The following is a 71,062-nucleotide window of genomic DNA, read 5'->3' as shown; positions in this document are numbered from 1 at the left end:
ATAAATACTTTTAAGAATGAATTCAAATCATAGAATAGTTGTGAATTTTTTTCTAAGATAGATGCAATTAATAGGGAGCATTTTTCAATAGAAGTGTGCTTATGAATCTAACTTGAGTAAATCCATTAGAATTTTGGAAAGAATGCAACCTTAAATAGAGCTCAACTTGTTGCAAAAATCCTTGAAATTTTAATCTTGTTCCATCAAACTTCTTGAGCATACTAATCTTTGTTTCTCTTATGCTTGTAGAAGCAAAACTTTCTGAATTTGGTTGTGAGGTTGATCTACTTACTTCCTTCAACTACACAACTTCTTGCATAGATTTTGGATTTTTTTCATATGTGTAGGAACAAAACCTCTATAATCCTTGTTAGAAATATATGAGATTTCTAATCTTAAAGTGTTCACAAGCTTATGAAGATTTGCAATAGTTGCAAATTTATTTTCACTTTTACTGAGTGTAGTATCTATAATGTTTTTTTCTATAGACAACTCAAAAAAATTCAAAAAGTTAAATTAAAAGAAGATAATTTGTAACTTCTAATATCAAATGAAAAATTCAATAAAAAAGGGTAATTTAATTTTTTTTAAAGAAAAAATCATTGTTAAAAAATTAAATTGTTTGTTTTAAGGTAGATAGTCTATAATCTTAAAAAATAAAATAATAGAAGTATTACAATCAATTTACTTCTAAAACAAGTCAAGAAAAATAAGTTAGTAATCTTGTTAAATTTTTAAAGACATAAATCTTGAAGAAAGAAATCCTCAATACATTCTTGTGTCATTCAAAAGATTAAAAAATCACTCAAAGATGGTAATATATTGAATTAAAATGACTATTTCCAAAGACAAGAATATTAAGAAAGTTTTAAAAAAAGACTATGGATTAAAAAGGCACTGACAAGAGTAAAGAAGGCTTTACTCTTGCTTCTATATATACTATCTAACTAGGAGTTATATAGCAATGTCTTATAGGACCTCCAAGACATGTTAACTTTGCAAGATATATGTCTTGACTTACAAAACAAGTTTTTTATGTGTATGCCACATAGTTAGCTTGTCCTATAAGCTACCAACATGTGTGACATGTGATTAACTTGTTGACTGAGTTTCTAACCTATCAATCAATTACTAATACTTACAAAGTCAAAATTGCATCAATGAAGCTTTTCTAAAAAATATTGTGAAATCAATCTACATTTATCTACTTCTATCTAATCATGTAGGTAGTTATTGGAGTAATTACATATGTCTATGACATAGTCAGATATGTATAAAAGTAAAATTGCATCTATAAAACTTTTAATAAGTATTTCTTCAAGATATTATTAAGTTTATCTATTTTTACTTACTTTTATTTATTTAGGTAATATAGGTATTTCTAATATTAATCACCACTTGTTTATCAAAACATATAATTTCATCATATAATTTCATCATCTTTAGATACAATCCAACTCAAAGATAAAACCATATAAAAAATATATTCTATATATTATCTTATTTCTTTTACTTACAAAAGATTTTTATTTATTTATTTTACAAAAAAATTATTTTTCTAATAAACAAGAGCATCTTTTTAAGCATATATATGTATATATATATATATATATATATATGCATTCACTTATATGTATAAAATCTTCTTTCACATTAAAAATATGATTATTATGTTGACCTCTCATTATACTTCTATTTATGATTTCTAACTACAAAACACCTTTTCTCTACCTACACAAAATCTATGTAAATTCTTACAATCTCAAACTTAGGTCTATGAGAATCTAATTGGATATCCATGTAGCACCTTGGCCCATATCCTTCTAAGAATTATCCTTTCCTTGAGTTATTATATATATATATATATATATATATACACACACACATGTAACACATTCATTTAAAACCTAATTGTCCATACAAATCGATGAACCTAGATAGCTTGGTGTCCAAGAAACTGTAGCAGCAAGCAAATTTTATTGTATAGTTTTCAATGCAGCTTGTGTTTTGAGCTGTTTATGAAATCGGTCGCAAGGTGGCGATGGCGATGGCGGCGGAGTCCTCGCAGCGTCTGGAGGAGGCGATGGAAGAAGCACGGCTTAGACAACAGTCCAGGTCGACAACGGGAGGAGGCCCTGAAGCACAAGCATGATCGACGAGCGTCGCTCAAGAGCAGTGAGCTCCACGAAGAATCGTAGCTGCGTCGCGCACACTTGGATTGTCGCACTAAGCCAGTGCCGCGAGTGGAACAGGAATAGGCACTCCGACTATTATTAGAAATTCCAACTTGTGTCTTTCCAGAAAGTAGGGCTGGAACTCGGATTCAGTGAAGCTGCATGGTCCGATCCGCTGCATCCTAGAGCGTTAGGGCACTCCAGCGTGGTTATTTGTAAAATCTGATGTTTGATCGTCGCAACTTTCCTGAATCAGATCTTGAGGGTTCGATGCGTTGTGATACGTCTGGGGTCACTAGGTAGCTAGTCATTGGAGATGTCCCATTCTTGCAACATATTGAGGTCTCATTCTCACTACCTCACAAGTAGTTATTTCTGTGATTTTTTACCTCGTGGTCGTGTTCTCTCATTCGCTAGATTCCCTCTAAGTAAACACCATTGATTGGACCATCTGGCAATATATGTAATCACCTCCCTGTCTGCATCCTCTATGGGAATTTTTCGTTCGAGGCGGAAGATTACCATGAAAAACCTGGCAGTGGACTTCGCAGTTTGTCTGTGCAAGTTTACAGAAACCTGAGGGTGAAATATTGCTGATCAGGGTTAGCGGATTTCCGCAGAAATTTGTCGCACAGCGAAGACTAGGCCTGGACCAATTTTACATAAAGGATTCGGCAATGAGTGTAGACCCCACTAGTGTCCAGTTTGAGAACAAATTAAGGCTTCGTCCTTCCAGGTACAGTTCATGTGACGGCAAATTCCGTACGGTACTGGACGTCGATGCGAAATATGCTAGAAACTTGCCACGATGGAAATGGTGAAAAGCTCCCGAAAGACCCGATTCGGGAGGGTTTGAACACCCAGGTCGCACACATCAGCTGCCGATCACGAGATTCCACGATCAGTCTGCGAGTGCGAAAGGAAGCCCTAATGTGCCGAAGCGGTAAGAGCTCAACAATTCTTTTCGTCCGCTGCGGCATACCGACCGCGGAGGACGAGGTACTGGTGGTGGTGGTTGCAGCGCAGCAGGTCCTTGCTTCAAAGGTTCCGGAAGTAGGTAGAGCTGTGCGTGGCCACAAGGATGCCTGGACTTCGACCCAACCTGCAACAAGTGTGCCAGGATTTAGGTTTGCGTTGGTATGACAGACAACTGGGGACGGGGTCATGTGATCCTTGGTTTCATCCACTCAGCAAGGAGATAACCTTATCATGCAAACCTGCGTCCCTTCATGTACTTCTTTCGCAGAATTTATTAAAATAAAAATATGTTTTTATACACAAGCATCCAATAAAGTGGATATTATTTAGAAAGGGAGTGAAAATTTCATGGAATTGCAAGTTGACTCAGGATATTAACAGTATTAATTCATTAAATTTCTCTCCTCTCCGTCCATTTTCCTTGCAATTATTAGCACCAGTAGAATTTGATTTTTTGGAAAAGTATATCTCATAACATGCAGCATATCGAGGGACTTAGTATGTGACCCATATTTGTGCATCAACTTGTAAACTATTACTAGTCTTATGAGAAGCATTTTATTTGCAGTGGTACTAGTAAGTTAAAGGTGAAGGTACTCAGCATCTTTGGGGCACTTTGAAGTTGAAGGAACAAAACCCAAAACTAAGCCAAACGCAAAAATAGCACTGAGAATCATTCCTGTGTAGCTCAGGTCCATGGGGTCTGTTCCCTGCAATTCATCTCGGAAAACAGCATCTGTCTGCTAAAAATTTACGGGGTACTTCATGAAGCTGCTCGGAGGTGGATGATGAAGCAAAATAATCCTAGGTTAGGTCACTGATGGGTTCCAACTGAGCGGCCGTTTCACAGATGCAGCCACTGCAATATGATATACTTGAGACGAAAGAAATATTAGGCTTGGACAGATCACCCGCTCACTGATGGAGCTGAATGCAAACAACCGAAATAAACTCTCAGGAAATGCCCCCGAATAAAGGACGAATCTGAGATGAACAATTATTGATAAAGTGGGTAAGTAAAGTAAACGAACTATTCTCTTCAAGCGGCCCAGAAAAGGAATTCCTGAGAAACGGGGAGGAGATGGCGGGGGGCAGGTAGGATTGTTCCGCGGCGAGGCGAATTCAGACGAATCCACGGCTCTAGTTCACCAATCTGATGTCAGTGGACTCTTCTTGCCGTCGCTCAGATATTGCTTCTTATACTCAACCCCACTCCTGCTTTTCCCATCCAGTGACACCCAATGGATCCCATCGCCAGCCCGGTTTCCTGTACTTAGTCCTCATTCTCGGCGCAAGTTTTGTCAAATGTGTCCGACTCGGACCACAGTGCATTGAATCCCCCAGCCGCTGTCCAAATTCGCTGTGCTGTTCCTGCTCTAGCCCCACACGTTCAACGAAATCAGCCTCTTCGTTAAGGTAGCGTTCATTTCCTGGTTTGCCGAAGTTGGGATCGAACTGAGAACTTTGGGCAACGAGTGAGCTGCATTGCTTGGTTGTTCATGACGATGTGGTAGCTTTTTGTAGATTATTCACCAGGTGGTTGAAGCGTCGGAGATTTTTGTGGAGTTAGTGGTAGTAGTGCAAGATGGCGGACCAGTCGTCGTCTGCAGTGGGAGACAGGAATGCTAAGGGTGATCCCGGATCATCCATGCATGGCGTCACGGGAAAGGAGGCCTTGTATGCATTCTCCTTGCATGAAGGGGACAAGATGAATCATGACCCGGACGCAAAGAAGTTTGCGCTGCCGGTGGATTCTGAGCACAAAGCCACGACGATGAGGATTTACAGCTTTGCTCGTCCCCACATGTTGACCTTTCACTTGTCATGGTTTTCTTTCTTCACGTGTTTCTTGTCGACTTTCGCTGCGCCCCCGCTCATTCCCGTAATTCGTGATAACTTGAACCTGACTAAAGAGGACATCGGACATGCTGCCATCGCCTCCGTGTCTGGTAAGAATTTTCCCAATCGTTAACAATTTGGAGATGTCCTACTGAGTCTTCCTCCAAGATGACTCAGCTCAATTTCAGTTTAAATATTGTGGATGGCAGAAAAGTTAAGCTCCAGCAGAATTTCTGTGACATGCTTTTTCTTGCTCCGAGTTCTGATGTCCATGATAATGCATTTGGTCAATGGCAGGTTCGATTCTGTCCCGTTTATTAATGGGAAGCATTTGCGATTTAATTGGTCCGCGATATGGGTGCGCATTCCTCGTGATGATCATTTCTCCGGCGGTGTACGCAATGGCGTCGGTAGAGACTGCAGCAGGATTTACAGCGGTCAGGTTCTTCATCGGGTTCTCCCTAGCCACATTCGTGTCCTGCCAGTACTGGATGAGTTCCATGTTCAACGGCAAAATTGTGGGAACCGCCAACGGAATTGCAGCCGGCTGGGGTAACCTGGGAGGTGGTGCGACCCAATTGATCATGCCTCTGGTGTATGCACTGATCAAAGACAGGTAAAGCACCTATCAAGCAATTGGAATCCACGGGAAATTTATATGATCATCTAATTTGCAGTCGTCTTAACTCTTGCAGCAGTAGAGATTAGATTGTTTGTTTCAATCTACATACTTACTTGGAGGTCATGGCAGTTGAACCCAACGGACGCACTAACTCTTCTTTGGTTAATTGCGTGAGCAGTTTCAAATCTCCGAGCTACACCGCGTGGCGACTGTCGTTTTTCTTGCCTGGTGTGATGCACACTGTCATCGGTTTGATGGTGTTGTTTTTGGGTCAAGATCTTCCCGACGGCAACTTCAAGGAGCTTCAGGAGCAAGGAACCAAAGTCAAGGACAGCTTCAGGAAGGTCGGTTCCTTTTGACTCCTGATCCAATTCTTCGACAGCCTTGGACTGTGACCTACCGTATGCTGCTGTTTTCAGTAGACAGTGGTAGTAAGTACCCATTGAAGTATAGTGTTCACCACTTGGAATTCGACATTGACCGATTTGTTATCAAACTTCAAATTGCAGGTATTCTTTAATGCGGTCACGAACTACAGGACATGGATTTTCTTGATCACCTACGGCTACTGCTTTGGAGTCGAACTCACCGTCGACAACATCATTGCTGAGTATTTCTACGATCGCTTCGGATTGAGCTTGTCCAGCGCTGGAATCATTGCTTCCAGCTTCGGGTTCATGAACATTGTCTCTCGGCCACTGGGAGGAATATTGTCTGACGTCGTCGCAAGGAGGTATGGAATGCAAGGACGGCTGTGGAACTTGTGGATCATCCAGACCTTGGGAGGCGTATTCTGCATCGTTCTGGGCAAGACAGCAGCGCTGGGACCCGCTATCGGGGTCATGATTGTGTTCTCCTTCTTCGTCCAGGCCGCGTGCGGTGCGACGTTCGGCGTGATTCCATTCGTGTCTCGACGGTCGCTGGGTGTGATCTCTGGGTTTACCGGAGCAGGAGGCAACGTCGGTGCGGTGCTAACGCAGACGATTTTCTTCACCCAAGCCACGTACCACACGGAGGTGGGTATTGAGAACATGGGAATCATGATCATCTGCTGCACGGCGCTGGTGCTGTTCGTGTGGTTCCCGCAGTGGGGAAGCATGTTTTTCAAATCGTCGAGGATGACGGAGGAGGACTATTACGCTTCGGAGTACAGCGAGGGAGAGCAGGATCAAGGGCTGCATCAGGCGAGCTTGAAGTTCGCAGAGAATGCCAAGTCGGAGCGAGGAAGGAGTAAGGGCAGCAAGAGCCCTCCTGAGGATGGGAAGCCAGATGGGTTGAAGGGCATCAAGGAGGGCGCGGAGGTTTAAGTCAAAACCAGCAGCTAATGCATTCACCACGCACGTCCCACCCTTGTGATATCAACACACATTTACACACACACATATTTCATATCATTGATCGAATAAGAAAATTGGGGGCAGTGAATTACATGAAAGCCTTTCGGAATGTCTGAATTCGTGGAGGCTAGCGTGACCAAGCAAGCTCGTAGAATTCTCCATTGTCTGAAGTTCATGGAACGGTTCACAGGATTGTTAGCAGCGCATCGGATGTGTTAAGGCCAAATGCACTGACTCATAAAGTAGGAATTGAGTTCTATGTTGTATTTCTCACCATTGAATGAATATAACATGAGTTTTCCTACAAGTGACTGCACATGAACGATGGATTTGTGTGTGTACTACTGCACAACAAATGTTTTATTAACATGTTTGCATGCAGACGTTTAAACTTTCTGAGTTGATATACTTTATTCCTATACTTAATAACGTACTTTTTTGTCCATGTACTTGTTTCATAAAATTTGGACATTGATGTTCTTAAATTCAACATAGCACCTTCACTTCAATCTAGTCAATTTTTGATTTATCCTTGAAACCTAAGTTTGAAGAATGTTTTGTAATACTTTATTATGTGCTCCTTCTATTGAGAAATATAATAAATAAATCAACGATTATTCCAATATTATAGGCAAGTTGAAGGTGAAAGGAGAATAGTAGAAAAGTCGTGGCGACTATCAAAACTAAGAAAAATCTCCACGTGAGTTATAACTAAAGAATCTTTTGTGCAAAAGAGGAAGGATGGAAAAAAATCTGTGGCATATTTTGAAATTTTATTTGATTTTGGTCACCCCTGAAGCTGCTTTGTTGAGCCCCTTCAAGTTTTCATCTGCTTTAACAAAAGTTCAAAGTTTCCAGTTGTCATAAAGACCGAAATGATTCCGAGTGGATTTCCTCTCCTGCAAATTCTCCACTCCACTCCACATCTAATGAAGCCCACTATTATACCACTGCAACTTCCTTAATGAACTGCCTTTGCTATGATCCTCACTTCTCGACTTTTTGTCACCTTTTTAACAAGTTGCTGAGGATGGTTCAAGTGGTAACATTAGAGCACTTAACATCCGTAGCAACTGTCGCCGTTTCAATGAGCAGTGCTCTCCAAAACACCGCTGCTCAGACACAGCTGATTCTGTTACTGGTATTCTTTCAGACGCATTTAGACCCAAACGATTCACTGCTCCAGATTACGAAGAAATTTCATGGATAGTTTGAGTTTGACAACAAGATCTCATTGACCACGCTTTGTCAACAGAACAAGTTGCCACTCTCATGGGAGGTGTGGGTGAAAGGAACTACTTTGCATTAGCGGTCGATTGTCGATTTTTAGTATGTTCGTCATTATTCTAGAAATCGGATTACGTTATTTGAGATATCCGATGCTGTTGAAAAGACAGCATTGAGCAACTCGGGATGTGGTATCGTGGGTGATTTCATCTAATGATCACGTCACTTTCATAATCTGATGAACCCCACTTCTGAAGGACTGATTTTCGACGACTTGTCTCAAACCCTTACACAAACTTCCGAAATGGGAATGGTTCCAAAACCTAGCCGAATCAGAAACTAAGGTCTCTGTTCAGTCCAAGACTGAGAACTAGGGGCCCTCTGATGAGACGATAACCATGAAGTGAGTGAAGGGTGGGCAAACGCTGGGACGCAGAGAGTGGAGCGAACAAAACTTCTCTCCATCCTCCATCTAACCTTGACTTCTTCTCATCTCTCGCTCTCCACCGCTGCCACCATCGGTCCAGTGGGATCATTTTTACTTCACCGGTAGCTGCCAAGGTCTCGGATCTTTCATCCTGCTTCTCCGCTTTCAGCACTTATGGGCCATGGTGTCGAGCAGTGCATGACTGGCCAGGAATATGAAACATCTTTCTTCACCTGCAGCTAGTGAGTGAAGCCCAGATTCTCGAATCCAACTTATGGTGCCCAGATTAATACTGTGAAGCTGGAAAGCGAACCGTGAAAGATGCGAAAGGTGGCCAGCCTCCACTTTAGCCCATGACGCCATTGGAACCCCTACATTTGCACCAGACAAATCACGTTGTCGTCTTGCTTCACTGCTTCAAAAGTGGCTTGGTTTAGGCGGTGGAGAATCCATCCAAGACATCGTGCGATTGGTTATATTTACATTTTTTCTGATGGGGTGAGTAAAATTAGACAAAGTGCAATCTCATCGAAGTGCACCTATGCCGAGATTGTGAAGCCCGATCTGCATGGATGCAAATCCTGGCTCTACACCACTGATATGAGCATTATATACATATATATATATATATATACATATATTGAATAAGCCTGTATTCAGAGCATTCAACTTGATGATGGGTCTTATCCCAGGGAATCAATCTGGTGATTAAAGAAAATGACTGATTGTGCATGTAAAAGAATTTTACATTTTTCGAAAATGAGATGGATAAAAAAATTTATTGAAGAAATGCAGGATACATGAGTAGCTTTGAAAATTTATAAAATTCATTGGGTATCACAAGATCAGCATCATTTCAGAGATGTCTCAAAAAGATTAAAATTGGTTCAAATTTTGCTCCTGTAACATATGTTACCATAAAAGATTTAATAAAAATACCTCTACGGACTGAGAGTTTTATTGAAGGGATTGTAGAACAAAAATAAATAAATAAATAAATCTTCTGTAACTACATATTTTTACTTGTGTGTACATAGTATCATTTTTTAAAAGGTAAGTATACAAATAAAATTTTAAGCTAAAAGAAAACAACAAAAGATTTTTATATTCCAATAATGTATGAGACTGTTGTACTAATTTGACCAAAGATATGAAGCATAAATGTAAGACTTAGAGTAGAAAATGACCTTCTAATAATCCTACAATAACTTCAAATTTTGATTATTTACCAAAAGTTACAATTTTTCAATAGAAAAAAAAATATATTTACAAGTGTATATATTTCAAAATAGTGTTATTTTATAACTATGTTACAAAGCATAGAAACTTTATTATAAAATTTTTGGTTTTAATTTTTTTGAATTTTTTTGAATCATACAATATTTTTAAATTAATTTTTTTACAAATAATCAATTTGAGGTTTCTTATTAATAGATTCTATAAACAAATTCCTATTTTCAACCAATAAATAGATATTACTTAAAAAAAATTTATTTACATGATTTAGTCTAAGATAGATGATGTCTTTTATGCTACTATTTGGTGGTTTTGCCTAAGCTTTGCAAGAAGGGACAAATATTTTAAATATATATATTTTTATTTTTAAATTTACAAGTATAAGTTGGAAGAGCTATTTGCAAAGCTAGTAGGATGTTTTATAACTTAAAGAATGTTATATAACAAGTAGGTTGTGTATTTGAATTTTAATTATAGCAATGGTTGTTATAATTCTTTCTACAATGTATTGTAGATGGTTTTAATTTTGACTTATGTCACTGTTATTTGCACTATCTTTTTTTAATCAAATTTCATTACTTAAGGATTTTGAGCCATTAGGATATCTTTTTTTGAAAAAATGTAATCACTCCTGTATTTTAGATTACTAATTTTAATGAGTATTTTTTTAAAAAATAAATTTATTTAAACTTCTCATTTAAAGGAATATTAACTTTATATATTTAGTTTTTTCAACCTTCAATCTTTAATCTATAACTTATTTTTTTATGATATTTAGCAATAAAAGAAGAAAACTATTGAGGATATAAATCACAAAGAACTAAAGGGACAATTTACTCTTATGTCACTAGAAAAGAGTAGATAATGACTCAAAGATGGTATAATATTAAGACTACAATGACTATTGCCAAAGATTAGAGATTATGGAAATAATACTAAGAACGAAAAAGGTATTGATGAGAGTAAGAGAGACCTCACTCTTGCTTCTATGTATTCTATGTGACTAGGAGCTACATGATAATATTATGTAGGACTTTCTATATGGATCCAACTTGCAAGACAAATGTCAAGCTTGCAAGACAAGTTTTTTTTATATGTGTGCCACATGGCCAGTTTGTTTCACAAATTACCAACATATATGACACACAGCTAATTTATTGGCCAAGTTTTTAACCTACAAATCACCTACAAACATGTATAAAGTCAAATCCACATTTATGAAACTTCTAAGAAGCATTTCTATAAGATATTATTAATTTTACTTACTTCTATTTACTTCTATCTAATTCCTTTAATCTAAGTAAAAATGTATGTTTGTGACAATAACTCGAAAAAGAAGAAGAAAAAGAAAAAAGTAAACATAAAAATTTATGTAAAATGCACATGTTTAAATTTATTTTTTATTTTTATTTTTTATGTTTTTTTAAAATCGAAATTTACATATTTAAATTTTTATGTTTTTTTATCTACTACCTCTTCATAAAATACTTATAAAGTAATATGAAATTTTATTAATTATACTTAAAATTATTGCTTTTTAATTAATCCATATCAATTTATTAAAAAAAAACATTATCTAATGTACTTAACTACCTCACCACCCTTTCAATATAGTTTGCAAATCTATGCTTTTGAAAATAACCAAATTAGGTTTGAATGAGGAAAATTACTACTGTAAAAAAATTACAATCAATAGTGTATGGAATTCTAAGTGAACTGCCCAGTTCTATTAAAAACATGACACATTGATTGGTTGATTTCTACTCTCTTCTCAAGCCCTAAATGTAACAGAACCCATGTATTCAAAACAATGTTATGTAGCTGCCTATTTCTACCAACATGGTCGATGGTTTTCGTACAGGACTTGATATCGGTGAGATATCGATAGTTTTTACAACTTTTCACTACTTTTTTCTTTAATGTTTTTTTAAAAAGTTTAGTGCGATGTGTCTCTCAATGCGGTTTTCGACTCTGCCTCAAAACCAGTCGGAAACCCAAGTCGGTGAAGTCTGCACTGTGATGCATTATCAGTTTTTGGTGAGTTTAATCGTTGGTTCCAATTTGTGTTCATTGATAGCTTTGGCATAACGAGTAATATCTTCACAGTTTCAGGAAGCTTGTAGAAGTCGATTATTTTTTAATTTTCTTACAGGGGAATTCGGTGATAGTGGTGTTAGCACCGACTGATAGTTCCTGTTCGACCGATCGTTCTCATCTTTGTCGACAACTGTGAACATCTTGCCATGACCTGATTTAGGGTGAATTTGCAGTGGACAGCTTAAGATGGCATCGATAATCATTTTAGATTTCTCGTTTGTTTCCCTGGTATAAGATAATCATGCCTCAGCGGTGGTATCTAGAGCTTACTGTTGGTTTTAGAGCAAAGGCACGCGAATTGCACACTAGAAAATGATGCGAAGTAAAACCTTGGGTTATAAACTCCACTGTCGTCATTAAGTGACCTGGCCATTGCGCATATCTGCAGGAATGTTTTCTCATCACTATTACGGTTCGTTACTGTCGCAGGCACGTAAACTGTCTGGTACAGATCATGGCAGTTACTACGGTTGGAGTTTGTAGCTGAAGGACCAAGAATTTCTAGTTCAATGAATTTATTTGGATCACGAAGGTGCCGAAGCCTGAATACTTCCGATGCCGATGCCGCATTCGACTTCCTAGGACAACTGATCAATCTCGTCGCAATGGGTCGCCGTGAGTGAGACCATTCGTATTTGCACTTACTTTTACTCGCATTTTTTCTGAATCTTTCAGGGAAGATATGACGAGAGTGGGGGTCGTTCAATTGCGGTTTTCTTGACATAGTAGAGAGGTCATTCTTGCAGCTTCGCTTCTGAACCCGAGCGTGGTATTGGAAACAAAAGATGCCATCAGATGAGATCTTTGCACTGGTTCCAGAGATTCATTGCAAATTCTTCAATGTTTGCTTAGCCGATTACCATTGATACTATGTTGGACATGGAAGATTAGTTACACTGGCTGTGTGCGTTGCAGGTCCTGCGAGGTGTTACCGCCAAATTAAGAACAAACCGTACCCTAAATCACGTTTTTGTAGAGGAGTCCCGGATCCAAAGCTTCGCATCTACGACGTGGGCATGAAGAGAAAGGGCGTAGACGAGTTCCCATTCTGTGTGCACCTGGTGAGCTGGGAGAAAATGTGTCAAGTGAGGCGCTCGAAGCAGCCCGCATCGCTTGTAACAAGTACATGACCAAATTTGCTGGAAAGGACTCGTTCCATCTGCGGATCCGCGTGCATCCATACCATGTGCTGCGAATCAACAAGATGTTATCGTGCGCTGGAGCTGACAGGCTGCAGACAGGGATGCGAGGCGCCTTTGGAAAACCTCTGGGTGTTTGCGCACGAGTGAATATTGGACAGGTCTTGTTGTCTGTGAGGTGCAAAGACAACAATAACATCCATGCGCAAGAAGCTCTCCGCCGCGCCAAGTTCAAGTTCCCTGGTCGCCAGAAAATCATAGTGAGCAGGAAGTGGTATGCATAGCAGCAGCATTTCTCAAGACAGTTGTTAAGTCAGAACACACTACAGAATATCTTTCTTGTGCTCTGTACTGGGTATGGTATCATTCTACATGTTATTGCGTTTACAGTGGATCCGCTGATACTATTGCCAAAACAGGGGTTTTACAAAATTTGCACGCCAGGACTACCTCAAGTGGAAAGAAGAAAATCGCATTGTTAACGACGGCGTCAATGCAAAGGTCAGTATTGGTTTATTTTTTGACGATAGAGTTGTGAGGAGCTTGTCATCTGGTTTATCATCTGGTCGATAGCAAACGCGACTGTCAACACGGAAACCAATCAAGCCTGTTGGCAACCAATAATCAGAACTTCGCACAGGAAGCTGAAATTCGTTGCTTCAGGAAGTACAAGCCTTTCGTTCTTCATACCTGTTTAAGTGGATGTTTTATGCAGGTTCTTGGCTGCCATGGGCCTCTGAAGAAGCGAGCAACAGGTAAAGCCTTCAAGGACTCTCCCATTCCTGCTAAATTTTCCCAACGCGCCAGGCTTACACTGGAAACGGAGAAAGGTGGCAGCGACTCGTGAAGTGGCAGACTAAGCAAGCCTCAAAGGGAAGTATTACTCAGCGTAAGTAATCTCACAGCTTCACAAACAATCCGGAATCCTTGAAACTCCTGTTCAAAATCCGTAACGCATGAAATTGAGAATGCACCCAATTAAGACTGCACACCGTCAACTAGTGTCAGTAGTCATGAAACGTGCAGAAGGAAGTTTTTGTTTAATTTTCGGGTCTGGATATGGATGAGCAACATGACGATACGCCCCTTCAGTTTTGTGTGGCTAAGTTGATTCCGAAAAGAAATGCGAAAGTCGGGCTGCATAACAACTACCGACATTTAAACCCCGTGAAATCACACTGCTAAGCTAGCACTTCATGATATCAACCGAATCGCTCCGAGGCACAACAAATTGCATTTTCGAATCGGGTTCCGGCATCATCTCTTTAGGATTCTCCTACTTGCCATCTGACCCTGCACTTTCATCGAGACCCTGGCAGAAGGAACCCTCCTCCTCCTCCTCCACACGACCACATTGACCACAAACTCTGCTCTTCGAAGCCAAATCCTACAGCGTCAACATGAATCACCAACAACAGCCTGCTCCATGCAAGCTTCAATCCCAACACCTAGCGGCAAACTGGACTTCGCATCAACTGAAAGCTCAACAACTTGATAATGCTAGGCCGGAGGGACGCGCCATTCGATGGCAACATTAGGAAGTGGGGCATTTCAGGAAATACACCGATTGTGCAGTTTGTGCAAGGTTTTCAATTTACATCACGTGAGCTCGCAAATCTGCTTGCAAACCTGCACACACAAAATCAAATAGAAGCTTCGAGTCGATGTTAATCTATCAATCCTTGAGATGCACATGAAACTATTTGAAATTACAGATGCGAACATAGTAATGATGAGATTCGTAGGCATCTCAAGTACCGTTCTTATGAATCTCATCGTACGATTCATAAGAACTAAATCAATACTCCCGGCTCCGCATCGGTCGATCCAACTGTGCGCATGATTTCGACGTCACTAGGGCAGCCGGTAGGGTATCGACGTTTTAAGAGTACGAGATTAAATGCCAACAAATAAAGTTGGTATATCGAGCCAAACTCTGCTACCACTTCAACCATTGGAGCTGGTTTCACAGATATTGAACATGAAGTGGAGAGGAATATCATTAAGAACCATCCGAGAGAGGTAAATTCTTTGTTTTGTTTTGTTTTGTTTTGTTCGGTTTGTTTTGTTGCTGTTTTTCTCTTTTATTTTCAAATTGAGATGTTCTTCAACACAAGTGGTCCAACGAGAATTGCGTCGTTTTGTTGGGAACCATGGCCATGGCGCACCAGCAGGTTGGTAGACATCACACTCATGGCTTGCAAGCTTCAAAGGGAGCAGAGCAAAACGAGTGGCCCACAAGCAGGCGAGGCTCGAGACGACCTTCCGTCCCTATAGTGGTCACACGTGAAACCCAATTGCGTGGTTGTGCAGCAGTAGGGACCAGTGGCTATCGCATCACTGGACAAATAGTGTTCACAACTTAGGTCATTGTCAAATTAGACTGCGCTCCAAATCTACCAAAGTCTTTTGAAATTCATCACACCAAATGAGCACAACATACGGAAACCTGTATTACAATTTATTTATTTATTTATTTATTTTTGTTTAAAAGTTTCTGCACCCACAATTGTATCTGGTAGAGGTTACAGGCACACATTCACAGTGTCTGGGTCCTCTCTACAAGAGTCATTGTTGCTTCTTCTGCTTCACTTTTCCTTGCAGAAATTTCTAAGCAAGAGCGACAATTTGCTGCCAACGAGAAATACTTCAATCTGCTTGAGATCATTACTCCAATGTGGTGGTTTTTTTAGTTCCTGATAGCGTCCGGAAATTTTCTGTTCAGAAATGGAAGGATTGGTACTTGCTTGTGGGGGTATCATGCAATTGTCGCGAGTCGAAGGATTGTTAAAAACTCGTCCTTGTTGATTCTGTGATATGAAAAATTCAACCCACACACTTGGAAGAAGAAGGTCGCCGACCACATCATGCACACGGACTTAATTTCCACAAGAGCTACGGTGAGAGAAGTTAGGCAAGCACCACCAATCATCAGCATCCAGTCCAAATCTCAAGTAACTGAAGAGCGTGGGTGTTTTTTGTCCCTTGCTACACTTTCTTAGAAAGCAGAGCTCTCATTAGGGCCCCGGATGGAGCCAGTTAGTGCCCAGCCACATCGCCAGAAGAAGCATGACAGTGCCCGCGAGCTAGTGCCGCTGGAATGTCTAGCTGCAACACAAGCTCACCAAGTCTTTTCAGGACCCACGATCACTCTACGGCAGAAATTGATAATCGTGCAAGCAAATTGGATTGCTACCTATGATAACAACATTCCTCTAACAAATCGCCTCTGCCATGCACTAACAACTGAATTAATGATTGAGGGTAATGAGCAGTGAACAAAGGGGGATGCTGGCCTGCAAGAGTTAACATAACTTGCGCACGCGTCGATGGTGTCAGAAACTAGTACGGCTTGCAGATTTTTTACGTCGTTGCCACTCATTTGTGAAGAATTAGACGTTAGACTCATGTACCCGATGCCCGTTGAGGAAAGAGTGTATTGGGTAATGCACATTTGAATGGAAGATGGATTCCGCGGTGCGCCGCGTTCATGAGGCAACTAGTTGGCGTGTGCACTGTTAAGTGGAGTGCACCAGATGCTCATGACGGAGACGAGGATGTTGAATCCGAGATCCGAAGAGGATTGGGAGTGCAACATCTCTGATGCCAAGCATATTTGACAGTCATTGATTTGCCTGTGCACCACGAAGTTCATCAGTATATATAACTGTATCACGAGCGCAATCGATCACAGACAGACTCCCACCAAGAGAAGATTTTGATTTGAGATTCAATTCTCCTAATCTAAACCCAGAACCCTGAACCCTTACGTCTGGACGTTCACAACCAGGAAATTGTGCTTTGATGTGAAATACATTCAAACAAACAAACATGAGAAAAAGAACAAAAACAAATAAAACTGGTGGGACTTGCACAGATTGACAGCTTAGAAACACATTGGGAACCAAGGCATTAATCTGCGTCGAACGAGGCTGTTGAGGCAAAAGTAGACCGAGGGCCCCGATCTCCAAGAAAAAAATTAACCAAAAAGAACGTTATGAAAAATGAAGGCTAGTGGGCCATGACATTATTTGGCGAAAGCGAGCGGATCACGAAAAAGTCGTCACAAGTTCTTTGCAAAATCCACACGCAAACCAGAGAATGTTGTGATGTGTTTTTCACGGAAACGCTTCAACAGGATTTTGTGGCTCTAGCTCGTCGCTGTGTTCAAGCGCTGAGCTGTCTAGCAACAGAGAATGTGAAAAAAAAAAACCACAACTGGCAGGGTCTTCAATACATATTAGCTACAGACGAAGCTTTCCTGAACTGCCCACTCAGTAAGTTCGGTGAAAGATATCGGGAGAGTTCGGGGAACTTGATGAAGCAAGAGCATTCGATTGATTAGAACTGGTTGGAAACCGACACATCTGCTTCTTCTCTATCATTATGAGCGGCAACGATTGTCAGTTTCTCAAATCAGGAAGTATTACTCCTCGACAGCCAGATTCACAGTCATAGCCTCAAAAAATTTCGAACTTTAGAGCCAAATTACAGGAAAATAAAATAAAATAAAATAAAAGATAAAAAAAAAAAAAAAATTGATCAGAGAAGCAATTTCAACGTAACCTACGAATTGTTCTCGCCAAAGTACACTCTCTATATATTTTAATCAAACACCACCACGTCACCGATAAAAATGTTTTCGTGATTGTTAATATCCATCTGACAGCTAAAATTGAATGGAACCTGGAGTCCTCTACATCATAGCGGCTGATTTAAGAGACGAGCACCCATGGCCATGCTAAGGTATAAAGCACTTGGATGTAGGACTACATAATTCTCTTCACATCTTAAGATAATACAATTGGTTGACAAAGCCAGCTTCGATCTCAAGGGTGCAGGCTGCTTCTGTGGGCGCTTCTCCGCTCCTTGTGGCCTGTCTGCGATTAACTACCAAGAGCGTCACCCTTTAGTGCACTGTTCTCGTCATAATCATACGAGGTGTTGCTGCCTGGCTAAATGCGTTGCACTTACCGAGGAAGCGAGAGAGGTACTGGAATGGCAGTCATGATGTGCCAGGCTTTGTTTGTGTCGACACTATTCTTCGCGGGTTGCGTTTCAATGACCCAGACTCTCGCGGCCATAGATTCCGAGCTCAATGACAAGGGAAGTCCCTTCTCCGGCCTCTCTCACTCTCTAATTTTATGCACTGGCCTTGGAATATGTCGTCGTCAAGAAACCCTGAAAACGTCTTGTCATGCTGATAATTCACAGGATCTGCTTACTTCGATGAGAATCCTGACCTATGAGGGATGATGTTAAGGGGAAATTCAGAACCTAGCATCTAATTCATGGAATGGTTTCTGTTTCAGTTGTTTAGAACAGAGCTGATCCACAGAGAGCATCCCTCGTCGCCGATGAGATCGACGGCACAACAAACCTCTAGCGAAATATTCCTCGCAGCTGTGAAGCGCGGTGCCAAACGACGCGCTCGACTCTCTCAGAAGATCCTTGCAGCGGGAAAAATATTCTCAACCCCTATCGCATCGGGGAATGGAGAATACCTTATTGACTTATCCTTTGGCAGCCCACCACAAAAAGCATCTGCCATAGTGGACACCGGCAGCGACTTGATTTGGGTTCAATGTTTGCCTTGCCAATCCTGCTACACAGCAATCAGAGCCAAATTCGACCCGACCAAGTCGTCAAGCTACGCAGCAGTGAAGTGCACCAGCACCTTTTGCAAAATACCTTCCAACACCTTCGCGGCTGATGCTTCTCTGTTTTCAATCCTCCCTCTTGACTGATCTGTCGCTTGCAAATGCTGATGCTGGCTTGATGCAGGGTCTGCCATATCAGTCATGCAACACAAGCTGCCAGTACAACTACATGTATGGCGATGACTCCTCAACCAGCGGCGCACTGTCATTTGACTCAATAACTATTCGCACAAGCACGATCACCAATGTTGCTTTTGGCTGCGGCCATCGCAACTTGGGCACCTTCGCTGGTGCGGGAGGACTCATGGGACTCGGCCAGGGCCCATTGTCGCTAATCTCCCAAGCAGGCGCCATCACGAGCAAAATATTTTCCTACTGCTTGGTGCCATTAGGAATCAACAAAACTAGTCCCATGTACATCGGAGACTCAGCTGCAGCAGGATCAGACATCGCATACACGCCCTTGCTCAACAACATCGTCAATCCTTCGTTTTATTATGTTGGACTCACGGGTATCTCTGTTGCAGGCAAAGCCGTGAACTACCCAGCAGGAACGTTCAGCATCGATACATCCGGACAGGGAGGCTTCATTCTGGACTCAGGAACGACGCTCACGTACCTCAACACTGCCGCTTTCACTGCTGTAGTAGCGGTAAAATCCCATACAAAATCCCTCTTTTGCTACGCAATACATGTACACAACCACTTGGCGAATGCTTGACCCAATATAGACAAACCCAACCTGCCAGAACCTCATATGCCTGAAGCCCATGTCAGATAAATGTATGTGATGGTTGTGTAATCAGGCATGTAAGGAGGCGATTCCATACCCAGAAGTGAACGGATCCTCATATGGACTAAACTACTGCTTCTCCACAGCGGGAGGCACCACGCCGACCTACCCTTCCATGGTGTTTCATTTCACTGGTGTGGATTTCACCCTCCCTCCCCCTCCCTCCCGAGAACATCTTCGTTGCAGTCGATACGCTGGGCAGCGATTGCTTGGCTATGGCTGCGAGCACAGGCTTCAGTATCCTGGGCAACATACAGCAGCAAAACCACTGGATTGTGCACGGTATTGTCAACAAGCAAGTTGGTTTCAAGACAGAAAACATTGAAACAATCTAGAATACATACATACATAAAAAAACAGTTGCTCCTCAGTGCTTGCCAACGGGTGTCGGTGGATTTCTTCCTCTCTTGACAAGATCAATATCTCCTCCATTCCTGCCGAATATGGGTTTATCATGAAAGGAGTCCCTTGGACAATCAATCTATGGAGACAGTGTACAGCAAGAGTGATTGCTTTCTTCAATTCTTTGTGTAGATTGCAGCTTCATTCAACTGTAAACTCACTCACTCACGCACTGTAATCGTCAACTCCAGGAAAACTGATCCTTGTTACATGGAAACATTGAAAAACTCTTACTTCATGCATTGATTATTACTACCCAAGGCATTGCACATTTGCATTGGCTATGTATCCTTTGAATGCATGGATAAAATGAGTGTGATTTGTACCCATGTTCAACAATTATAGCCGTTTTTGAATGATGCCGATAAGGCGCTTTTGGCACGAGCAAATGTTTCTGATTTTGGCGAAATGGGTTTTGAGTTCATATGCTACTGGATATTAGTTTACTAGAAATGTTTACCTAGATAAATAATAATTATCTAGGTATAACAACAGTTATATAATAGAAGACTTTCAAAAGATGTTTGTACAATTACAAGTTGGTGTATTAAATCTAATAGTTACTTTAATACTTGCTTAAGATGTTTTGATAGTTTAAACTAAGAATAATAATAACACTAATAAAAAGTTAACATATAATTGTTGATCAAATAGGTATTTATATCTATTAACTACATATCAAAGAATAATATACATTGCAGAGATGTTTTGGCATGTTTTTTTAGAAAATTAAAGAGATGTAATATTAAGACTCTTTATTAAATAATTTGTCAAAAGAAGACATGAAGTAACAGACAAAGTACAACTTTAAGAACCCTTTATGTTTTTTTTAGATACTTTTCATAATTTGTTGAAAAACTTTTAGTGACTTTTAGAAGTCTTTTAAGACTCTAAGAATATTATATAATACATCATATATTTTTAGGAACCTTGTGTAGGCTTCCAAGATCTTAAATAGTCTTTTACTTACTTTTGCAAACTTCTATAATATTTTTTAAAAAATTTATAAATATATATATATATTAAAAAATTTAGGAGCTAAGGTATAAATAAAGATCAATACAAGAAATACCTATAGTTTTCCAACATAAGAAAAAAAATTAAATGTCTCATTATTTATAACCTTATATTCGATTTTTTTGCAAATTCAATCTTTTGTATTTTAGAATTTTAAATATTTTTAACTTTAGACTTTGAATTATTCATAACAAAATAAACTTCAGACATTGTTGTATTTCCCTGAACATTAAAATAGAGTGGGTTCGCCACAAATCCCAACACTTACACTTCATCCATCGGATGAATGAACGACCCCACAACCGACCTTATTTATTCATCCCAATCAAACCGTCACCAACCGCCCCACACCTTGGAACGTTCGTCAGTTTCAGGGAAGCGACGAACGATATCGTCGTCCAAGCGACGAGGACTGGACGAACGAGACATGCATGATGTGGACGAACGTCGACGACAAAGCCGAGGCTTCTCGTTAGGTTCCCGCAGTCGAAGCCTCTTCCGCTCTGCGGTACTTCCGCTGAAGCACCAGCGGATCGGAGCCTATGCCAGCAATCAAGCAATGAATGAGTCACAGGTTCGCAGCCTTCACGCTTCCGGATTTGTCCGTCCTTAAGTCCTCCTTGCGTGATTTGCAGTTTCGTTTCGCTCGATGCCTTTCATTTTAACCCCACATTGTGGCGCTTGTAACGCTCTGTCTGTCTTCCTCGAGTGCGGATGTTCTTGCTGGTCGTGGGTGGCGTCAGAGTGATTCTCACTGTGTTTTACCGTGATCATCGTCAGTGGAAGCACAAATGTGGTGTATCGAGTGATTATGTGTTGCTGGGTCCTCTCACTGGATCCTGAATCCTATTTTACTCTGCTGGTTATATTGGGTTTAGGTGAAAAAATTACTCGGAATTTATACCGAGTTGTGCGATTTATACAGTGATGGCAAGAGAAGTGTCGAGGTTTTGCAACAAGCAAGAGAGGGTTATTGTTATTATTTTTCTTATGAGTGCGACATTGCGTTACTTTGGTGAAGTGCTACCAGCTTCTTTATCTCTTTCACATTTTTCAATGAAGGGATAAAGTGCCACATTTATTTGTTTTTAATTTTTTGGTTGAGCTTCAATTGCTGGAACAATGTCGCGAGATTTATAGAGACTGGGTGTGATTCGTACTTTTTTTTTTTTTTTTTTTTTTTTTTTTTAAATTGTTGGTGGTTCCTGTGGTCCTGTGGAACCATGGAAGCCATCCGCGTGCCCGGTAATTTTCCCAAAAGTTCTTGTGACCTAGCGCAGGGGTGGGCTTCTCCTCAACATACTTCCAGCTGTTTGCGCAAGCACTCGGACGTTGGAACCTCTTCACTTACTCATCCTCTGAAGAATCTTAACTCGCAGAGTGGAAGATTCAAAGCTGTTTTCGAGGGTGGGCGATCCTCACAATTTTTGAGGAGATTCAATAGAAATCAACTCCTGTCATGGGATAGCTACACAGGACATGGCGGTCCAGCATATAAGCTTGGGGCAGCTAATAGTAGAATTTCCGAACCGGAGATGAAACAGGGAAGCTCAGGAAGCGTGGGTTTTAGTTTTGAACGTAAGAATTTTCGCAGCATTGCTTCTATTAGGGTTTTGGGAGAGCACAGCAGCACGAATGTGTGCAAATCTGATTCGTTTAATTGGGTATTGAAGGGTAGAAATCGATTTTGTTTGACTCCAATCTGCGGCGTTGAGAACAGAGTTGCTTTGGAGGTCGTCCTTGAGGCTCCACCCCCCAACTCACCCTTACATTCTCCTGAGGCAGCTGCATTAGAATCCGCCAGCTACCTTGAATCTTTATCATCGCCAAGGGCAGAGCTAGGTAACAGAAGCTCCAAGGCGACCCAAACGCTAACGTCTTTGAAGAAGACAATACTACATTCTAGTGCTTTGACGGATATGAGTCCCTTCAGGCCAGGACACCTGGTTGAATGTTTCGAAGTTGAAGGAAGAAGAAGACTTTCCGGAGAGGTGAACATTTCAGGGGCGAAAAACTCTGCTCTGGCAGTGCTTGCCGGTGCTATTTGCTCCGAAGGACAAGTGTATCTGGAGATGATTCCTGATCTCCACGACGTTCGCCGCATGTTTCAAGTCTTACAATCCGTAGGAGTCAAAGTGCAAAGAGCTTCTAGTGGGTTCATGATTGATGCAAAGGATTTAACATCGGTAGAGCCCTGTTCGGAAGCCGTGCGGAAATTGAGGGCTAGCTTCTTTGTGATAGGTGCCCTTTTGGGCCGGAAAGGAGAGGCTGTTGTGCCACTTCCTGGAGGTTGTAACATTGGGGCACGTCCTATTGATCTTCATGTTCGAGGTTTGGAAGCTCTTGGTGCTGATATTGAGATCAGGTATATCACAACTTCTCTGTAATTTGATTCTCTGTGGCGATTGTGAGTCCTCGTCATTGTTTTGAGTTCTTTTCCATGTTTAAAAGCAGTGATCACTGAGTAAACCTTAGCTTTTCTTTAATGGTTTTCATCCTTCAGCACATAGCTGGAATTGTGCTTGGAATTGTTTATCCTCTATACAGTCGTTCGTAATTGATTCTGGAAAGTGCATGTGCGGTGGTACGAGGCTTGTAATATAGGAAAGGGGGTGATCGCTTTAGCTCAAGCGGAGCGTGGGAGGTGAAAGTACAGAAAGAATGACAGAGAACAGTTGTTTGGGTCGCTCACAGGTTCGCGGTTTTGCAGGCAAGGTAAAGTCTTCGGTCGAGCTCTCAATGGCAGAAATCTCACTGGTGGCAGTTTCTTTCTGGACTATCCTAGCGTCGGTGCTACCGAGACGCTTATGATGGCAGCTGCTCTCGCAGACGGCCACACCACGTTATCTAACGTCGCTCAGGTATGCTTGCTTTGATCATATTGTAATGGTTATTTGAGAACTTGGAAAGCTCCAGCATCGTGCTTGTCCGCAAATATCAAACTTCTGTGATTCTTTTGGTGATATAAGAGGGGCACGTATTGAATGTAGGTGTTGGAGTTGAATGTGCTGTAATGAAGATCTTGTATGTTCCATTCAACTAAGGTCTGATAATAGGAAGTGCAGTGAGAATGCATGAGGTTTTCCATCGTTGCGTGACCAGTGGCTCGAGGTCTAACACTCATGCTGTTCGTAAGAAGAGAATGAAAATATGGAGTCTGCTATCGTTGGCTTAAAATGAAGACATTTTTTAGGGTCCAAGGTCACCACAGGTTTATGTCTTAGGTTGACTCACTTTGAGCCTCTTGGATCTTCTACAGAAGAAGAGTGGTGTGTAAGGAGCAATCCCGCCCTATCTGGGGTCTTTAAAAGAGATTCAGATATCATCTAAGCTGCCGGGAATGTAGTGTCCTGATCCCACCCTGCGCACGAATATGTTAACTGAACTATTTCCAACTCCAAAAATCACAAAATTTCTGTCCACTTTTCCTCTATATGACCTATGTATTCCCTCACTTCCTTTTTCTTCTTTTTAAGATATCAAGCATTGCGACATATTCGCTTCTACTGGTGATCATTGAGGATTTAAATCTTTATATTGAGATCAATTAGTTATATTTTCACATTGATCTCACCATGGGTGATATTCATGCTAGCACTTACGATTTGCAGGAACCAGAAGTAGTAGATCTTGCAAATTTTTTGAACTCATGCGGAGCATGTATTCAAGGAGCTGGAACGAACACTTTAAGCATCAGTGGTATACGGAAACTTCATGGCACAGAGTACTGTGTTATACCCGATCGGATTGAAGCTGGAACTTTTTTAATAGCCGCCGCAATTACTCGATCTTCAATATCCATGAATCCAGTCATTCCTAAACATTTGGCATCAGTGATAGAAAAACTTCGCACGATTGGTTGTCAAATACAAGTAACAAGGTCCGATTCACTTCGGGTAAACATCATGCTTCTTTTTAGTGAATCTTTCTCTGTGCTCCGTTCCAGTGTAGTGTCTTATCAAATTTATTTGTGATTTAATCTTTTAGAAAGGTCCTTTCAAATGCAGATCGAGCTGAGTTTAAAATTTGTATGGTTTATCCTGTTAATTTATATTTTTTTCAACATTTCCAGGCTTGATGTCTGCAGATTAATTGCGCTGAGATGCTCAGAAGCTGCAATGTGAAGACCCTTCCTTATCCAGGCTTTCCTACTGACTTGCAACCGCAGCTGATGTCTCTTCTTACCACTTGCTCTGGGCAAAGTGTTCTAGAAGAGACCGTTTTTGAGGGTCGCATGCGTCAAGGTATGCATTGCGTTCTTGTACCTGGACGTGCTCTGCGTACTTTACTCAACCTCCCCCGGAATTGTTTTGTTTTTTTGTTTTTCGCACCCCTCTCATTTGCTCTCTTTGGTAGGGTGTTGTGTTAACACATTATGCATTCGAATTTTCAGCGGAGGAGCTGCAGAAGCTTGGAGCCCAGATAAAAATGAGTCGAAACATTGCCATCATAAATGGCAAAGAGACTGGCAGGTAACTTGAAATAGCACACTTCTTCATGTGTCTTTGACTAATCCTTTCTTATAGAATTTAGCAGAAACTAACTTGTCTGCAGATGTCCACTCCACCACCAGTAAGACTGTGAGGACAACCTTACTCTCAAATTTTGGTTCCGGTTGGAATCTTGTTCAGATACCTTTACTCGAAATCCCATCCTCTTTGTTCTTACATTCACAATTGTGCAATTGCAGTTTACTGTATGGAGCACCTGTCTTGGCAACTGATTTAAGGGCAGGAGCAGCTCTTGTCTTGGCAGGATTGTCGGCAGAGGGAACTACATATATAGAGGGAATCAGTCACATTGATCGCGGATATGAGAAGCTTGATCTAAAATTGCGTCTCTTAGGTGCTTCGATACAAAGGGCACCTTGTCTTCCTGCGGAGCTGACGCTGGAATAATTTGATTTTGTAAACATTAACTTACCCTTCTGTGTACTCAACTTAACTTGTATTCGTGTGAACTGGGAGACAATACTTCACCCTCAGATATAGCATTGCATCACTGATTTAGAATAGTTTCCCATTATGTTTGCTCTATTAAGTTTGCCCTGGCGATTTCCCTGTCCTGAGCTGCTCTCATTTTCGTACCCACAAAAGTTTGTCCAAGTACGGGCCATTGTGTTTTATTTTCCTGTGTACGACTCTAATCATGTAGGAATTTCTGGTTGTGAGGCTTGGATCAAGCTCTGCAGATCGCGAATTTTTGACTGAATAAAGAATCCATGTTTAAGTTTTCTAGTTTTCGATTCTTGATGGAATTGTGCTACTGTGACCGATTATCTCACGTCTGACAAATCATTTTTTTTTCTTTTTTTCACTTGAAAAAGCTCAAGTAACATGTCGTTTTCATGCTTTAAGGAACTTTTGAAGAACATCCTATATTCTTTACCTTAACATTGATCCGCAAATGACAAATTCTTCAGCGAAGGTGAAAGTGGTATAAGATGATCTGCACTAATTGACAAGTAATGGCATATTTCGGAAAAAATGCACAAAAAGGAACCTTTTTGTCAGTAAAGAAGTGTAGCAAGAAGTGTAGGAGTTTACATCGTTTTGGTCTACTTGTTGCTGTTTTTGATACGTTATGCTTAATTCATGGTTCTGCTTGAGAAATAGTTATATCAACCATATGATAGAAAGTTTTTTCTTGGTGCAAATGATTCTGTTTAATTAATCTTATGTCAATCATCTTTGCTATCATGTGATTTGAATTTATTAATTTACAATTTAAATAATCAAATGATATGGAATAAAAATATTCCATATCATTTGATTATTTTTGTGGTAAAATATCAATTTTATTGTTGGAACTTAAAATCCAACAACTTTTGGTCTTCATATATTTATTTATTTTTTAAAATTTAAAAACATATCAGTTTAAATCCAAAATTTAATATTTCTGATTAATTAATTTTTTTATATTTTCTATAAAACATATAAACCATTGAAATAAAAATTTAATAACCCCCATTACACATATTATTTATGGCTATAAGTTTTTGTTATTACATAGTTTTGTAAAAATTATATTGTAAGCCATTAATTTAGTTCCATTTATTTTTTTATTGTTTGATGAAGTTTTTTTTTGTTTTGTTTTTTTTTTTTTTTTTCATATATTTTGTGTTGTGAAAACGTGTTATGTATTTAATTTTTTTTCAATGGCCATTATTTTACCATGTGCAAGGTCGTTTATACTTGAAAGATTCTCTTCCATTTTCATCTATTTTGCCCATACTTTTATCACTATGTAGAGAAAAACACAGCAGTCTTTATTTGTATCCTTTGCTATGGCCTATGCTAATGTTACTGCCAAAGTTCAATAATAATATTTTTACATCATAAATTTCATACTTTCTACTAAAATCCCAATTCTGTTGCTTTTGAAACAATTTGTTTTAGAACTATTCATTTCTTACCACATTAAAATTATGCAAAGTTGGACTTAAGTTTTCTTATATCTAAAATTTGAGGATGACGCTGCTTCGCTCTAAAACACAATCACATTCAACAACGACACTACCTCACCTTTCATCATCTATTCTCATTCCAGTTTCCTAACCGTAACAACAAAGAAACTACAAGCATCGACACACTGCTATTGGTGCCAGTGAGGTTAAGAAATGCTACCTCCAACAGTTGGAAAAAGCTTTCACGCACCAACAGCAGTAACAACCTCCTCTATGAATCATTATAAGAAGGAGCCCATGCACAATGCTGCAATCTAAACAAACAGGATAACAACTCCATCCGAAGCTCATGAAGTACCCACATCACCAATCGCTTAGATGCGGTTACCAGTGCTCAAACTGTACAAATCAGAGAGGATTTTTCAGGGTTTGTTGTTGATGTTGTTGCTTCTGATGTAGTCCCTCTGTGGACGTAATTACAAGAGCGAGGTATTTTGCGTCACATGCACAGTGCAGAAGTGGAGTCGACACAGGAGCCTCTAGGGCTGTTGTTCCCCTTCATGTTTCTGAAAGACTTCGACGAATCAGGTTAATGTACACAATATCGACGGTGATGTTGCGGTGGTTTGGGAATTGGTGGCTGTTCAGAAGCTGTAAGCAGGGTTGATGTGGGAAGAATAGTCGGCGGCTCCGGCACCTTCCCAACCCATCCACTCCTCCCACTCATCCCAGGAATCGTCCTCAGCTCCCATGAAACCATCTAGACAGTCGTCGGTGCCAATATCATTGACAACTTGCTCTTCCGCCTCCAATGCAACCTGTGTCGCAGAAATTCAGTGAGTTCAAACTACGTGGCGACGATCCTCTCGATTGTCACAAAGTTAGAAGATCCCAACCCAATCTCAAGGATGACAACGTGACCGGGATCGACACTGGAAGATTTGCAGTTGATTGATCGCAAGCCATAGCTAAGATCACGAAGACAATCTGATACAGAAACACAGAATTGGAGGTGGAACTGAGAGGGTGGGTTTTGGACTTACATAGTAGGCATCGTTCACTTGTTTGAACATAAGAGCGCAATGTTCTCCCTTGCAGACATCAGGATGATACTGTACACGCAGACAAACAGCCGTTATAAATGGACCTGCGAGGATTCTGATCAAGGTAGAGATTGCTCACTGAAAATTGAGCTCCAGTATTAGGAAGTTGCATCGATTCGTATCAAAGGGAGGGATCAGAAGTAGCACCTGAAGAGCCAATTTGCGGTAGGCTTGCTTGATTTCCTGTCTAGAGGCGGCAGCGCTGAGACCTAATGTTGCAAAATGCTCGCTGTGGCTACTGCAGGCTCCATGAGAAGCTCGTACCAAATTCCCGGGTCTTCTCAGTTCTTTCCGAGTCCTGTCCTCGTGTTTGAATGATTTCGGAGGACTAGCAGAGGTCACACTATGAGCTACGGAGTCACCGTATAAGGAATTCTGGAGAACAACTCTCTCCACTTTATTGTCCGCGAAGCCTAGGGTGATGCCCACCCGGCCTCCTCCCAGGAGCTTCCTCATGTCGTGATTTGTTTTGAGAATTGAAATTATTCACCAGGAGAGGACTTCCCGCAATGGACACGGCAAGATGTGCTATAAGCTACACCCTTGCTCGAGATCTGAACGCGAACTTCGATGCTTCACTACAATTCTGAACTGCGAAAAGCTCTAATTGCCATCCTAATCTTGTGATCGACCTCAATTTCTACACTTGAGTGCTCGAGTACCGGAGATATTTCAATCAGGCGTCGAATCACAAGCTCGCGTAACTCCGGCCGGACTGTAGCTCCCAATGATCAACTTGTCTGCTCATATTGCAAGAAGATGGTGAGTATTACCCCTTCATCTTAAAGTCCGATCAACGATAGCGGCAGAAAGTGGTGACTGGTTGGTTACGCTACCTCCCAGCAGGTAAAGATGCCACCACATTCCACAAAACAAAGAGGATCCTCGCTAGGAATTGAGCTGTGAATCCGCTCGCAACGTCTTGATCTGGTATTGTGCAGTGATCTCTTGCCTCAGCATCTAGCGTCAATGCAGTCTCTAAAAAGTGGAAGGCTTTCTCGTCATCAAAGGGAGTCAAATCTTATCTTGCCGTTTGTCTGTGTTCCCGCATTGATGAAATCCATGGTGACGTCCAAGTAGCACACTAGTGTCGGACCAATGCCGTCTCATTCACGATGGCCGGTGATTGCAGATTCAGTCGAGAACCTATGAGCAGGAGGAACTTTTCGTGCCAGAGAAGCCTCCAATTGCTGGGCTCCCAATTCCAGAGAAAAGCTCCTTAATGGCGGATTCTCACTGTTGCGAATCCCCTGACACTTGCTAGTGGTTTCCATTCATCCCACTCCTCTTCCCCAATATTACCCCTTTAAGTTACCTCACCACTTCAGAGACCACGGCCAGGAAAACCTTCAATATTGGTCATCGCGAGAGAAAAGCTCGCCGGTTTGCTCTGGTACTTGTGGGTTGTGGTAGCTTGCCCTCAAGTTACGTGACGAATTCCACAGCTTTAATTCAACACGGCCCCTCAATCAATATCAGAGCTAAAGGTTTCAAAAATTAAAGGAAGAAAAGAAAAGGGGTGCACTGTATTCGTGAGCTTCCATTGCTCGTTAGTTCCTTTGTGCTGTCACTGAGCCGGAATAAGTGCAGCAAGGTCCTGAAGCCACGTTACATGTCAAGGATAATTGTGGTCTCTTTCTCTTAGCCAGTTTGTTACCGCACAGTCCCAAGGAGCTTGTGCGCCTTGAGCCAGTAATCTGAGCCAATCGCTTCACGAACCGAACACATCGGACATCTCTAGACGTCGTCAAAACAAACAACAAACTCGGTAGTATTCTCACAGCGTCAAAGGCTTGGTTTTACTGCATTGTACCCAATTTCATCTCACCCTCATTTCTCGCAACGCATCCTCTCGTTTTCTGGGTGAATGTGCCGGTCGTCCAGCGCTGATTATCCCATTTCACCCAAGCAGAGGCTTGATAGCTTCGAGCTGGATAGATATTTGTCCCCTTTCCATATCATCGGAGCTTTGTACGAGTGTGCTTTTAGCGCCATGGAATGGCCCGCTTTCATGCAAAAGAGGTGCGAAGCGTCAGCAGACCACAGTGCGGTCGCTCTCGGTGACTCCCGACGAGAGCATGAAGATTGTGCTCACGCATCGGGCATCGTTGCAAATTCGATGCTGCGATGTGGAGTTCTGTGCTTCGGCGCCGTGCGCAATGAAGCGCCCGATTCTGGGCTCAGCTCGATACTCCCCCCCGGATGCTTCACACAGCAAGGGACTCAGCGAGAAATTAGGGTTTCATTGTTAATGGTTTTTGGCTGTTGAAGTAAGAAAGAATTAACAAAACACAAACAAACAGACAATCAAACAGGAAATATAGCTTCGAGCAAATTCTTTAATAGTTCGTTTCAGCATTTTTGACATTGTTTCTTAAATTCTCATAAAAATAATCTCTTTGAGATGGACCCATAGGAGATAACGTTGTTTATGTCATGTAGAAAAAAAGAGTATTTCATTTTATTAGTTCTCTTACAACTTTTGGATTAGTTTTTCCAAGTATAAAATCAATCAAATAATGATTTGCAATTTCACATAATCAAATGAGTTGAAAGTTGTGGCTTTCTTTCTTCACTTGGTATAAAGATCTTTTTAAAAGTATTTACATATCTAGAACTATCTATTTAAAAAATAATATTTAGTCACCTAATTTTTATGCATTGAACCTAATTTTTTTAAAAAAAACTAAGTATCTTGGTTATATATAATTATATGCCAAATTTTCAAAATTTTATTCTTAATTATAGATAAACATACAAATATTAATAATATGTTGAATTAATATTTTTAAAAATTCTTTGACTTACTTGATTAATATTTAAATAATAAATATTTTGAAATATAAATATATATAATTTAATATGCATATTCTAAGCTAAAACTTACATTACTATTTCTTATACTTTAAACTTTATATATTTTTGGAATTTTATATGCTTTTTAAAAAAATAATAATTGAATTATTATATATATATATATATATATAGTTGCTAAAGCAACACCTCCATGTTGTTAATGCAACATCAATTTGGATTTTCATGATTAATTCAATCTATCTCCAATCTTCAATCCTTCCATCTTTATTCTATATTCTTAGTCTTATCATTGATATATATATATATATATTTATATTTATCTAGATAAGAAGTATTAAATAGAAGATAAATATAGGTTGATTTGATATTATCTTGTAGCAAAGCTTCTTAGAGACTTCATAGACGTATATTTGACTTTATACATATTTGTAGTTGATTGAAAGGTTAGAAAATTGGCCAACAAATTAGCCACATATTGCACATGTTGGTAGCTTTTTGTGAGTCATCAAATTGACTCACTTATTGTTTTAGGATAAAAATATGTATTTAGAATGCTTTAAATCATAATGTATAGTGAGTAGTGTAGAAATCTTTAGAGAAATAGAAAATTAGAATGTTAGTAGTGGAAATAGAGTCTTAATAAGTCTTGGAGGCAATTATCTTCATTGGTTTAGTATTTTTATTTATTTTTGAATATTAAGGATTATTTATTAAGACCAATATTTACATTGGTCTTCTATCTATATGTACTACTTATAAAAACTATAAATGTTAGTAGTTAGAAGAAGCATGAGAAAGAACTTCATGTCACTTTAATTATTGATATAAAAAATAGGATTTATAGTGGATTTAAATTTATTTTTATTATTATCAAAAATCACCAAGGTAGGAAAATATAGCCTTAAATAGATGTTAGTATTATAAAAATATTATAGAATTTTTCAGAATTTATTTAGAATTTATTTAGAATTTTTTAGGAATTTTTAGAACAATTTTCAAGATTTGGGTAAAAATGAGTTTTACCACTTTGGGAGCTTTTATGAAGAAATGGAACAAGATTTGAAGGCCGCATTAGGTTCCTAGGCTTATTGGGTGTTTTTGAAAACCATGATAAGGTCAAAAATTCAAAAGTGTTGGTCCTTCTAGTAGAAAATAGGAAGAGCAGTAACTAGTGTAGTCCTTTAGGAAGGAGGGTGCACAAGTCCTATATGGATTGTAGCACCTTGAAGGTAGTAAGGAGGATAAGACTAAGGTCTTGTGGCCTCTCTAAGACACCCTTATATACTACATGTGATCCTTGGTGAGGTTCGAACCTTTGATCTGTATGCAAGTTACCTTTGAGATAAAATATTTTCAATTCATTTTTCAATTATTTACTTCATATCTTTAAAGCTTCATAACTTACTCATAGTAATTTTGATTTACATATTTTTTATGTCATTGGAAAGATAATAAAATTATCTATTAAAAAATATACTTTTTACTAGGTGAAAATACAATGAACAGACTGTGACTTAGTTTTGGGTGTTGTAATTACTTCAAGTCATTTATTTCAATTGTTTTGTGGTCGTTCTTCTTTTGTTCTTGTTATTTGCTTACTTCACTTCACACCACCAATTACAAGCAACTCTTAATTGAGGCCATCTTGTAACTTGGGTTGAAGAGTAAAAATTTATACTTATATTTGAAGAACAAGCTAACCATATAGCACACTTATAAGAAAATTGTCTTATAAGTTAGAAATATATCTTGCAAGTTGGACACATATTGGAGGTCCTACACAATGTCACTACATAGCTTTTAGTTAAATAGTACATATGGAGGTAAGAGTGAAACCTTCTTCACTCTTGTCAATGACTTTCTTGTTTTTAGTCTTATTTCAAGAGACTCTAGTTTTCTTATCTTTGACAATAGAAATTCTAATTCAAGTTTATGCCATCTTTGAGTGATTATCTAATCTTTTTAAGCAACATAAGAGTGTATTGATCTTTGATTTTTTGAAATTCATGCGTTTAATAGTTTGACAAGAATGTTACTTCATTATTCTTATTTTGTTTTAAAAGTGAATAAATCATCTCACTTCTATTATTGTATTTTAAAGATGGCAAACTACTCATCTTTAAAATAATTTTTTAATTTTCTAATCCTGATTTTTTCTTCAAAGAAAGTAGACATTCTTCTTCATGAAAAATTTTATTTTTTATTTATGGTTGTAAATTATCCTCCTCTAATTTGACTTGTAGATTTATTTGAGTTATCTATGGTAAGAAAAATTATAGATGCAAATTGAAAAAAATAATAATAGATTTGTAAGTATTGTAAATCTTCAAGAGTTTATCAACACTCTTAGGGTAGAAATCTCACGGATTGTCAAAGACAAGAACTTAATGAAATCAAATAAACAAGTGAGACTCTTTTAAAGAAATAAAAATAGAAAAGTATATATATTAAAAGAGAAAATAGAGATTCTTAAAACTAAAATAGAAACAACAAAGGAATTAATAAGAGTGAAGAAGATTTCATTCTTACCTCTATATATACTATCTATCTAAGATCTATGTGGCGACATTCTATAGAACCTCCAAAAACGTGTTGACTTTGCATGACATATATTTTAACTTATAAGGCAAGTTTTTGATATGGGTACCATATAATTAGCTTATTGTACAAGCTATTAATACATATGGCAAGTGATTAGCTTGTTGACCAAGTTTCTAGCCTACCAATCAATTATAAATACATGTAAAGTCAAAACAATGTCTAAAAAGCTTCTAAGAAGCTTTTCTAGAAGATATTATAAAATTAATCTACTTTTACTTACTTTTATCTACTTCTACCTATTCATATTATCTAGGTAATAGTTATACTAGATATATATGCATGACATGTATTTCTAACATCAATCATAGAGATAGTATTTCAATACTTATAGAAGAAATCAATAATGAAGTTTAAAATCTATGCCAAGAAGTTGTACAATTAAGAGAAGCAAATAGATTAATTTTATAACTAAATCTAAGAAGTCTTTCTATTACAAGTATAAAAAAAACAATGATAATTATGTTTGAGAAGTTTGATGGAACAAAATTAAAGTTTTGAATATTTCTACAATAAGTGAAGCTCTATTTAACGTTACATCCTTCTCAATATCTAAATAGATTTACTTAAGACAAATTTATAAGTATACTACTAAAAAAAAGTGTTCTTTATTAATTTACACCTTTTATGGATTTATAATTCTTTTATCACTAGAATTTATTTAAAAAAAAAGTTAATAGCTATATTTTTAAAAAATGATCAAAAAATAATAATAAAGATCAAATTTATATCTTTACTACAAAGATCACATTTAGCCATCATATATAATATATAATTCAAAAACCTTGCTTGTAACATGGATTAAAATGAAAAAGCCCTAATTAACAATTTTGATGTAAATTGAAAGATAATATCAAAGATTTATTGTTGACAATGTTGAGAAGAGATTCATTGGAGCAATTTATTACTTAAATTATTGCATATAATAATTTATTCTTTGAAAGATGCCAAGAACAAAGATTTGGTTGGAGAGGTATAAACTTCTAAATTTCTAAAAGTGATAACTTCTAAATTTTCAAAAGTTTATTCATTAAGGCCAAAATCATTATAAATTAACATAGTACATTTCAAACTTCTTACTAAGTAAAAAAAGAATGAATATAATCAAGAAGATTTGTTCTTATACTATAGAAAACTTGAGCACGTAGCTTAACAATATCCAAAAAAATAATGTAATTACAAAATGAGAAGCATGATTATCAAAGAAGATGATGAGTCAAAATTTAAGTTTTTTCAAATACAATAGGAAGTGTGCAGTTGAAATCTTGTCCAATACCTAGTAAAGGTTCTATTCTCTCTTTAGATTCTTTATCTTACTTTACAATAAAAGCTTTTTTAGGACCAAAAAATTACAAAGACTTAATCTTATTAGATTCAAGAATCTCAAATTATTTCATAGATAAAGATTTGGTCCAAAAACAAGAAATATTTTTAGTTAAGAAAATCAAACCTATATACATAGAAGTAATAGATGGTCATTTATTGTCTTCTAGAAATGTAATCTTCAAAATTGTTCCTTTAAGTGTAGCAACTAATGGTCATGATAGCGTAGTAGTATTTAATATGATCAAATCTTCTTGTAACTTAATTATTTTTAGATTATTACAACTAAAGAATTATAATCTTTAAATAGACTAAATTTCTTATATCTTTGATTTTTTTTATAGTTTAATCCAAAATTTTAATAGTCAAGTAGAAATCCGTAAATCCAATATAAGCAAATCTTTATTGATAGATGCAAGAGCTTCATGCATTCTACAAAAAAAAGGTCATATTTTGCCATATATACCACATCCAATTTTGATGGTAGAAAGACTAAAAGTAGCATTACAAATCAATAGCAAGATTATCAAGATATTTTTGAAAAAAAGAATGCAAATATCCTTCTATAGTATTGTTTGTATGATTGTTCAATTGATCTTCAAGAAAACAATCAATTACTATTTTAATCAATCTATAGTTTATTGCAAAACAAGTTGGATGCATTTAAAGAATATATTGATAAGATCTTTGTTAAGATCTTCATATGCCATTCATAATTTTCAACAAGGACTTCTATCTTATTTGTAAAGAAGAAAAATAGATCATTGTAGATATATATGGACTATTGAAGGATCAACAAAACCACCATCAAAAATAGGTATTTGTTACAGATATACTATAGAATGGATAGGATATTTTTTGTTTTACAATACATAGTATGTAGAATTAAGAGAAGCTAGTAAACTGATAAATGGATAGTTTAGAAGGCATGATGGATGATGTAGTTAGAAAAAGTAGTTATCATTGGTTGTATAGTGGTTGGCATTTCGAGGAAAAGCATAAGTAGTTTGAAGAAGAAATAAAAAGGGCTAGACTATGATAGTCATGAGCTAAGGTAAGCTTGGTGCTGCCTCTTTGTTTCTTTGTTTTTTTTGTAGAAAAAGAGTAATGGATAGAATTTGAATAATGTGAAGTGAAATTTTGGAATAAAAAAAAGATTTGATTTAGATGATGTCAAATAAAAGATTGAATTTATTTTGGATTAAATTATGAGTGAAGGATTGGAAAGTTGATAATTGAAGATGTTTATAAAGTATGGATATAATTGGAAGAATTATAATATATTGAATATTGAGATTCAAGAAGAAGTCTATGGAGTTTGGAATTGTGTGAAGCAGATTATTGGGAATGACAGTTAGTTTTGGAGAATTTCAATGATTGGATTATAGAATATTTTATGCAATCTTTTAAGATAGTATAATATTATCTATTATTAATATAAGTTCAAAAAGGAGAGGAGACAATGAATACATGAGATAGAATTATCGATTGCAATATTTTCTTTAATAGAATGCGGAAGACATATAACATTCTTGAGTATTTTAGTTGATTAGAAGATAGTTAATTGTGTGACTCTAACATGAAAATTCATACAGACAGTCTTTTTTGTATTCAAATCTTCTTATATAAGTTTATTTCAATTAAATTAGTCTAGAATAAATAAAATGATAATCACATTTTGATATTGCTACTAAGGAATTGACAATAGTATTGAGTGTTAGGAATTAACTGCCAAACATGTGATTATAGATGTTGCACAAAGAGGTAACAAAATTAATGTTGATTCAAAAGTGAAGCCAAATAAGTAGTTAGATTGGAGATAGAAAGTAATTTTAGTATTATATGATGAAAGATTATGGTTAATAAGAATAAAAATATTGTACTAAAAAAAATACGCCAAGTGAAAAGAAGACAAGAACAAGTGCAAGCAAGAAATTTTTTGTGAGACAAGCAAGAACATAATCTAAAAAAGAAGTATCGATAGAGTTGGATTAAACTATAGTTGCATGCCTTTCGACATATCCGAGCATATCAAGAACTTGACAGACTGTTAATATATCAATCATATATATCATTAAGAAAATTACAAAGAGCACTTGTAAAATTTTTTGTCAAAAATCCATTATATTTTTTGAGCTTATTAATTGAAAGTGAAGGAGACACAGAAGAATTGGATACTCGATGTCATGGACATATGTATGTAAGCCAATAATTACATGTATAAATAAATAGAAGTAAGTAAAAGTACATATAAGTAAGTTAATTCTATAGTAATTGGTATGGAAGTTTCTTAGAAGCTTGATAGATGCTGCTTTGACTTCATAGGTGTCTTTAATTGACTTTTTGGGATTAAAAACATGGTCAAAAAGTGGGCCATGTGCCACACATGTTGTTAGCTTGAAGACCAAGCTAACAATGTGGTCCACACATAGAAAAACTTACCTTATAAGTCAAGGCATGTATCCTACAAAGTCAACATATATTGAAGGCCCTATAGAACATTGCCACATAGCCCCTAGTTAGATAGTATATATAGAGACAAGAGTGAAGCCTTCTTCACTCTTGTCAAGTCTTTTCTTGCTTCTAGTCTAGTTTCAAGGGTCTTTAGTTTTCTTGGCTTTTGGCAATAGCCATTCCAGTTTCTTTCTTAATATATATATATATATATATATATCAAGTTATTTCTATTTTTTCATCTTTCTATGAGAGAAGTCTCACTTGTTTATTCATCTTTATTATGTTCTTGTCCTTGACAAATTGACAAGAGTACACCTACAATATCAAAGCTTTGTCTAATCTTGATTAAGAGTGGATTACCTCTTTTTCTTGATAAGACACAAGCATATTAGAAGTTGCAGATTATCCTCTTCTAAACTCATATTATCCTTAGTATTTTCTTTGTTCTCAAGTCCTCTCTTCTATTTGTCTTGAGCGATATTAGACATCTTTTCTTTTCTAAGTGTTATCATGGCAAAACTTGCTGAAATAAAAAGTGCAATGGTACAAATATAAGAGTAATTGAGGTAATTAATGCTTGCGATGTATTAACTCAATTTACCACCACAAGGAGCAACAAGATTGGCAGGAAGTGAAGATATAGAAATTATTGGAGATGCTTCAACATCTGTATCAAATTATATCACTTCTCCTATGGTAGAACGTCCTTTCGATGTTAGAGAACTAAGAGTTGCCCTATCCGAGAATTTTGATGGCACTAGATCAAAGTTTAGAGGATTTATCAATCAAGTATAACTTGTGATTGAACTTCAATCCCAAAGCTATCCAACTCTAGGATCGCAAGTTAGATTCATTAGTACGCTTCTTTCAGGTTCAGCATTATTATAGTTTTCATCTTTTCTTGAATGACGAGAACCAATATTGGATAATCTAGAGGCTTTTTTGGCGGAGTTTTGATCCATGTATGGAGAACATGATGCAATTTGTGTTGCAACCAATAAGATCCATATTTTATGACAAGGCAATCGATCAGTAATGTTGTCATGATGTAATATGACTAGTAGGTGAAAGGGTGAAGAAATATATCATGTTTTGAGGATCTCACTTCAAAAATATTGTAGCAAATTATCTTGGAAAAATAGATATTAGTAAAAGGGTAGAAAAATTAAAGGTGCTAATGCTGCCTTTTTACAAATTATGCTTCTATTTACTTTGTAAGACCATAAATAAGGCAAAACAAGATAAATTAGAAAAATAAAGGATATAGACATATGTAGGAAGGAGTTAAGAGTGCAAATTAGTAAAAATTACCTCAAGAAGATGAAATTTGATACCCGGAAAAGGCCGGTTATGAACTAGGATCAAAATCAGACCCTAAGGCACAAAACCGAGTCTCGACGATGACTCTTAGATTCTTTGGCAGATTGGAAATAAATCTTTGATAGAAGATTGGATAGGGTTTCTATGGGCATTGATTTTGGGTGATTTGGAGTTGATATGACTTTGTAAGAGCTTTGCAAAGTGGAGGTTTGTTTTGGATGACTTAGGTTTTATGAAATAAAATAGGGTTTATGTTTTGAGTGATTTTGAGAGTTTTGTTGCAGATCTATGGGTGAATTTTTTTGGATTCATGATTATAGTTGTGTTTATTACATGTTTTGAATTTCAGCTCGATCTAACGGTTAAAGTGAGAGATATTGAGGTTTAAGCGGGTCAAGGTCTCAGAAAGTAGAATTTTAGGTCTAATGAGGGTTTTTAAGATTTCATGCAATGTACTAGTTGGATTGGAGTAAAACTTAAGTGAAAGGGTATTAGACTTGTTTTTCTATGTCCATGAGAAATTTGAAACCAATCGAATGGTGCAATGAAGAGAAATTGGCTCTGAAAGGTTGGCATTAAGATTGGAGAAGGAGGCCGGCTAACACCTGAATACATTTTTGAGGTTTTCGTCAATTTGGAAACTCCGATCCTTTTCAAATTTTTTTTGCTTGTTTTAAACTTGATTTTTAAGAAGTATGAAAATTTTGAATTGAGATCAACGGTTTATTCATTAGATATTGAGGTTTAAATCTATCATAGGAATTACTAGGATTTGGATTAGGGTTTGGCTAGAGTTCGATTTAGGATTTGATTTAGAGTTTAGGGTTTTGATTTAGGGTTTGGATTAGGATTTGGATTAGGATTTGGATTAGGGTTTAGGATTTGATTAGGATTTGATCTAGGATTTGGATTAGGGTTCAATTTAAGATTTGGTTTAGGATTTAGGATTTGGATTAGAGTTTAGGGTTGGATTAGAGTTTGGATTAGGGTTTAGGGTTTGGTTTAGGGTTTGATTTAGGATTTGGTTTAGGGTTTAGGGTTTGAAATAGGATTTGATTTAGGATTTAATTTAAGATTTGTTTAGGATTTGACTTAGGATTTAGGATTTATTAGGGTTTAGGATTTAATTAGGTTTGGTCTAAAGTTTGAGTGAAATTCAATAGGGTTTTAACTAGAATTAAATTAAGGTTGAATTGACATATATTTGAATAATATTTGTGTTCATTCTAATATTTCTTTAAGAATTTTATTGTTTGTTTGAAATTTCTTTGAATTGTTTTGAATTTCATTACGTTTGTTTACCATTATTATAGTCTAATTAGAGCATTGTTTGTATTCTATTAAAATTAGGATTTTGTTATCGCAATTTCTATTCTTCCTTCTACAGCCAGAAACCCGGAGCATTCTCAAGCAAGACTTCATACATTACGACAATGTTGTATGCTTCATAATTTTGACAACTTACAACTGATATCAAGTGGGATGATGTTGCACTTATTAGTCAATTTTTCTACAGATTATAATATGAAGTAAAAAAATTAATGGTCAACGTATTTGATCCTCCAATATTGAGTCAAACAACATTGCCCAAAGAAGCGATCCACCATAAAATGAGGAGTACAGCGATCAAAGCAGATAGTATGTCGAAAAACGAATGTGTCTAGCTACAATAGGGACCATGCGACTGGAACCTTGTACAACGCCTAGTGAAGGTCCTATCTTCTCCTTAGAACCCTCTCCATGTTTTACGATAAATGTTATTCTAGGACCTAAATATCTCAAAGCCTTTGCCTTACCAGATTCAGGAGCCTCAGCATATTTTTTAGATAAAAAATTTGCTAAAAGATATAGCATATTTTTAGTGAAGAAAACTAAACCTATTCATGTAGAAGTCATAGATGGTAGTTCGTTATTTTCAAGAGATGTTACTCATGAAACCCTTCCTATAAAAATAGCAATTAATGGTCATAGTAGTTTTATAATATTTAATATCATTAGATCTCCTTCTAATCTAGTTATTTTAGATTTATCATGGCTAGAAAAATATAATCCTAAAATAAATTGGACTTCTCGTAGTCTCAACTTTTCTGAAAGTATAACTAAGAGTGTAGTTAATCAAGTAGTAAGTCATAAGTCTAGTATAATTAAACCTATATTTGTAGGTGCAAGTGCTTTCTTGCATGTTGCAAAAGAAGGATCACCTTGTGTCATTTATGCCACACCTGTTTCTATTGGTGGAAAGACTTTAAGTAGCACTCCAAGCCAATATCAAGATTTTTAAGATGTATTTGAGAAAAAGAATGCAGATACTCTTCCAGAACATCGTTCCTATGACTGCACAATTGACCTTCAAAAAAGAACACAACCACCATTTGGACCAATCTACAATTTATCTCAAAATAAGTTAGTTGAATTCAAAGAGTATATTGAAGAGAATTTGGCTAAGAATTTCATACGCCATTCCAAATCTCCAACAAGAGCTCCAATTCTATTTGTGAAGAAAAAAGATGGATCATTGCGTATGTGTGTTGATTATCAAGGACTTGACAAAATCACTATCAAAAACAGGTATCCGCTACCTTTGATATTTGGACTTCTTGATTAGTTGAATCAAGCTAAGATCTATACAAAAATAGATCTATGGTGTCGTATTACGTGTTTTCCTGCTTGAGAATGCACCGGGCGTCAGGTTGTAGGAGGTAGTATAGAGATTCGCTAATACTCAAGTAGTCTATCGGGTTCTTGACTATTGGAATATAAATGATTGCAAGAATATATCGTAAATCAATACGGATGTCCTTCGACTGCTTGCTAAAATCCTTTTTGCCCCAGCCGGTAGGTCTCTAGACATTACAGAGAACCCCGAACAACCTAATCTGCTAATCTCTAATACCGCTTTATATTCACGACCTTGTATCCACTGACTATCATAAACAAGTACCCAATCACCTTCTTCAATTGCTTTAGGTCTCAATCGATGTTGCTTATCGAATCGCGCCTTATTTTGTAACCTTGCTCTTTTTAACCTTTCCAATTGCATCAACTTTAGTCGAATCTGGTTTTTTTCTATAAGATCCACATAAATGTCCAACAATTACAACCTCTCGCACTCCAAATACGGACTTCATACCCGATAATGTAAGATGAACTTCTCCAAGCCGAGTTAAAATCTTTTCACAATCTTGTATATGATCAATAACATATTTGCAACACCCCTTCTTATCTAAAGTTTCATCCTTGTCTCCTTCTCTGCACCCTTTTATAGGAACATCATCCAGAAAAGGCATAGTCTTTTCCGAAATAAAATCTCTCAATATCTTATTCATCCCATTCATCATATGCGCAACTGAGTTGGTCACGCCTTGAAGAAGAGTGCACATTCTAACCAATCCAAGTGGTATCCTCATCATTGTCATATCTCTACTTCCTTTGGCAAGTTGAAATTGATCATAACTTGAATACAAATCACCTATTGAATAGATCGCCCTTCCTACGAACGCCTCAACAAATTCATCTACAATAGGTCCAATTCTTGCATTCCTGACAGTTACTGCATTCACCAGTTGCATATCTTAAATAAACCGTAGTGATCCATTCTTCTTAGGTACTGTAAACCATCGACTAGAATACGGTGCAAATGAGGGTTCTAATATTTTTATTTTTATTTTTTCTTTTATTAGTTCTACCAATTTAGGTAAATGTGCCCTCGGTACTGGAATCGGTCTTAGATTCTAAGGTACATGCGATATAGTGAAGATAACCATAGGTGTTATAATATTCGGATCCACACACCCAATTTCATAAGATTCAAAGGCAAACGATATACCTTATTTAGCCAACATCTTTTTGAAGCAAGTAATTTCCTCCAGCAATAAAGAACCATCAGAACCAATCTTCAATTCTTCAAAAGTCTCTTTAGTAAACTGATGTCCAATACTCATTGGATCTCTTAAACTTACTTCTTTTGATGCTTCTCCCATTTGTTTCTTAAAATCTTCTGATAATGGTCCGACAACAGGCTTTACCTTCTTATCTGTCGTTTTATATCTCGTCTCTATAGTGACTTCTGGTGTTTAAAAAGATTCAAGTATGGTATAAACCTCTCTCGAATGAATCTCAACAATCTTATCATTATCACATAATCCAATAGATGTAATCAATTCCAATAAATCTTCTAGTCCATTTTCTTCATAAACACCTAAAATCCTCTCATAATCTTGCAATGTACCTAACTTGCATAATTCTCCTTCAATATTATATAATCTTTTTCTTTCTTTTCTTTTAAAATCATCAACTTTCTTATATATAATATTTCCATTCTCCAAAATATCAATAAAACTCGCATCAAAGGCACCTTCATCTTGCAAGAGTACCTCTTCTTTTGTACCTCCATAATCTCGCTTTATAGTGGTACCTCTCTAAAATCCTTAAATCCTTCAATAATCTTTGGCAATGGTTTCTCCCTCAACCTATCTCGATTTCGTTCATGGTTAGGAGGTACTGTTAGAAATTATACAGCTTTCCTCCCATCTTCGCTACGTACCCTTGCAAAAATAGAACCATTGTCAAGTACTTTTGTTTCCATCCGTGTTGTCGTAATATAAGGTTGTCCTAAAATCAACGGATGAGACGTTGTATCTTGAACAAAGAAATGTTGTTCCATTGCAACATCTCCAATCTGAATTTTGACATCTGGACAAGCTCCATATAATTCGTCTCGTGTATTATTAGCTGCTCGTATTGCCCATCCATGTTCCATATCAATTGGCCATTTTTGCTTCTTATAAAGATCTTTAGATACGAGATTTATTTCAGAACCATGGTCGACTAAAGCAACTATTGGTTCTTCTATATCTCCTACCTTCACCAATACCTTAGTAGTTGCCCTTGTTCAATGCTTTCGAGTATAATGGCTCAAAGTTTCTATTTTCTTATCACTATAATCTTTGAAACGTACTCTTTGATTATACCTATTCTTTTCATTTGTTGGTTGCTTGTAACCAATATCAATCTCTTCTTCATCTTTATATATTCTTGCATCAATAGCATGACTCATTCCAGTTTCGCCCATTAATTACCTCTTTCACTTAATGCTGTCAATGATAACATGATGAAACTCCTTCTTTACAATTTCCAAAACTTCTTTCAATGTGAATTCCACCTTAGCATTTAATATACATTCTTCCAACACCCCTTTCAAATTTGTTGCCGCTTCAATGTCAGAAAGTAGCATGTAAGCAATTGATTTGTCCTTATCTTTTGTCTCCCTTGTTTTTTCTTCCAATAATGCTAAGGTATCCTTTACAGGCAATTCTTCTGAAGTTGCCTCTCGAGCCTTGTTTCCTCGAGTTTCCCTCTTAGAAGAATTTCCTTCTCTTGTATCATCAAAATTTCCTCGTCTCTTTTCTTCCATCAAAGCTTCATGTTGGCTCTTAGCAATATATGCATGAATTAAAAGAGACTCAACAGGATCCTCTTAACCTGTTGCACCTTATATTGTAGCTGCACTCCTCAATAACGCTTCTCGAGGTAATTTCCCTTCTTGCATTGTAGAAATGGCAAAAGCCCAAAACTCACTAGTTTCCGTACTTCCACTAAGGTCATCATCTACTCTAGCACCATAACTTACACTTTCTCATGCTGCTGTTTCATGCTCTTTTAAGTAATCTTGAACCAATGCTCTCATTCTTCCCTTGCCAAAATTAGTTTGAAGAAGATCCTCCCTATCTTTTAATGCTATCTTCCCATCTTTCCAACAAATAATTCATTGCCGTATCATATTATTAAATTCATTGCAATCTTTTCTAGTGTGTGAAGCGTCATCACATCAAATGCATCTTTGTACATATCCTTGTTTTGAAACATTCTTCAAATTGTTTGTAGAAGTATTCTCTTCAAGTCTTGCCAATTTGATTTGAAGATCTCGCATTCCTCGTATAATTTCTTCCATCTCCATATCTGCTTTCTTTGATAAGGATGTCGAAGGTTGAACTGTAGGCATTGTTGGTGGTGTTGTATGTACTAGAGCTTTGGGTGCTTGTACTGTTTTCGGAATATTGCTCCTATCCTTCCTCCTTTCTCTTTTTGTAAGCAACCCCATCGCATCTTCAATGTTCTTCCACTTTGTTGTCAATCCTTCATCTTCTTCTTTGTCTTCAAGAAGGAGTTCCAATTTCCCTTGCAATTTTCCGTTAGCAGCTTGAAGAAATAGATCAACTTTGTTTGGCTCTAATGTCAATTTTTCTACCTTTGATAATTGAGAGTACTGCCTTTCAAATTCCCTTAGTAGCTCTGTTACTTACAAATTCTTATTAGGCCGTTCAATCCATTCCAAAAACGACTTCTTAGTAACGCGATCAGCATCTTCCAAGAAATATTTGTCTTTCAATGTATGTGAAAAAATCTCCCATGAATTCCCATAATGATCCGTAATTGATGTAATATGGTCTCTTATCTCCGGTATCATGGCAAGTCCAAATAATTCAACCATTTTCTTCTCAAAAACCTGATTTAATTCCATTTCACGAACATAACATCTTAAATACCTTGAAATATTCCTTCCATCAAATTGATCAATTTTATTGACCACTGCTTGAAATGCTTTGGTTGCCAAAGCTTCCTTTCGATCATTGCTTTGTTGTTGCTACATTGATAATGAGAAGGCTTGAAACATACTAGCAATAGACGGGTCCATGTGCATACCTTGTCCTTTAGAAGACCCCCCCACCAGAAACTCCTCCCAAAGATCCTTCTAAATTTTTATTTTTGTTTTCCATAAAAATAAAAATAAAATCAAACGAAATCCAATACCTTCGACCTCAAGCTTTCACGTCGAGTTTACCACTTATGTTGTATTACGTGCTTTCTTACTTGAGAACGTACTAGGCATTTGACTGTAGGAGGTAGTATGGAGATTTACTAATACTCAAGCAGTCTATCGGGTTCTTGACTATTAGAATATAAACGATTGTAAGAATATACTATAAATCTATACGGATCTCCTTCGACTGCTTGTTGAAATCCTTTTTGCCCTAGCCGATAGGTCTCTAGACGTTACAAAGAACCCCGAACAATCCAATCTGCTAATCTCCGATACCGCTTTATACTCATGACCTTGTATCCACTGACTGTCTTGTTAGATTAACCCAAAAATTTTCATTCACTCCACATACTCAATCCTATAGACACCCTTTTAATTCTTCAATCACAGACGTAACTTCGATTTCACAAAACAGTCAAGAGTAATCACACCCACTTCATTAAAACCTCGATTCACCAGTATAATACATCGACCTTTCAGCATTGATTGCTAGAAGTCCCTTTTCTGATCCCTACCCAAGAACCTTGTATCCTCCCTTTTTCTTAACCTCCCTAATTTCCGAATCTTTGAATCCTCTCTTCTACCCTAACGATTCCCGAATGTTTTTTTTTCTCTTTCTCTATCAAATTCTAGCCTCTGAATTTCCTCAATCTTCTGTCTTGGATCTGGAATTGGCTCCCTTGTCAAAGCTTTCTCCTCTATTTTTTGCCTTTTAAAAAGTTCTTTTTCTGGAAACAACACAGAGAACAGGACAGCCTGAAATAGAATTGAAACCCCCATAATTGGGACCACATTAAGTTGCCTGACCAAATCAGGTCTCTGTCACGGCCATAATCATGTAAGCTAATAATTATATATAGAAATAGATAGAAGTAAGTAAAAGTAGATAAAAGTAAGTTAATTCTATAATATTTAATATAAAAGCTTCCTAGAAACTTCCTAGACGCTGCTTTGACTTCATAGGTGTCTTTAATTGACTTTTTGGATTATAAACGTGGTCAACAAGTTGGCCATGTGCCACACATGTTGTTAGCTTGAAGATCAAGCTAACTATGTGGCCCACATGTAGAAAAACTTGCCTTGTAAGTCAATGCATGTGTCCTACAAAGTCAACACATATTGGAGGTCCTATAGAACATCGCCACGTAGCCCCTAGTTAGATAGTATATATAGAGACAAGAATGAAGGCTTCTTCACTCTTGTCAACTCCTTTCTTGCTTCTAGTCCAGGTTCAAGAGTCTTTAGTTTCTTGTCTTGTGGCAATAGCCATTCCAGTTTCCTTTTAATATACCTACTTGTTTATATTTTGACTTATTATATCGAGATAGCCTTTTGGTGTATATTTTCTCTCATCGAGTCTTTGTCCTTGACAGATTGACAAGAGTACACTTACAATATCAGAGCTTTGTTTTTTCTTGAGTAAGAGTGGATTACCCCTTTCTCTTGACAAGACATAAGCGTATTAGAAGTTTGCAGATTACCCACTTCTAAACTGATATTGTTCTTAGTATCTTCTTTGTTATCAAGTCTTTCTTTTCTTTTGTCTTGAGCAATATCAAACAAATTTTTCTTCTTAGTGTCATTATGGCAGAGCTTGTTGAAATGAAGAGTGCAATGGCACAAATGTAAGAGCAAATGAGGGAGTTAATGCTTGCGATGCATCAACTCAATTCACCAACACAGGAAAGAACAAGAATAGCAGAAAGTGGAGATATAGAGATGATCGGAGCTGCTTCAACATCTACAACAAATCACGTTCCTTCTCCAATTGTACAACACCCTATAAGCACTAGAGAACGAAGAATTGCCTTACCTGAGAAATTTGATGGTACGAGATCAAAGTTTCGAGGGTTCATCAATCAAGTACAATTGACAATTGAACTTCAACCGCAAAGCTATCCAACTCCAGGATCACAAGTCAGGTTTATTGGCACTCTACTTTCTGGTTCTGCATTATCATGGTTTTCGTCTTTTCTTGAATAACGACATCCAATATTGGATAATTTGGAAGCTTTTTTGGCGGAGTTTCGATCTATGTATGGTGAATACGATGCAACTCGTGTTGCAACAAATAAGATCCGAATTCTGTGACAAAGAAATCGCTCAGTAACAGTATATGCTTCACAATTTTGACAACTTGCAATTGACATCAAGTGGGATGATGCTGCACTCATCAGTCAATTTCTTTATGGATTACAATACGAAGTAAAGAAATTGATGCTCAACTTACCTGATCCTCAAACTTTGAGTCAAGCAATCGATTTTGCGGTAAAATGTGATAATCGACTTTTCAAATTTTGATCTGAGAATCATTCATGGAAATTTCAACGTTATTACTCAATGGCAACATCAACATCTTTACCAAACGTACATTCAGAAGTAGAAGACATGCATATTGACTCGGTACGTTTTAAACCCCTAACTGAGCAAGAAAAGATTCGTCGTCGTCAAGAAGGATTATGTTTATATTGCGGAGAACCTAAGCACACTGCTCAACATTGTCCAAAGAAACGACGCAACTATAAAATGAGGGGTACGACGGTCAAAGAAAACAACATGTCGGAAAACGGATTCGTCCAGCTACAATAGGGACCGTGCAGCTGGAACCTTGTACAATTCCTAATGAAGGTCCTATCCTCTCCTCAGAACCTTCTCCTTGTTTTATAATAGACTTATATTTAGGACCTAAGAATTACAAAGCCTCTGCTTTATTAGATTCGGGAGCCTCAGCATGTTTTTTAGATGAACAATTTGTTAAAAGTCGTAAAATACCTTTTGTACAGATACCTAAACCAGTATATGTAGAAGTCATAGATGGTCGTCCCTTGTCTTCTGGAGATGTCACTCATGAAACTCATCCTATAAAAGTAACAATAGACGGTCATGATAGCTACATAGCTTTTAACATAATTAAATCCCCGTCCAATCCAGTTATTTTAGGTTTATCCTGACTAGAAAAATATAACCCTTGAATAGATTGGAATTCGCGTAAACTTGACTTTTCCCAAAGCATTATTAATAGTTCTATCAACCAAGTAAAAAATTATAAGTCTAGTATAGTAAAACCCGTACTGATAGGTACAAAAGCATTTATACACGCAACAAAAGAAGGATCAACTTTTGCTATTTATGCTGCACCTATTTCTGAAAACGTAAAGACTTCAATTGGCATTCCAAGTCAATATCAAGAGTATCAAGACGTTTTTGAGAAAAAGAATGCAGATATTCTTCCTGAGCATCGCCCATATGATTGTTCAATCGACCTCAAGGAAGGAACTCAGCCACCATTTGGACCAATTTACAGTTTATCGCAAGATGAGATGGCTGAACTCAAGACATATATTGACGAGAATTTAGCGAAGAATTTCATACGCCATTCAAAATCTCCAGTAGGAGCTTCAATTCTATTCGTAAAGAAAAAAGATGGATCTTTACGAATGTGTGTTGATTATCGAGGACTCAACAAGATCACAATCAAGAACAGGTATCCATTACCTTTGATATCAAGATTCCTTGACCAGTTGAATCAAGCTAAGATCTATACAAAAATAGATCTAAGAGGAGCATATAATCTAGTACGGATCAAAGAAGGAGATGAATGGAAGACTGCGTTTCGAACCAGGTATGGACATTTCGAATATAATGTCATGCCCTTTGGACTCAAGAATGCACCAGCTGCTTTTCAACATCTCATGAATGATGTATTTCGTGAATTCTTAGACAATTTTGTCGTCTGCTATCTAGACGATATCCTGATCTATTCTAAGAACGTCGAAGAACATGAAATACATGTTCGTCAAGTATTACAAAAACTTAGAGATGCAGGATTGTACGCCAAGATGGAAAAGTGTGTATTTCACACTACTCAAGTTGACTTTTTAGGATACATCATTTCAAATGATGGTCTCATGATAGATTCTAAGAAAGTCCAAACAATCATGGATTGGAAGATTCCAAGGACAGTAAGAGATGTCCAATGTTTCTTGGGATTTGCCAATTACTATCGGATCTTCATCAAAGATTTCTCACGAGTTGCAACTCCACTTAAACGCTTGACTAGTAAAGATAAATTTCAATGGAATCAAGAAGCGGAAGCAGCATTTGAAGCCTTGAAGACATCGTTTGTCTCTGCGCCAGTCTTATATCGTGTTGACTTTTCCAAGGCATTTTTTATGGAAACAGATGTATCAGATTTTGCCTTGGGTGCAGTTTTATCACAAATGGGAACAGATGACAAACTTCATCCGATAGCTTTTCATTCAAGAAAATTCTCAGCAGCCGAGATCAGTTATGAGATCCACGATAAAGAACTTCTTGCGATCGTGGATTCCTTTCAAGAATGGCGTCATTATCTAGAAGGCGCTTCTAGTCCAGTCACTGTGTATACAGATCACAAGAACCTCGAGTATTTCATGTCAGCACGCATGTTGAATCGTCGTCAAGCTCGTTGGAGTATGTCTTTGTCAAGATTCGAGTTCATTATCACTTATCGGCCAAGAAAACAACAAGGTTTGTCTGATGCCCTATCTAGACGTTCTTATTTTGCACCAAAAGAAGGAGATGCAGCTTTTGAGCAACAAAGAACGGTCCTCTTGAAACCGGAGCAATTTCATCTCCGAGCAATGAAATCAACATTGACTGTTGATTCAACTTTTCTCAAGCAAATCCAGTCCAGTATGTCCTCAGACCCTCTTGTTTATGATATCGAGAATAATTCTTCCAAGTCTCATGATCCTTCTAAGTTCGAGTTCAAGAATAATCTATTATATTTTGAAGGACGCCTATATGTTCAGAAGGAGAAGCACGTTTACGTGTTCTTCAAGCACGTCATGACTTTCCAGCAGCAGGGCACTTTGGATATAATAAGACTTTGGAACTCATGTCAAGAGATTTTTGGTGGCCACGAATGTGGAAGTCAGTCAAAGACTTTGTACAATCATGTGATATTTGTTCAAGATCAAAAATTCCTCGTCATCGACCTTACGGACTTCTTCAGCCATTACCTATACCAGAACAACCATGGTCTTCTGTTTCTATGGATTTCATCACAGATCTTCCAAGCTCAAGATCTTATGATTCTATATTTGTGATAGTAGATCGTTTCACCAAGATGGCACATTTTGTGCCATGTACAAAATCTATCACAGGTGAAGAAACAGCTAAGCTTTTCATTGATAATATCTATCGCTATCATGGATTACCTAAAGATATCATATCGGATAGGGGAACTCAATTTGTGTCAAGATTTTGGAGGACCCTTTTCAAGATTTTAAAAGTGGACATAAAACTATCTTCGGCTTTTCATCCTCAAATTGATGGACAAACAGAGCGCGTAAACCAAGTCTTGGAGCAATATTTAAGGTGTACTATCAACTACCAACAAGATGATTGGACAACCCTTCTGCCATTGGCAGAGTTTGCTTATAATAATACGGTACATTCTTCCACACAACAAACACCTTTCTTTGCCAATTATGGCTATCATCCACGACTTGATACTTTTGATTTTTTAAAAGTTGATAATCCTGCAACAAAAGATATGGCAAATCGGTTGTCAGAGTTACATGCAATAATGAAGACGCAATTGAAGGAAGCTCAAGAACGACAAAAGATAAACGCAGATCTATATCGTAAGGAGCAACCACAAATCAACGTGGGTGATAAGATATGGCTACTTCGTCGCAATATCAAGACTACTCGACCTTGTGACAAGTTGGACTATCGTAGGCTTGGCCCCTTTTCTGTTTCTGAACAGATCAACCCAGTTGCATATCGGTTACATCTACCAGAGTCAATGAAGATCCATCCTGTATTCCACGTGTCTCTTCTTGAACCATATAAGACAGCGGATATACAAGGAAGAAGATAAATGCCACTGCCTCCTATAGAAGTAGATAATAATGAAGAATTTGAGGTGGAAGAGATATTAGACTCAAGGCGACGCCGAAATAAGCTGGAATATCTTGTTCATTGGCGCGGATATGATATTAGTGAACGCACATGGGAGCCATCCAGGAATCTAGCAAATGCATCAGCTAAAGTCAAAGTTTTTCATCAACGACATCCATCAAAACCAAGATGAAAATCTCTCTTATAAAAGAGACAAGATTGAGGCAAGATAACATTCAATTTCCTATCCTTGTTTGTAACTTCTTTGCATTTGTGACGCTAATTAGATAGAGAGCCAACAACCAGCGGATTCAACTCAAGAACCTTCGTTTGCTGACCTGCCGGATAAGATATTACGATTGTCACAACCTTCAAGACGACGCAATCGAGATGAAGATCTTCAAGAACGACATGTTCTTTCTCGAACAGATGGTGAGATACAATGCATTTGGTATCACGATTTGGGAAGGGACTCTAGATGTTTGGTGATTTTGCTAGAGGTAGGAACAACTCCTGATGGTGTTCCGAATATTCTATTCGAAGGAAGTTACGAAGGCCTCAACAATGATCAAATAACTGGGTGGTCTTCCCGCCCTGGTATGGGACACTAACGATGGTTGAGAGGCCCTATCAATCATCTTCGAAGAGAACAGAGATCAAAGTATGTAGCGAATACAATTCGTCGCATCATAGATTTCCTCAACATATGATGATCGCTCCTCGTGGAACTCGTCTCTAGAAGGGGGAGTAATGTCACGACCATAATCATGTAAGCTAATAATTACATATAGAAATAGATAGAAGTAAGTAAAAGTAGATAAAAGTAAGTTAATTCTATAATATTTAATATAGAAGCTTCCTAGAAACTTCCTAGATGCTGCTTTGACTTCATAGGTGTCTTTAATTGACTTTTTGGATTATAAACGTGGTCAACAAGTTGGCCATGTGCCACACATGTTGTTAGCTTGAAGATCAAGCTAACTATGTGGCCCACACGTAGAAAAACTTGTCTTGTAAGTCAAGGCATGTGTCCTACAAAGTCAATACATATTGGAGGTCCTATAGAACGTCGCCACGTAGCTCCTAGTTAGATAGTATATATAGAGACAAGAGTGAAAGCTTCTTCAGTCTTGTCAACTCCTTTCTTGCTTCTAGTCCAGGTTCATGAGTCTTTAGTTTCTTGTCTTGTGGCAATAGCCATTCCAGTTTCCTTTTAATATACCTACTTGTTTATATTTTGACTTATTATATCGAGATAGCCTTTTGGTGTATATTTTCCCTCATCGAGTCTTTGTCCTTGACAGTCTCATATTGACTAAGAGGCCCGTAGTAAGACCTGGATGTTTTCGTAATTGGGTCAAATTGGTCCTTCGCATCAGGCTTGCTCAGTCATCGATTTAGTCCTTTTGATTCTGTTGACTTCCACTATTGGACTCGAACGGAGCATTTTGTTAATGGTAAGTATGCCCTGACCGACTATAACGGGGTCTTTGAAATTGGCCCTTGAATATTGGTACTGGAATCGGTCATTGCTCTCAATATTTGAGGTAACTGAACATTAATAAAAGTCCCCTTTCTTTATATTTTCAAGGTATACTCATGTTACAACATGACAACGGGGAGTATACAATTTGGTATGCATTAAAAAAGGAGATGAATGGAAGACTACGTTTCGAACAAGGTATGGATATTTTGAATACAATGTCATGCCTTTTGGACTTACAAATGCACCAGTAGTATTCCAACATCTAATGAATGATGTCTTTCAAGAGTTTTTTAATAATTTTATTGTCTGTTACCTAGACGACATCTTAATCTATTCTAAGAACCCTGAAGAACATGAACTTCATACGCCAAGTATTACAAAAACTAAGAGATATAGGACTCTATGCCAAGATAAAAAAGTATGTATTTTATACTACTTAAGTCGACTTCTTAGGATACATCATTTTAAATGATGGACTGATGATAGATCCTAAGAAAGTTCAAACTATTATGGATTGGAAGATCCCAAAAATAGTAAGAGATGTCCAATGCTTTTTGGGATTTGCCAACTACTATCGGATCTTCATCAAAGACTTCTCTCAAGTTGCATCTCCACTTACATGTTTAACTTGCAAAGACAAACTTCAATGGAATCAAGAAGCAGAAGTAGCATTTGAAGCTTTGAAGACAGCTTTTGTTTCTGCACCAATCTTGTATCGCATCGATTTTTGTAAGCCATTTTTTATGGAAATAGACACATCAAATTTTGCTTTGGGTGCCATATTGTCACAAATGGAAATAGATGATAAACTTCATCCAATAGCTTTTCATTCCAAAATTTTTTCAAAAGCCAAGATCAACTACGAGATCCACGACAAAGAACTTCTTGTAATCATGGATTCGTTTCAAAAATGGTGCCATTATCTAAAAGGTACTTCTAACCCAGTCACAGTATATACGGATCATAAGAACCTTGAATATTTTATGTCAGCACGTGTTTTGAATCATTGCCAAGCCCATTGGAGTATGTCTTTGTCAAGTTTTAAATTCAAGATCATTTATCGACCAAAAAAACAACAAGATTTATCAGATGCACACTCTAGACGATCTTATCTTCCACCAAAGGAAGGAGATGCTACTTTTGATCAACAATGAATAATTCTCTTGAAGCCAAAGCAACTTCATCTTTGAACAATGAAATCAATACTAACTATTGATTCAACTTTCATTAAGCAAGTTCAGTCAAGTATGTCTTCTGATTCTCTTATTCGTGATATGAAGAGAAATCCTTCAAAGTCTCATAATACTTCCAAGTTTGAATTCAAGAAGAATCTACTATATTTCGAGGGATGCCTATATGTTCCAAAAGGTGAAGCTCGATTACGTGTTCTTCAAGCTTGTCATGACTTTTTAGCAGTAGGATATTTTGGATACAATAAAACTTTGGAACTAATATCTAGGGACTTTTGGCGGCCCTAAATGTGGAAAGCAGTCAAAGATTTTGTACAATCTTATGATATTTGTTCAAGATCAAAAACTCCTCATCATCGACCTTATAGACTTCTTCAGCCATTATCCATTCCAGAACAACCATGGTCTTCTATTTCTATGGATTTCATCACGGATCTTCTAATCTTAGGTACTTATGACTCTATATTCGTGATAGTAGATCGTTTTGTCAAGATGGCATATTTTGTACCATGTATAAAATCTATCATAGGTGAAGAAACAACTAAGTTTTTTCTTAACAATATCTATCGCTATCATGGATTACTCAAGGATATTATATCAGATAGGGGAACTCAATTTGTATCAAGATTTTGGCGGACTCTTTTTAAGATTCTAAAAGTCGATATAAAACTATCTTCGGCATTCCATCCTCAAACTGATGGACAAATAGAGCGTTGTCATGTTGTAACACGAGTATACCGTGAAAATATAAAGAAAGGGGACTTTTATTAATGTTCAGTTACCTCGAATATTGGGAGCAACGGCCAACTCCAGTGCAAATACTGAGTGGCCAGGTTCAGTCACCCCGTTACAGTCAGCCGGGGCATACTGAAATGCTCCGTTCGATTCCAATGACGGGATTTAGCAGGAAGGGAAAGGACCAATTCACACGACGGGTGAGCCTGGTTCGAAGAGCCAATTGGATCCAATTTCAAGAATCCAATCTGGGTCTTCTTACCCAATATAAGACCTGAATTGGTCGGGCAACCCAATGCAGTCTTATTACCAGGTCTTACTACGGGCCTCAACCAATCTGACGCGAAGGACCAATTTGATCCAATTTCGGGAACATCCGGGTCTTACTACAGGACTCTTAGCCAATATGAGACCTGAATTGGTCAGGCGACTCAATGCGGTCCCGATTACGGGGTTTTGATTCAGGCTGTCCTGTTCTCTGTGCCGTTTCAAGGAACGTTGTTTTCGGTAAAAGGATCTCTTAAAGGTAAAAACGGAGGAGAAAGCTCTGACGACAAGAGCCAATTTCGGATCAAGCTCTGACAGTGGGAGCCAATTCCAGATCCAAGATGGAAGATTGAGGAAATTCAGAATTAAGGTTAAGAAATGAGAGGGGGGGAGAATAAGTTTTGGGGAGTTTTTTGAAGAATCAGAGAGCTAGCTTCATGCTTCGGGCGGGGAAAAAAGACAGAGAATTGGGGTTTTTTTTTTCTTCATAGGGTTTTGGGAAGACTGAGGCAATCGTTGCTGAAGTCAGTGTTGTAATAGTGAATCGAGATTTTTAATGAAGTGGATTTGATTATTCTTGACTGTTTTGTGAAATCGAGTTACGTCTGTGATGAAGAGTTAAAAGGGTGTCTATAGGATTGAGTATGTGGAGTGAATGAAATTTATTGGGTTAATCTAACAAGACAGTCAGTGGATACAAGATCATGAGTATAAAGCGGTATCGAAGATTAGCATTTTGGATTGTTCGGGGTTCTCTGTAACGTCTAGAGACCTACCGGCTAGGGCAAAAAGGACTTCGACAAGCAGTCGAAGGGCATCTGTATAGATTTACGCTATATTCTTGCAATTGTTTGTATTCCAACAGTCAATAACTGATAAACTGCTTGAATATTAGCAAATCTCCATACTACCTTCTACAGCCAAACGCCCGACGCATTCTCGAGCAGGAAAGCATGTAATACGACAGCGTATTAATCAAGTTTTGGAGCAATATTTAAGATATATCATTAACTATCAACAAGATAATTGAAGAACTTTTTTGCTATTAGCAGAGTTTGCTTACAATAACACGGTACATTCTTCTACAAAACAAACACCTTTTTTTTTTTAATTATGGTTATCATCCACGACTTGATACTTTTGACTTTTCAAAAGTTGATAATCTTACTACAAAAGATTTGGCAATTCATTTGTCAGAGCTACATGCAACAATGAAGGCGTAGTTAAAAGAAGCTCAAGAACAACAAAATGTCAATGCAGATGTCTATCGAAAGAAACAACCACCATTCCACATGGGTGATACGGTATGGTTACTTTGTCGCAATATCAAGACCACTTGTCCTTGTCACAAGTTGGACTATCGAAGGCTTGGACCATTTTTTATTTCTACACAAATCAATCTAGTTGCATATCATTTACATCTATCGATGTCATAATATGTGAAGTCTTGCTTAGGAATGCTCCAAGCACCTGGCTGTGGAAAGAAGAATGGAAATTATAATAAAAAAATCTTAATTCTAATAGAATATTAGTAATGCTCTAATTAGACCATAATAATACTAAGCAAGTTTTATCAAATTCAAAAAAAACCTCAAAAAAATTTCAAACAAATAATAAGAATTCTTAAAGAAATATTAGAAGGATCACAAATATCACTTAAATACATCTCAATTCAATCTTAATTTAATTCTAGTTAAAATCCTATTGAACTTCATTCAAACTTTAAGCCAAAACTAATTGAATCTTAAATCCTAATAAAATCCTAAATTCTATATTAAATCCTAAACAAACCTTAAACCAAACCCCAATCAAATCCTAAACCAAATCCTAATCAAATCCTAAACCAAACTCTAAACCCTAAATCAACCGTAACCAAATCTTAAATCCTAAATCAAATCCTAACCAAATCTTAAACCTTAAATCAAATCCTAATCAAATCCTAAATCCTAAACCAAATCCTAACCAAATCCTAAACCATAAATCAAACCCTAATCCAAACCCTAAACCCTAAACCAAACCCTACTAATTCCTATAACAGATTTAAACCTCAATAACTAATGATTGAACCATTGATCTTAACTCAAGTTTTTCATACTTCTTAAAAAATAAGTTAAAAATAAATATAAAAAAATTGAAAAGAATCAGAGTTACCAAATTGACGATAACCTCAAAAATGTGCTCGGATATTGGCCGGTCTCCTTCTCCAATCTTGATGCCAATCTTCCAGAGCCAATATCTCTCTTTTGCACTATTTGATTGATTTCAAAATTCTCATACACATAGAAAAACAAGTCTCATATCCTCTCACGTAAGTTTTACTCTAATCCAATTAGTAGATTGCAAGAAATCTTAAAACTCCTACTGGACCTAAAATTCTACTTTCTGAGACCTTGACCCACTTAAACCTCAATATTCCTCAATTCAACCATTAGATCAAGCTCAAATTCAAGACACATTTTAAACACAATCTGCCAAAGAGTCCTAGAGTTGTCGTCGAGACTCAGTTTTGTACCTCAAGATCTGATTTCGACCGTGGTTTATAACTGGTCCTCTCCGAGTATCAACATCTAGTTTTTTTTAAGTAATTTTTACTAGGATTTACTCTTAACTTCTTCCTAAAGATGTCTATATCATTTATTTTTCCAATCTATCTTATTTTGCCTTATTTTTGGTCCTACAAAGTAAGTAGAAGCTATTTTTTCTATAATAAGATCCATATTATCATCTTTTATCATGTAGTCGTATTACAACACGACATCGGTATCAATGAAAATCCATCCTGTATACCACATGTCTTTTCTTGAATCGTACAAGATAGTAGACATACCAAGAAGAAGACAAGCTCCACCTCTTCCTATAGAAGTGGATAATAATGAAGAGTTTGAAATGGAAGAAGTCTTAGATTCAAGGCGGTGCCAAAATAAATTAGAGTATCTTGTCCATTAGTACGGATTTGATATTAGTGAATGCACATAGGAGCTAGTAAAGAATCTTGCAGAATAGGTGGTAGAGGCTTTTTTTGACAACATTCATCAAAATCAAGATGAAAACCTTCCTTATAAAAGAAACAAGATCTAGGCAAGATAACATTCTACTTTCAATCTTTGTTTGTAGCTTCTTTATAGCTGTGATATTCAGAAAATGGAGAATTAACAACCAATGGATTCGAGTCAAGAGCCTTTATTACTGATCTGCCGGACGAAACATTACGATTGTCACAATCTTCAAGACAATGCAATCGAGACAAAGATCTTTAAGAAAGACATGTTCTTCTTCGAATAAATGGCTAGATACAACGTGTTTGGTATCACGACCTTGGAAGGAACTCCCGATGTTTGGTGATTTTACTAGAGGTAGGAATAACTCCTGATGGTGTTCCAAATGTTTTATTCGAAGGAAGTTATGAAGGCCTTAACAATAATCAAATAACTGGGTAGTCTTCCTACCCTGGTTTATGATACTATCGATGGTTGAGAGGCCCTATCAATCATCTTCGAAGAGAACAAAGATCAGAGTATGTGGCGAATAAAATTTGTCGCATCATAGATTTCCTCAATATATGATTACCGTTGTCGAGCTAGAGAGAGTTTGCTTCAAAAAAAACGTTGGGCTTCTAGCTGTCACTAATTATTCAATCAAGCTTGAAAATAAGAGAGGACCTAAGTTTATATATAAATTTTTTCTTTTTGAGCAATTACACCAAATACACAAGCCTCAAGTAACCAACAATATCCAAAATATGATAAAATCCTCTAAAACCTTGTATATTCTTATGTCGAGATTTTTTCAAACTTCAATACCTCATATCTTCTAATCCGACCATCCAAACAAACTCAAATTTTATATGAGGTACTCATGTATTCTTATTAACTTCTACAATAATTTTCAACTACAAATTCATTGCGGATCTTGAGATATGGTGAAAATCCTAACAGCCACTTCAAACCCTTGTCTTTATATATCCACGTGCAATTTTCTTCATATCTCACAAAATATAAGCTCAAATGCTACGAAATTTGTATGTATAGCTTTTTAACACAAAAATTTACATTTTCTTAGAAGTTTGAGCCATAAATTCATCTGAATACTCAAGTTATGGCTCCAACCATTACTACAAACAAAACCGCTTACTTACTACCTTTGATTTGGAAGCGCCGCCTTCAATTCTTTATAAATCCTTTATATAAACTCCAAAAGAAATAATTCTTTTATAAAAGATATAGGCCTTGAAATTTCCATTCGAGTAGCACCTTCCGATCTTCAAAAGCTACTGTAATATAGGATTGACCAAGTATTACCGAATATGTAGCAGAGTTTTGTACGAAGAAATTTTGCTCCACTTCCACATCTCCAATTCTTGTCCTTATAGTTAGGCAAGCTCCGTATAAATCACCTTTTTGGTTGTTTGCAGCTCTAATTACCCAACCATGATTGATATCAATTGGCCACTTATTTTTCTCATATATTCACCTTGACATGATATTCATTTCTGATCCATGATCAATTAAAGTCAAAATTGGATCTTTAGAGTCTCCGAACCTCACATATGTCTCCGTAGTAGCTCTAGCTCAATAAAAAACTGAATAGCTACTACTTCCTATTCCATCATTATCATATTTAAAACAAGTATTCACACATGCTTCTTGAGCATTCTTCTTTATCCTAGTAATTTTCATAGATATACATTTCATTTGATTCTCATTTATAGCTTCTTCATATTTATTTAAAGCCTTATTCTCTATATCAACCTTAATTTTAGCTTCTGATATTATAAATTATGTAAATACTTGTCCTATCTCTTCTTCCACATCCATAATTATCCGAGTATCTAATGCCTCTACGATAATAGCTTCAATTGTCATTTGCCTCTTTTTCTTTATCACATTGATGATCAACTCATGGAAATCCTTTTTAGCTACACCAAGAGCCTCTCTCAAAGTGAATTCAATTTTTGCATCTAAGATCTTTTCCTCCAAAATGCTCTTCATATCTGTAGATGTTTCAATGTCAGATTGAAGCTTATAAATAAGATTTTTACCTTTAGGTTTGCTTGCATCATCTTTCTCCTTTTCTTTGCTCTTTTCCCACCACTCTTTTGATAATGGTGCACCACCAAAATGAGTAGAAGAAGGTTTTTTTTTGATTTTTGCTCCTTTAAAGCTTCTTTGTTTCTCGAAGACCTCCTGTTATTTTCAAGCTCAATAACATCTTCTTGATGAATAGCTCTACCTCTTTTTTCTTCAACCATGGCATCATGTAAATCATCATCATATTTGTCTTTGCATAAATATACTTTAATACTAATAGCATCAACTAGATCATTCCACCTGGTCAATTTTCTGATAGCTTCAGCTCCCCTTATCATGACTTCAGTAGTTAGTAGGAAAATAGTCTTAAGTACTTTTTGTTCAATTGTAACAAAATAAGACTCAGCTCCTTCTCCTTGTATGATATTATTTCTTGATATTTGCTCTTCTACCAATTTTTTCATGCCACCCTTCCCAAAATTTGTCTTTAAAGGCTCATTTGATCCTGTGAGTCTTATCCTGCCTTCTTTGAAGTATACAATACTATCCTTGATTGCACCTTTGTAGCTATCACATTCACCACACTTGTGGTTTGGATTGTCATACCACATACATCTCTCTATAAATCCCTTTGAGCCTTCAATTGTCTTTGATGAATTCGCTATTTGGAATTTCTTCAACTGAATCATTTCTACCTTCAAATCTAGTATGTCCTTGATCAATTCTTCAAGAGTACCATTATTAATAGTCTTGATCATCCTTTGAGGTGGTCCTTGATTTTGAGATGTAGATACTTGTTCTAATCTCAATATTAAACCATGAGTCTTAATCTTCTGTTGTTTAGCCAAAAGTTCCACATTCTCTTTTACTAGCTTTGAATTCTTCCATGATATAGTCTCAGTATGTAAGTCTTGCACTCTTTCTCTGATTTCTGGTACCACTGCCAAATCAAAGGTTGTAATCATCTTCATCTCTGAAACTTGATGCACCTCCATTTCACATGTGTAAATCCTTAAGAACTTGGTAATATTCCTGCCATCAAACCTCTCAAATTTGTCCACTACTACTTGTAAGGCCTTAGTAGTGTTTCTATCCTCTCCATGCAACTGTTGCCTTTCTTCCATAAATTGAGCAAATGCCCTAAATAAATCATAGGCACCCACTCTTCCTGATTATCCAAACACTGGATTCCGATCCTTCATTTCAACTTGTTGAAAAGTCAGTGCCTTAAAGCTCTCTCACTGGAAGCACTAATATGTCGGAATAGAGAGAGTTTGCCTCAAGAAAACGTTGGACTTCTTGTTGTCACTAATTATTTAATTAAGCTTGAAAATAAGGGAAGCCATAATTTTATATATAAATTTTCTCTTTTTAAGCAATTACACCAAATACACAAGCCTGAAGTAACCATTAATATCCAAAATATGATAAAATTTTCTAAAACCTTGTATATTCTTATGTCAAGATTTTTCCGAACTTCAACACTTCATATCTCCTAATCCGACCGTCCAAACAAACTCAAATTTTATATGAGGTATTGATGTATTTTTACTAATTTCTACAACAATTTTCAACTACAAATTCATTGTGGATTTTGAGATATCTTGAAAATCCTAACAATCACTTCAAACCCTTGTCTTTATATATCCACGTGCAATTTTCTTCATATCTCACAAAATATAAGTTCAAATGCCATGAAATTTGTATGTATAGCTTTTTAACACAAAAATTTACATTCTCTTAGAAGTTTGAGCCATAAATTCGTCTGAATACTCAAGTTATGGCTCCAACTATTACTACAAAGAAATCCGCTTACTTACTGCCTTTGATTTGGAAGTGCCGCCTTCAATTCCTTATAACTCCTTTATATAAACTCCAAAAGAAATAATTCTTTTATAAAAGATGTAGGCCTTGAAATTGCCGTTCCAATCGCACCTTTCGACCTTCAAATTTTTTTGTAAAACTCCTCGTATCCTCAAAAGAATAATAGTATGTCTTAAATTAATATCTTAACTTCAAACGGCTATAACTTCTTCACCCTAACTCCAAATACTCTAATTTTTGAACAAAAATTGTATCCCAAATCCTAAAATTACAACTTTAGCTTATAAACTCTGAATGCCTTCTTTAAAGTCACCAAAACGCTTCTTAAGGTCACCGGAAGCCTCCTTAAAGCCCATTGGGTATGATATTCGACCAATAGGGATGAAGATTCCCATTCCTTGCCTTCATCCGACCATGCCTTGCTTTCATCTCTCCCAATTTGCCTCCTATTAGTTTAGATTTTCATCCCTAGGCTTCCACCTTCTCCCAATGCTTCATACTAAATATTTAGGTCCTATATATATATATATATATATATATATATATATATTTTAATGTCAAAATCAAAATAAATAAAGAAATAAAGTAAAGTTTCTTATACCAATTCTTTTTAATTTAATCTACTAGCCATTCTAACACACATCTAGATTTATCAACATATAATTTATTTTAACTAATTTTTACATACTGTAAGCATTTATAGTATGACACCACTCCTCGTGGAACTCGTCTCTAGAAGGGAGGGGGGATAATGTCACAGACATATGCATGTAAGCCAATAATTACATATATAAATAGATAGAAGTAAGTAAAAGTAGATAAAAATAAATTAATTCTATAGTATTTGATATGGAAGCTTTTTAGAAGCTTGATAGATGCTACTTTGTCTTTATAGGTGTCTTTAATTGAATTTTTGGGATTAGAAATATGGTCAAAAAGTTGGCCATGTACCACACATGTTGTTAGCTTGAAGACCAAGCTAACAATGTGGTCCATAGGTAGAAAAACTTGCCTTGTAAGTCAAGGCATGTGTCCTACAAAGTCAACACATATTGGAGGTCCTATAGAACGTCACCATGTAGCCCCTAGTTAGATAGTATATATAGAGACAAGAGTAAAGCCTTCTTCACTCTTGTCAAGTCTTTTCTTGCTTCTAGTCTAGTTTCAAGGGTCTCTAGTTTTTTTGGCTTTTAGCAATAGCCATTCCAATTTCTTTCTCAATATATATATATATATATATATATATATATATATATCAAATTATTTCTATTTTTTCATCTTTCTATGAGAGAAGTCTCACTTGTTTATTCATCTTTATTATGTTCTTGTCCTTGTCAGCCTTTCACTTCCAATACTTTTTAATTATAGGTAGAATTTACATCCATTGTAGTTCAACTTCATTATCATTCATCTTTATTTCATCTAACTGAATCCTAGATTCTATTTAATTTAGCCGTTACTCTAAACTCTAGTGACCACTTAATATAGCCACCACTATAAATCCTAGCCACGACCTTGGTAACTTTCATATTACCTTTTTTTACCGTTTAATGATTAGCAACTTATATTAGTTAATATCTTTTATTTGTCCAACATTTACTTTATCACTTCCATTTTCTTATTGATTAAAGGTCTTTAATTCTAATACCTTTGTTAATTTGTAATGTCTATCTTTCACCAATGCTTTTGTAAGCAAATCAGCAAGCATGTCTTTTGTTGCACAATACTTCATGTCAATCACTCCCATTTCAATTTTTTTCCATATGAAGTAATGTTGAATGTCAATTTGCTTTGTCCTTGAATGATGCTTTGGATTCTTTACAAAGGCAAGGCATCTTTGATTGTCACACTTCATTTGAGTTGCTTCTAATTGCACAAGTCTAATGTCTTCTTAAACTTATCTTAGCCATATTGCTTCCATTGCACCATGACTTGTTGCCATGTATTTTGTCTCTATTGTTGACCTTTCAATTGCTAGTTGTCTCTTACAATTCCATGAAATTACTTCTACTCCAATAAAGAACAAATATTTTATTGTTGACTTTCTATTATTTACATCTCCAGCCGAATCCGCATCACAATAACCATGCAATGCAATATTATTACCTCTAAGGTATAATTTGAAGTTCAAATTATCTTTTAAGTACCTCATGATCTTTTTAATAGTTGCCTAATAGATTGGTCAAGCTTTTGACATGTATTAACTCACAACACTCACTACATATGCAAGATCCATCCTTGTACCAACCATTACATATATAAGTGAGCCTATTGCTGCCTTGTATAGAACATCTTTTATTTCATCTTCAACTTCAATAAATTCTTCATCCGTGAGCTTTATCAACTTCATATTGGCTTCGAATGATGTTCCAATAGGCTTGTCTTCCTTCATATTGAATCATTTCAATACTTCTTTAATATACTTCTTTTGGCTCAATGTAATGATCTTTTTGGCTCAATCTTTCTCAAACTCCACTCTTAATTAATAGTGGAGCTCTTCCAAATCATTCATCTCAAATTCTTTTGCTAGCTTTACCTTCAACTAATCCATCTTTTTCAAGGTATTGGTCAAGATGATTAAATTATCAACATAGAGAATAACAATCAAGAAGAAGAATTTTGATTGCATCACATACATGGAATGATTAGCATTGCTTCTTATAAATCTTTCATTCACAAAGAATGTGTTGATATATTGGAATGATATCCTTGGTGATTGCTTGAGTCTATACAAAGATTGCTTGAATTTATAAATAAGGTGTTGCTTGCCTTCTTCAACAAATCCTTGAAGTTGATCCATGTAGATGTCTTCTTTCAACTCTCCATTCAAGAAAGCCATCTTCACATCCATTTGATGCATCTTCAAGTCCATTGCTGCCTCAATTGCCACAATGGTTCTAATAGTAGTAAATTTGGCCATGAGAGAAAATGTCTCATTGAAATCAATACCAGCAACTTTTGAGTACCCTTTGGCAGCTAATCTTACCTTATATCTTACAACATTAGCCATTGCATCCCTCTTTGTTCTAAACACCCACTTATAACCAATTGAAGCTTGATTTGGTAGAAGTTGAGTCAATTCCCATGTTTTATTGTCCATGAGTGATTGATACTCTTCTTTTATGGCTTTCTTTGACTTCAAAGCATCTGTGGACTCTATTATATCACACAAACTCAATAAATCAGCAAGAAGTGCAGCATTGGCATGTTCTTTACTTACTTGAAGAAAGATAAGATTCTTCCATTATTCACCACATTTTTTTCTATCTCTCAAAAGATATTTCCTTTCATTTGAAGAAGACTCAACTTATTGTATTCTATGGTCTCCTACAACTTTCTTTTCTTTTATAGATAGTCTTTTTTCAGTCAAAGGTTGATAATCCACATCACCATGATCATCAACATCTTTATGTTCTTCATTGTTGGTCTTAGCATTTTTAAAGGCCTTGTTTTCTACCTTCTTTGTCTCTTCATCTTTATTTCAACCTTGACAAATATCATTGTCTTCATCTTCTTCTTTCTTTACTAAATTTAAAGAAGTATCTACAAATACACTATTACTTCCACTAGGACACATCTCCAAGTGCTCACAAGCACTCTTGTGCTCCAAAAATTCAATATCATGACTTTTGATGATCTTTTTGGTCTCCAAACACATGAGCCTATAAGCCTTTGTAGCTTCACAATATCCAATAAACACACATTTTGTATCTTTGTATCAAATTTTGATCTCATACAATTTGATGTCTTTGCATATGCTATGCATTCAAAAGTCCTCATATGTAAAATACCAGGTTTCCACCTTCTCCAAGCTTCTTCGAAAGTCTTTGATGTAAGTGTACTTATAGGGCACTTATTTCTTATATACATTACTGTTACCATGGCTTCTGTCTAATACTCAAATCCAAAGTTTTATGTATGTAGCATACTCCTTACCATCTCCATAATGGCGCAATTTACTCTTTCAGCAATTTTATTTTATTGTAAAGTGTAAGGAGTGGAGGTTTGTCTTGCAATACCATGCATCTTCAAAAAATCATTGAATTACTTTCACATATATTCACTTCTTTTGTCCGTATATAATATCTTGATTTTACACTCACATTGCTTGTCCACAAGTGCCTTAAACTACTTAAACCTTGTGAAATACTCACTCTTTGTTTTGAGGATGAAATCCACACCTTCCTTAAAAAATTATCAATGAATGTGACAAAGTACCTTGCACCTCGTATTGCTGGCATCTTCATAGATCGACAAACTCCAACAACTGCATTGCATATTATCGTATGGCATGATTTGCTATCTAGGAATACACTAGGTATTTAATTGTAGAGTGTTTAGCTTAAATCTTTATATGAAACTTGTCTTAGCTTCCAAAACTCCTTTGATTTACATAAAACTCAAAATATAACAAAATCCCTTCAAAACATATTTTTCCTGCAAAGGGTTTTTTTGTCTCAAACTTTAGCAATTCATAATTCTTTATCTAGCCATTTAATTTGTCTCAAATTTATAGGGTTGGTAGAATTCATCCTTAAATTTTATCACAAAAAAACCAACCACAAATTCACTCCCGATCTTCTAGCATCTAAGAAATCCTAGCAGATGCTCTAAATCAAAATTTACAAGTACCTGAGCACGATTTTCTTAATATCTAAAGAATCCAATACTCAAATGTCATCAAACATATGTGAAAAGTTTACTAACATGAATTTACACATTTTCTGAAATTTTGAGCCAAAACCTTGTCAAATTGCTCAAGATATAGCTCAAGACACAACCATTAGTAAATCGGGTCACTTACTACCCTTAGATTGCATGTGCTGACTTCAAAATCAAATAACTCCTTCATTTCAACTTAGAATCCAGCAAGCAATATGCAAAAAGTGTAGCCGCAAAAGTCCGCTCTCTAGTTGCAGTCACCAATCTTCAATTGCTATCCATACGCGTGCGTTATGCCAAAAGAAGTGACAGTAGCTCTCAAATCAATACCTTAACTTTGAGTGCCTATATCTCCTTCATATAAACTCCAAACCATGGCAAATTTGTACCAAAACCATAGCCAAAAACCTAAACTTGCTGACCTTTGCCTTCAAAGCTCAAATGGCTTCCGAAAAACTAACCCTAATCTCTAATTTGGCCTCAGGCAGCCTCCTTAAATCCCATTGTTCATGATTTTTGACCAATAGGAATGGAGATTTTCATCATTCATCTCCATTCATCTATATTGGTGCCTTAATTACTCCCTTTGCTACCAAACTCCTTCTTTAATCCTTTTTCTTATAAGATTTACATAATTTATGCTCTAAACACTAAATAAAAGAATCAAATTAAATTTTCAAAGATCACCAATGTCTAAAAAAGGTGACTCTAAATATTTAAAAGTTACTATCAACCAAAACCAATCTTAAAAGCCACTATCAAAAGAAAATTAAAGTTATAAAAATTCTATAATAATCTTTTTAAACAACCTCTTCTCAAGGTGATAATCAAATTATATTCTACAACCAACTAAAATCTACTAACATGGCTCTCAACATGTTACTTAGTAAATTATATATTAAATACATAATTACATTATTTTCATATAGTAATCAAACCACAACAAGACAACGTATGGATGGAATGGAAATCGATCTAATCGACAAAATCGAGCATTCAATAACTTTTAAAATTCTAATTTTAATTAGGGGTCTGCATCAAACTCCCAAAACTATGGCAAGAAGCAACAGAGGTATCAAGAATATGCTCCACCGACGTCATCAAACCAAATATCCTCCATACAAATGGAACAACCAGGATCATTTTTTAACCCTACATGGAACAAGTCAAGTAGGTATATACTAATGGAGATACTCAATATGCCTAATGGAGGTTCAAGAAGACCACTTCGTTGTTTCCGTTGTAGACAGATTGATCATTATGCCAATGAATGTTCTAATCCCAAAGTCGATGACGATTATGTATCAATGTGTGGAAATTGTAAGCAGTCGGGGCATACTTATCAGCAATGTAATGCACCGTCAATTTCAATAATTGGGATTAGCAGATCCAAAGCCAAGGAAAAATTGATGAGATAAAACAAGGTCTTCAAGATTCTCCAATAAATCGGGTAGAATGTATCCAAGCCGTTCTTACCAAGAGTCAGCAAAAAGAGAAAGGACCAATTCAACATTTGGGTGAACTTGATGTGAAGGGCCAATTTGACCCAATTAAGGTGATATCCAATTTAGGTCTTGTTACATGCCTCTTATCTAGTATGAGATCTAACTCGGTTGGGCAATCCAATGAGGTCCTGATTACAGAGGCTTTGATTTTATTTCAAGCTATTTTATTCTCTACGCAATTTTAAAAAATGTTGTCGTAATACGTGAAGTCTTGCTTGAGAATGCTCCGGGCACCTAGCTGTGGAACGAAGAATGGAAATTGTAATAACAAAATCCTAATTCTAATAGAATATTAATAATGCTCTAATTAGATCATAATAATGCTAAGCAAGCTTTATCAAATTCAAAAAAATCTCAAAGAAATCTCAAACAAATAATAAGAATTCTTAAAGAAATATTAGAAGGAATAGAAATACCACTCAAATACATCTCAATTCATTCTTAATTTAATTCTAGTTAAAATCTTATTGAACTTCATTCAAACTTTAGGCCAAAACTAAATAAATCTTAAATCCTAATAAAATCCTAAACCCTAAATCAAATCCTAAACAAACCTTAAACCAAACCTCAACCAAATCCTAAACCAAATCCTAACCAAATCCTAAACCAAATACTAACCAAATCTTAAACCAAATCCTAAATCCTAAATCAACCGTAACTAAATTCTAAATCCTTAACCAAACCTTAAATAAATCTTAAATCCTAAATCAAATCCTAACCAAACCCTAAATCCTAAATCAAATCCTAACCAAATCCTAAACCCTAAATCAAACCCTAATCAAATCCTAAATCCTAAACCAAATACTAACCAAATCCTAAATCCTAAATCAAATCCTAATTCAAATCCTAAATCCTAAACCAAATCCTAACCAAACCTTAAATCCTAAATCAAACCCTAATCCAAATCCTAAACCCTAAACCAAATCCTAACCAAATCCTAGTAATTCCTATAACACATTTAAATCTCAATAACTAATGATCAAACCATCGATCTTAATTCAAATTTTTCACACTTCTAAAAAAATAAGTTAAAAACAAGCACAAAAAAATTGAAAAGGATCGGAGTTACCAAATTGACAATAATCTCAAAAAAGTGCTCAGGTATTGGTCAGCCTCCTTCTCCAATCTTGATGCTAATCTTCCAGAGTCAATATCTCTCCTATGGACCGTAAAATTGATCTCAAAATTCTCATACATATAGAAAAATAAGTCTCATATCCTCTCATGTAAGTTTTACTCAAATCCAACTAATACATTACAAGAAATCTTAAAACCTCCATTGGACCTAAAATTCTATTTTCTGAGACCTTGATCCACTTAAACCTCAATATTCCTCAATTCAACTATTAGATCGAGCTCAAATTCATAACGCATATTAAACACAAATATAACCATAAATCCACAAAATTTCACTTATAGATCTATTACAAAACTCTTGAAAACATCCAAAACGTAAACCCTATTTTGTTTCATAAAATCCAAGTCATCCAAAACAAACCTTCACTTTGTAAAGCTCTTACAAAGTCATTATAACTTCAAATCACCTAAAATAGATGCTTGTAGAAACCCTATTCAATCTTCTATCAAATCCCACTCTCCAATCTACCAAAAAGTCCTAGAGTCATCGTCAAGACTCGATTTTCCTTAGGGTCTGATTTCGACCCTAGTTCATAACCGGCCCTCTCCGGATATCAACATCTAGTTTTTTTAAGTAATTTTTATTAGAATTTACTCTTAACTTTCTTCTGAAGATGTCTATATCATTTACTTTTCTAATCTACCTTATTTTGCCTTATTTTGGTCCTACAAAGTAAGTAGAAGCTATTTTTTCTAAAAGAGTAGCATTACTACTAAAAGTTTTACTACCTTCCTATCTTTTATCTATATTTTTTTACCTTTTCTTTTAACTTGGCTCTTCTATAATAAGATCCATATTATCATCTTTCACCATATAGTCATGTTATAACATGACGATGTCTTATTTGTTGAAAGATCCTTTCGAAGATAGGATTTCCAAGGAAGCTCAGGCTACTGTTCCAATTCCAAGTCCAAGGTGGAAGAATATCTTACTTCTCGGAGTTGAATTCAATCCAATGAAAAGAAAAAGGGTATTGGAAATTACCTTAAATATGGAACTCTATGATATTTTGAAAGATCTGGACGCTATTCAGTCTTCTGTTTCTATGAAGCAACTTCTAGCGGTCACACTAAAGTGCCATTCTACATTGAATTTATCGTTAATACGGCATAGGCAATGCAATAAAGAAGTTTGTGAAGTCAGTTTGAACCCTGATCCAAGTACATCAACCATTGATGTTTCGATTGACGTTGTTATGATCTTAGGTGTTTAGGTGGATGGTGGTTCCAACGTCAATTTAATAAACGCTGATACAATAGGTGCTTTAGATTTGGAACACTTAGTACCCACAATATTGGTGTTAAAGATGGTGGATCATAGCTGAGTTAAACCAATGGATATTTTACAAAGTATTCAAATTATAATTGCTGAAATTGCATATAAAATCGACTATATCGTCTTTTGGTTACAACGTTTGATTTTATCATATCCAATTATATTAGGACGACCCTGGCTTTATCAAGTGAAGACCAAAAATGATTGAGGTTGGGATACTTTAATAATTGGCAAGGGCATAGATAAAATGGTATTACAAATGTACCTAGTAC

At 36.6% G+C, this 71,062-nt stretch overlaps 5 protein-coding genes, 1 long non-coding RNA gene and 1 pseudogene across 12 annotated transcripts; 4 read left to right on the top strand and 3 right to left on the bottom strand.

The window, feature by feature from the left end:
• The first annotated feature begins 4,378 nt into the window (after window positions 1–4,378).
• LOC112275245 (high-affinity nitrate transporter 2.1) lies at window positions 4,379–7,257 on the top strand. Of its 2 annotated transcripts, XM_024505453.3 has the most exons (5): window positions 4,379–4,568; window positions 4,677–5,101; window positions 5,289–5,607; window positions 5,792–5,957; window positions 6,123–7,257. In XM_024505453.3, exons 2-5 carry the CDS (start codon window positions 4,738–4,740, stop codon window positions 6,918–6,920), a joined length of 1,647 nt encoding a protein of 548 aa, XP_024361221.1. In that variant the 5' UTR covers window positions 4,379–4,568; window positions 4,677–4,737; the 3' UTR covers window positions 6,921–7,257. The 2 variants fall into 2 exon arrangements, with proteins under 2 accessions (XP_024361221.1, XP_024361222.1); XM_024505454.3 differs by lacking the exon at window positions 4,379–4,568 and having other exon boundaries at window positions 4,590–5,101.
• A 4,513-nt stretch (window positions 7,258–11,770) lies between these two features.
• Window positions 11,771–14,063, top strand: LOC112274751 (large ribosomal subunit protein uL16-like; annotated as a pseudogene). Its single transcript, XR_016500140.1, has 5 exons — window positions 11,771–11,877; window positions 12,367–12,552; window positions 12,853–13,350; window positions 13,496–13,577; window positions 13,792–14,063. The product of XR_016500140.1 is annotated as a large ribosomal subunit protein uL16-like (transcript).
• A 1,467-nt stretch (window positions 14,064–15,530) lies between these two features.
• Window positions 15,531–18,720, bottom strand: LOC149986659 (uncharacterized). The gene is made up of 2 exons (XR_016500141.1): window positions 18,581–18,720; window positions 15,531–16,711 (listed from the first exon to the last, which is right to left on the bottom strand). It is a non-coding gene; the product is annotated as an uncharacterized LOC149986659 (long non-coding RNA).
• LOC112274750 (aspartic proteinase nepenthesin-2) lies at window positions 17,537–20,164 on the top strand. 2 transcript variants are annotated; one of them, XM_024504471.3, is made up of 3 exons: window positions 17,537–18,736; window positions 18,861–19,388; window positions 19,616–20,164. In XM_024504471.3, the coding sequence occupies exons 1-3, from the start codon at window positions 18,368–18,370 to the stop codon at window positions 19,862–19,864; spliced, it is 1,146 nt and encodes a 381-aa protein (XP_024360239.1). In that variant the 5' UTR covers window positions 17,537–18,367; the 3' UTR covers window positions 19,865–20,164. The 2 variants fall into 2 exon arrangements, with proteins under 2 accessions (XP_024360239.1, XP_024360238.1); XM_024504470.3 differs by having other exon boundaries at window positions 19,543–20,164.
• A 1,055-nt stretch (window positions 20,165–21,219) lies between these two features.
• On the top strand, window positions 21,220–26,185 carry LOC112275125 (uncharacterized). Of its 4 annotated transcripts, none has more exons than XR_016500138.1 (7): window positions 21,220–21,522; window positions 22,229–23,313; window positions 23,659–23,809; window positions 24,560–24,828; window positions 25,036–25,192; window positions 25,342–25,420; window positions 25,639–25,887. XR_016500138.1 is itself a non-coding variant. In XM_024505177.3 (7 exons), exons 1-7 carry the CDS (start codon window positions 21,508–21,510, stop codon window positions 25,844–25,846), a joined length of 1,980 nt encoding a protein of 659 aa, XP_024360945.1. In that variant the 5' UTR covers window positions 21,504–21,507; the 3' UTR covers window positions 25,847–26,185. The 4 variants fall into 4 exon arrangements, 2 of the variants coding, with proteins under 2 accessions (XP_024360945.1, XP_024360944.1); XR_016500139.1 differs by having other exon boundaries at window positions 24,560–24,844; window positions 25,021–25,192; XM_024505177.3 differs by having other exon boundaries at window positions 21,504–21,522; window positions 24,560–24,844; window positions 25,639–26,185.
• A 1,010-nt stretch (window positions 26,186–27,195) lies between these two features.
• Window positions 27,196–29,056, bottom strand: LOC112275126 (chaperone protein dnaJ 8, chloroplastic). The gene is made up of 3 exons (XM_024505179.3): window positions 28,605–29,056; window positions 28,398–28,466; window positions 27,196–28,172 (listed from the first exon to the last, which is right to left on the bottom strand). The coding sequence occupies exons 1-3, from the start codon at window positions 28,911–28,913 to the stop codon at window positions 27,999–28,001; spliced, it is 552 nt and encodes a 183-aa protein (XP_024360947.1). The 5' UTR covers window positions 28,914–29,056; the 3' UTR covers window positions 27,196–27,998.
• Window positions 29,057–29,067: 11 nt separating this feature from the next.
• On the bottom strand, window positions 29,068–29,731 carry LOC141044756 (uncharacterized). Its single transcript, XM_073530161.2, has 3 exons — window positions 29,572–29,731; window positions 29,294–29,477; window positions 29,068–29,197 (listed from the first exon to the last, which is right to left on the bottom strand). Exons 1-3 carry the CDS (start codon window positions 29,729–29,731, stop codon window positions 29,146–29,148), a joined length of 396 nt encoding a protein of 131 aa, XP_073386262.1. The 3' UTR covers window positions 29,068–29,145.
• Between the last annotated feature and the right edge of the window lie 41,331 nt (window positions 29,732–71,062).

The sequence above is a fragment of the Physcomitrium patens genome, chromosome 22, assembly GCF_059467195.1.
Source record: "Physcomitrium patens ecotype Gransden chromosome 22, ASM5946719v1, whole genome shotgun sequence".
Taxonomy (NCBI): domain Eukaryota; kingdom Viridiplantae; phylum Streptophyta; class Bryopsida; order Funariales; family Funariaceae; genus Physcomitrium; species Physcomitrium patens.
The sequence above is the reverse complement of the archived record's forward strand: the minus strand, read 5'-3'. Positions and strand labels throughout refer to the sequence as shown.

Excerpts from the sequence above, each read along its gene's own strand:
- LOC141044756 (XM_073530161.2), bottom strand. The coding sequence starts at position 29,731 with ATGGAAACCACTAGCAAGTGTCAGGGGATTCGCAACAGTGAGAATCCG. Across the intron at positions 29,478-29,571 it reads ATCTGCAATCACCGGCCATC|ATTTGACTCCCTTTGATGAC; the intron begins GTGAATGAGACG and ends CGGCAAGATAAG. Across the intron at positions 29,198-29,293 it reads GCATCTTTACCTGCTGGGAG|ACAAGTTGATCATTGGGAGC; the intron begins GTAGCGTAACCA and ends CAATATGAGCAG.
- LOC112274750 (XM_024504470.3), top strand. The coding sequence starts at position 18,368 with ATGGAATGGTTTCTGTTTCAGTTGTTTAGAACAGAGCTGATCCACAGA. Across the intron at positions 18,737-18,860 it reads AGTCGTCAAGCTACGCAGCA|GGTCTGCCATATCAGTCATG; the intron begins GTGAAGTGCACC and ends GGCTTGATGCAG. Across the intron at positions 19,389-19,542 it reads CTTTCACTGCTGTAGTAGCG|GCATGTAAGGAGGCGATTCC; the intron begins GTAAAATCCCAT and ends TTGTGTAATCAG.
- LOC112275125 (XM_024505176.3), top strand. The coding sequence starts at position 22,172 with ATGGAAGCCATCCGCGTGCCCGGTAATTTTCCCAAAAGTTCTTGTGAC. Across the intron at positions 23,314-23,658 it reads GGTGCTGATATTGAGATCAG|GCAAGGTAAAGTCTTCGGTC; the intron begins GTATATCACAAC and ends GCGGTTTTGCAG. Across the intron at positions 25,193-25,341 it reads TGAGGGTCGCATGCGTCAAG|CGGAGGAGCTGCAGAAGCTT; the intron begins GTATGCATTGCG and ends TCGAATTTTCAG.
- LOC112275126 (XM_024505179.3), bottom strand. The coding sequence starts at position 28,913 with ATGAGGAAGCTCCTGGGAGGAGGCCGGGTGGGCATCACCCTAGGCTTC. Across the intron at positions 28,467-28,604 it reads ACCGCAAATTGGCTCTTCAG|TATCATCCTGATGTCTGCAA; the intron begins GTGCTACTTCTG and ends CTGCGTGTACAG. Across the intron at positions 28,173-28,397 it reads AAGTGAACGATGCCTACTAT|GTTGCATTGGAGGCGGAAGA; the intron begins GTAAGTCCAAAA and ends TCTGCGACACAG.
- LOC112275245 (XM_024505453.3), top strand. The coding sequence starts at position 4,738 with ATGGCGGACCAGTCGTCGTCTGCAGTGGGAGACAGGAATGCTAAGGGT. Across the intron at positions 5,102-5,288 it reads TGCCATCGCCTCCGTGTCTG|GTTCGATTCTGTCCCGTTTA; the intron begins GTAAGAATTTTC and ends GGTCAATGGCAG. Across the intron at positions 5,608-5,791 it reads TATGCACTGATCAAAGACAG|TTTCAAATCTCCGAGCTACA; the intron begins GTAAAGCACCTA and ends TTGCGTGAGCAG.